General features: G+C 34.2%; 1 protein-coding gene across 2 annotated transcripts; it reads right to left on the bottom strand.

Annotated features, from left to right (window-relative positions):
• Positions 1-32,087: 32,087 nt before the first annotated feature.
• Positions 32,088-63,865, bottom strand: LOC128240849 (neurogenic locus notch homolog protein 2-like). 2 transcript variants are annotated; one of them, XM_052957782.1, is made up of 26 exons: positions 63,791-63,865; positions 61,663-61,794; positions 60,814-60,870; positions 59,903-60,010; positions 59,430-59,477; positions 58,503-58,610; positions 57,489-57,533; positions 56,694-56,801; positions 55,492-55,563; positions 54,002-54,109; positions 51,600-51,875; positions 49,777-49,884; positions 48,549-48,614; positions 48,200-48,307; positions 44,289-44,396; positions 41,402-41,863; positions 39,876-39,980; positions 39,494-39,586; positions 38,163-38,255; positions 36,977-37,081; positions 36,483-36,575; positions 35,187-35,279; positions 34,822-34,911; positions 33,626-33,718; positions 33,264-33,356; positions 32,088-32,184 (listed from the first exon to the last, which is right to left on the bottom strand). In XM_052957782.1, the coding sequence occupies exons 1-25, from the start codon at positions 63,858-63,860 to the stop codon at positions 33,265-33,267; spliced, it is 2,841 nt and encodes a 946-aa protein (XP_052813742.1). In that variant the 5' UTR covers positions 63,861-63,865; the 3' UTR covers positions 32,088-32,184; position 33,264. The 2 variants fall into 2 exon arrangements, with proteins under 2 accessions (XP_052813742.1, XP_052813743.1); XM_052957783.1 differs by having other exon boundaries at positions 41,786-41,863.
• Positions 63,866-72,089: the final 8,224 nt, after the last annotated feature.

The following is a 72,089-nucleotide window of genomic DNA, read 5'->3' as shown; positions in this document are numbered from 1 at the left end:
CTTCGTTGCACTATCATAAATTTACTCACTTTACTACAGTAGAACATTGCTATTTCGAAGTCGTCGGGACCCAGCTAAATACTTCGAAATAACGATTATTTGAAATAAGCATTGAGAGAAATTATCCGAAGTTCCAACAACGATTGTCTCCGAAATCCGGCGCATCCGAATTCTACTTTACCGGCGTCACAAAATATTTGTGTCGTGAAATTTCAAATGGCTGCATTATACCATTGTATTTTACACTATGTAAAGCGATGTTTAATAAAATCGGGACCGAAAATAAAGTTCGAAATACCGATTAATTCAGTTTATCGGTGTTCGAAATAGCGGTTTTCTACTGTATATACTTTCTAACTGTAAAAATGTACAGAACGATAGTGTCAACAGGAAATATGGAATATATTTCGTTACATTAACGAAGGACATGGTTCGCACCAATATACGTTATTGAACTATGTCCAAACGCAGCGATATACAAGTATAAACAGTGTTGTACCAGATAACGCTATTTATAAACAGTCTCAAACATACCTAGGCTACTGTACTCAGGTTGGATTGTGTGATTCCGAAGTATCAATCGACTGAAAAACTTATTTTAACATATAATACATATCATATCATGCTAACATAGGAAAAGATGACGGCAATTATACACATATCAAGATTTTTTGACAAAAAAATAATTCGGACACTGTTGATGTCAGTGTACCCAAGATAAAAAACGATGTGTTATATATGTATTACAAAAAAGGAAAGTATCCCCGTAGTCAAAAAACATAGTTCAACGTGACAAATATTTGAGTGACGATAATATAAAAGCATAGCAAGTATTCACAAATAAATTATTTGAAGACGTTAACCACGCCCTGGATATACCATTAACACGTGCTTTAAATGGATTTTTATTTATAAATATGTATTAAAAAATTGGTCAATTAACTGCAGTTTCCTTTAATTGCAATATAATTCTTATCAGTTATTTATTGTGACCAGAGCAACCAAATTGAAATACCGTGATAGAACGGTGAGAAATTTCCTGATACATTTATAGCTCATACTGGGATACACACGTTCCTTGATAAGTGCGATTATTGAATATTAAATTATCAAAATGAAGGTGTGAGTGATATTTTTGGCAACGGTAAATATATTGAATCATTCAGTCATTGCTTAAGGTTCAACTAATAAACCAAAGTGTATACGATATTTACATAAGGTGTTTACAAAATTTAAAATGGAAAGATGTTCTTCGGAAACCTTCCCTGAATGCCATCCAAGATATTGGCTGTGGAAAACTGTACCGGTTTTACTTCTTATCACTGGAACTTGTGGAAATATCGTCAATATCATGGTCCTTAAACGGCCCTATATCAGTAAGTTTTCGACCAGCATCTATTGATCTGTCTTTCGTTTTCTGACCTAAATTTTCATGGTCGTCTGTTTTCACCAACATAATTGACTACACAATCCGAGTGAAAAACCTGCATACGGTGTTTTGTAAGACAGTACCATGGAAATCTACGTGGCTGCAGGCTATTCCGTCTGTTTACTGGTCATGTTAACAACGGAAAGACTTTTAATGGTCAGATGCCAATATGGGCTAAAATGAACTCTCACAAAAGATTGCCGTGATTGCATCGATGATTTTGCTGGTGTTATGCTTCTTGTTTTCTGCATGGTGCACTGTTACCTATGAATTAAAGACTGCAGTAAACAGCATCCGGATTAAGTTTGCAAATCCGGAATTTGTTTGCGAATCCTTCCCATGAGTGAATATTTCCAATTGGAGGATTCCCACATTCAAAGTGGGAAAGTATGAACATTGGAAAATTCCAATTGGAATATTTGGTTAATGGGAAAATTCCAATTGGAGAATAAAGTTCAGTTTTAAAATGGGAAATTTCCAATTGGAAAGACAGGTAAGATTTTGTAATGGGAACATGTAGGAAATGGGAATAAGAAAAATATTGCCATATTTAAAGCAAAAATTAGCAAAATGACACTTCTTACAATGTCCTTACCTGTCAACTGTCGACTTATCCATATTCCTCATCGCTGTTATACTATACAATGGTTAGCATGACGTCTAACCATCGTATTGCTTCATTAACCCTGTATCAGATACTAGTACAATTTTGTATCCGATTGAAAAAAAGACAAACAAAAAAATCCATCTTTCATCAATGTCACAAAAACGCTGTCGTTAAGCTTGATTACAAACATCTTGCCATTTAACCGATTATTTTCAAGGTTAAAGGCAACTAAAATTTGGTCAAGAATTAGCATTAATGAAGTTCTTTGAAGTCGAAGATATAAACTTTTTTACACTTCTATCTTTGTTAAAGACCACATGATTATGTTCATATATTTACACAAATTATAAAGGAGTCGGAGAGGTGATGGAGATCTATTGTATGAAAAGGCTTAATTTATGGTATTTATGGGTAAAAATAGTGAAGGAACGACTCGCCAGACTGTCATTATTTCATGTACATTGTGCTATATGAAAATATCGTTCACCAGAGTGATGGTGCCATGCGTTACACATTTGATTTATCACTATCAAACCTCTTGTAAATGAGAATGTGTGAATATGGTGTTGATAAATCAATGAATGGGTTAGAAAATAAACATTTTGAATTTTGAAAAAAAGAAGCCTGAACTTGAAGAATACTGCTATGACTAATGAGATGCAATGTGCCAGGCCGCAAAAGTTTTATCAGTGAACATATTAACAGACAATTAAGATATTACATTCAAACAGGGAAAAAGTAATATGAAAACCTATCGCTGTCGCTAAAGTAATGCACCAGTCAATGGTAAGCATCCCCCCCACCCCAGGTCCGGGGGGACAGTCGGTGGTTTTGTGTTCGCGCCAAAATAGCGGGGAATTGGCCTTGGACCGACTGTGTAGCTCAAGGAATTTGGTCGAAGCGCTAGCGGTTAAGCGCCCGGTGTGCGCCACCTCTAAAATAATCGAAGTTTACTGTTTTCATCAATATCGGAGAAACAAAGGTAATAAAATAAGCTCATAATGCACCATTTCCGACTACATACATGAGGGAGTAACCCCAAATTCCCGTAAAACAGTTTATGCCATATACTTTCGGTTCTGAGGGAGGAGCACATGTCAAAAGTTGCGCCCCTAAGTTACTACCCCTCTAACATCAATTCCTGGATCCGCACCTGCGATGTGCCATGTTTCCGCAACCTGGGAGATTTAATAAAAACGCTTCTGTTTCTGGGGCTGTGATTACGAAGTTCGTAATCACTGCTTCTGCTGTAATAAAACAAGATGATACTTGACTTCTACTACTACAAGTTACCTAGATTCACGTGCATTATTTAGCACGTTATTGCTATGTGTTTCACAAGATTTATACCCTGTGTACTGCTAATATTTAGCATTCTCAAACATTTATTGTTGAATAAGATTTTAGCTGATAGCTATTTTCTATTTGTCTGAAGATGATGAAAAACATAATCTTATATATTCAACCTCAAGTCAGTTTCCTAGTCTGAATTTTGAGAGGATACAAAAAGTATTCCTGGTGGGTACAACCTTTAAGGTAAAAGACAGACTTAAATACATGCATGCCATACTTTTGAGAGGCTTTGCAGTGGATTTTAGTCTGAATTCCAGGGAATATTGGTCTAAAGTCCAGCGGATTTTGGTCTTAACAATATCAACATTTATTATTTAAGACTAAATACAGAAATTTGAATGCATATTTACTTATATTTATTTAATGATCTAGAATACATACAATAAAAGAATAAATAATATATTATGAAATTATAATCAATTGTCAATGCATATGATAAATAAATAATACATTAAACAAGAGGGCCATGATGGCCCTAAATCGCTCACCTGAGTAAAAGAGTTTAACCTTTGTTATTAATATAGCTTGTTTCTCAAAGAATATTGAACAAGAGCTGTCAAAGTATGTGACAAATGCCCCCCAATGTGACATTGATCTATGATTAAGTACATAACAAGAGCACCGCGAATCGGAGCATTATACGCCCGAAGAAGATTCGGCTTGAGGTCCTTTTAATGTAGTGATGATTTGTATAAAGTTAATTGAAAATCGCTTTATTAGTTACCAAGTTATGGCCCGGACACGGAATTGCTAACGGACGAGTAACAAAGATGTGGCCCGGACACAGAATTGCTAATGCCCCCCATGGTGATTCTAGTCTTTGAGCTATGGACCTGGAAATTGCGCGCAACACATCCTTTTAATGTAGTGATGATTTGTATAAAGTTATTTGAAAATCGCTTTATTAGTTACCAAGTTATGCCCCGGACACGGAATTGCTAACGGACGAGTTACAAAGATGTGGCCCGGACACAGAATTGCTAACGCCCCCCATGGTGATTCTAGTCTTTGAGTTATGGCCTGGACATGGAATTGCTAACGTCCCCCCCATGGTGATTCTAGACTTTTAGGTATGGACCTGGAAATTGCATGTGACATCCTTTTAATGTAGTGATGATTTGTATAAAGTTATTTGAAAATCACTTTATTAGTAACAAAGATGTGGCCCAGACACAGAATTGCTAACGCCCCCCATGGTGATTCTAGTCTTTGAGGTATGGACCTGGAAATTGCGCGCGACACATCCTTTTAATGTAGTGATGATTTGTATAAAGCTATTTGAAAATCGCTTTATTAGTTACCAAGTTATGGCCCGGAAACAGAATTGCTAACGCCCCCCCCCCCCCGGTGATTCTAGTCTTTGAGGTATGGACCTGGAAATTGCGCGTGACACATCCTTTTGGACACGGAATTGCTAACAGACGAGTAACAAAGATGTGGCCAGTACACAGAATTGCTAACGCCCCCCATTGGTGATTCTAGTCTTTGATTTATGGCCTGGACATGGAATTGCTAACGTCCCCCCCCCATTGCTACCGGACGAGTAACAAAGATGTGGCCAGGACACAGAATTGCTAATGCCCCCCATTGGTGATTCTAGTCTTTGAGTTATGGCCTGGACATGGAATTGCTAACGTCCCCCCATGGTGATTCTAGACTTTGAGGTATGGACCTGGAAATTGCATGTGACACATCCTTTTAATGTAGTGATGATTTGTATAAAGTTATTTGAAAATCACTTTATTAGTAACAAAGATGTGGCCCAGACACAGAATTGCTAACGCCCCCCATGGTGATTCTAGTCTTTGAGGTATGGACCTGGAAATTGCGCGCGACACATCCTTTTAATGTAATGATGCTTTGTATAAAGTTATTTGAAAATGACTTTATTAGTGACCAAGTTGTGGCCCGGACACAGATTTGCTAACGCACCCCCATCGTGATTCTAGTCTTTGAGGTATGGACCTGGAAATTGCGCGCGACACATCCTTTTAATGTAATGATGCTTTGTATAAAGTTATTTGAAAATGACTTTATTAGTGACAAAGTTGTAACGCCCCCCCCCCATGGTGATTCTAGTCTTTGAGGTATGGACCTGGAAATTGCGCGCGACACATCCTTTTAATGTAAGGATGCTTTGTATAAAGTTATTTGAAAATGACTTTATTAGTGACAAAGTTGTAACGCCCCCCCCCCATGGTGATTCTAGTCTTTGAGGTATGGACCTGGAAATTGCGCGCGACACATCCTTTTAAAGTAATGATGCTTTGAATAAAGTTATTTGAAATTGACTTTATTAGTGACAAAGTTGTGGCCCGGACACGGAATTGCTAACGCACCCCCATGGTGATTCTAGTCCTCAAGGTATGGACCTGGAAATTGCGCGCGACACATCCTTTTAATGTAGTGATGATTTGTATAAAGTTATTTGAAAATCGCTTTATTAGTTACCAAGTTATGGCCCGGACACGGAATTGCTAACGGACGGACAGACGGACAGACAGACGGACAGACGATGGAGGCCATAACATAATACGACCCTTCGGGCGTATAAAAAGTTTATCTTGCCTTTATGTGTCAAATACATATTGCAAGTTATATTAAATTGCCTCTGAGCAAAAACAACAACAATCATACTAATTGACAGCCAACACTCTTTATGTCCTCATATTCAGCATTCCATTGTGAATAAACACTTAGTGTATATTTCACCTTAGAGGTAGGGACATGGGTCTGGCACACGACACATTGTCTTGGTATGTTGAAAACATATGGCATTTTCATTTTAAAATCTGTCCATATAAGAGAAAGTCACAGCGCGGACACGACAGCCTATAATTTCCTTCAGGTTGCCATGGCAACCAGAGTTCTGCAAGGAATTAATTTTTTTTAACAATTTTGAAAAAGCACCAACCAAGGATCATTCTTATGAAGTTTCATCAAAATTGCCCAAGCGGTTTAGGAAAAGATGATTGTAACCAATTGTTGACACTTTTCCTTTAGGTTGCCATGTCAACCAGAGTTCTAAATGGAATTAATTTCTTTGAACAATTTTGAAAAAGCACCAACCAAGGATCATTCTTATGAAGTTTCATCAAAATTGCCCAAGCGGTTTAGGAGAAGATGATTGTAACCAATTGTTGACACTTTTCCTTTAGGTTGCCATGCCAACCAGAGTTCTAAATGGAATTAATTTCTTTGAACAATTTTGAAAAAGCACCAACCAAGGATCATTCCTATGAAGTTTCATCAAAATTGTCAAAGCGGTTTAGGAGAAGAAGATGATTATAACCAATTGTTGACATTTTCCTTTAGGTTGCCATGGCAACCGGGCCAAACAAAATTATGTGAACAAATTTAAGAGAGGTCCATGCAAGGACACTTCAAACCAAATTTGCTGAAGATCTATCAAGGGGTTCATGCGAAGAAAATGTTAAGTTTTTTTACTAATTTTAGCTCTGGTGGCCCTTAAAAGGGGCCAAACAAAAATATTTGAAAAGACCTGACAGAGGCCCATGCTAGGATGCTTCAGACTTGAAGATCCATCAAGCAGTTAATAAAATCAAGTTGTTTAAAGGTTTTTCTATTTTTTGCTCTGGTGACCCCTAAAAGGGGCCAAACAAAACCATTTGAACAAAGTTGAGAAAGGACCATGTAAGGATGCTACATATCAAGTATGGAGTCATTCTGACCTTTACTTTCAGAGAAAAAGATGTTCAGTGAAAAGACAATGTAAAAACAAATGACCCCTGAGCAAGGCCAATTTGACCCCGGGACAATAATTTGAATACCTTTGGTGTAGGTCCACTAGGTAACACTATATACCAAATATGAAAGCTCTAGGTCTTATATTTTGGAGAAGAGGATTTTTAAAGTTTTATTATATAAGACTATATAAAAACAAATAACTTTCAGGGCGGGGCCAATTTTGACCCTGTGGCAATAATTTGAACAACTTTGATAGAGGTCCACAAGATGATGTTGTATACCAAATATCTATTCTCCTGGCCTTACGGTTCTGGAGAAGAATATTTTTAAATATTTACTATATAACACTACGTAAAAACAAGGACCCCCTAGGCGGGGTCAATTTTGACCCTGTGGCAATAATTTGAACAAATCTGGTAGAGGTCCACTAGATGATGCTGTATACCAAATATCTAAGCCCTGGGCCTTACAGTTTCGGAGAAGATTTTTAAAGATTTACTATATAACACTATGTAATGAAACTAGTGACCCCTGGGGCGGGGCCATTTTTGACCCCAGGAGAATAATTTGAACAAATTTTGTAGAGGACCACTACATGATGACACATACCAATTTTCAAGGTTCTAGGCCTTGTGGTTTTTGAGAAGAAGATTTTTAAAGTTTTCCCTATATAAGTCTATGTAAAACAAGTGACCCCCGGGGCAGGGCCATTTTTGACCCCAGGGGGATAGTTTTAACAATTTTGGTAGAGGACCACTAGATGATGCTATATACCAAATATTAAGGCTCTAGGCCTTGTGGTTTTGAAAAATAAGATTTTTAAAGTTTTTCCTTTCCGTTGCCATGGCAACCAGAGTTCTGCATGGAATTCAATTCTTTGAACAATTTTCAAAGGGGACCACCCAAGGAACATTCCTGTAAAGTTTGGAAGAAATTGGCTAAGCGGTTTATGAGGAGATGTCGTTTAAAGTAAAAGTTTACGGACGGACGGACGACAGACGGACGCCGGACAAATTGTGATCACAAAAGCTCACCTTGTCACTATGTGACAGGTGAGCTAAAAACATTTACTTATTAATTATTATAGCACTGCGCATAGTAATATACTTTTCATTTTTTCATTCCCCCCCTCCCCCCCCCCCCCCCGGGAATATATGGCATACACAAACCAAACTTATACTCTCAATTGTTTCAAATGAACATTATTATTTATTAACTATTTTGATTCAATTAGCATTCACATTTAGTCAAGTCACCATGATTTGCATTTGAATTTTTGCTATTTGTAACATTAGACATACCTTATATACTTCATTTGTACCAAAATTAAACAAATAACGATCTGTATTATAAGATAGCACAATTTGAAAAAAAAGAAAAAAACAACAACTTTTATTACTTAATTAATTGCTTAAACAATAAACATACATTTTTCCATCCTTTTTTATGAAATTCAAAAGCCATTGCATTACTCTTCATATTGACAAACAAGAAATAAAAATAGTTCATGTATGTAATCATCTATTTTATTTAATTTAAACAATCATTTGATATCAATATAATTTAGTTCTTACAAATCATGTAAGTAATTTCACTTTCAATAAATTGAGAGTTAATAAACAGTCACATGACAAATTCCTTTTATTGGATCTTCAATGTCAGATGGAAAGCTATTATTAAGGACCCAAGTGATGTTTGTTCCTGCATCTGAACTGCCTAAATGCAGCCAATTAGAAATTTTGCATTGAATGTTACATATTTGGGTTAATTAAGGGCTATAATCCCTGTCCCGACAATTTTGAAGATAGAACTTAACAAAGTTATTGACTGGATAAAAGAAAAATATAAATTGAGGAATATAGGCAATGTAATCTTTACAGATATACAAAAATGATTCGCAGATACATATTTAGACTTATCGACATTTTACTTAATATCAAAAGGTTCTTACAAATTATTTATAATATTATTCTTCATATACATACACATTATTTAGTAAACAGTTTACTGTTTCAACAATTCAAACAAATACATAGTTACAAATGAAATGTTGCTGTATTATGGCAAACACTTGGTGTTCTATCAGTACTTTAACTGAACTGGAACCACAGATCAACCCATAAAGAAATGGAGTCTAGTAACTTCCCACTCGCCTGCCTCTTGGAACAACTGGGCCATGATTTTACCAGTTACCAGTAAGTGTTCTTTTAGACCATCATGTTGGTCAAAAATGTAATCAGACAAATCAAGACTGTCCGTAACTGGAAATCGGACCTGTTTCAATACATAGGCCACACTTTTTTTATCCAACTCCTTCCAAATGATGGGTAGTGACATGGACATTCCTCAATCTAACTTCTGCAGTGACTTCATTCATTCCTTTAGTCAAATACGGACAGTGTGAGCTGTTGAGATAGACAGCTCCTGTGACATCACATTTTATTGTGAAGAATGTCCAGCATAGATGGCTTGTCATCTAATGTAGCTAATATGTCCGCCCGGTCAGCTCAATCGGTAGAGCGTTGGACTCTGAATTGGACATCCCGGGTTCGATTCCCGGGCGGACCAGGTGACCTCTGTTGTGATTGGTTATGAAATCCTTTCTACGACCATTCGCACTGTACCACTGCACCTGGCATGTACAGAAGCTGTCAGTTCCTTGCAGATGTGAAGGCACCTAGTACTGGTTCTGCCCAGGATAGGTGTGCGGTGGTTGAACTGTCACTCTGGGACCCTTCAATGTGCTCACGCCGGGACCCGGAGTATAAACTACTAACACCACCACCTGGCAGCCTGCTCTGAAGCTTGTCCATAGCCCCATATGTGTGGCCAGTCATCCATTATCCCCATTTTAATGATAATCTGAAAATAATCCCAAGCACATTTATATGCATATTTATTATATCATATCCGCTTCTATACACTTATCTTCTCTAGGATGTTCAAACAGGCTTGATGTGACAATACAAAATGTGAAGACAAATAAACAGTGAGATACAACATGATATTGAATTTTCTGTCTGATTTAAAATGATTTGTAATATAAACAGGACAGGTGAAACTTCCTATTCGACAAATACCTTTTTTTTATTGTCATTTCCAAGCATTTTTTATGATAAGATTATTTAATATTTCACAACTTAAATACTATCAGGAAGTCATAAGATTAACCATCTATATATATATAATAAATCATATATATATATATATTTAATATATAAAAACAAGTCATTATACAATTGATATACACAAATTAAAAAGGTATTTATACTTCTGAAACACTGTTGCACAAGCCACTGGGCACAAAGAGGTTGATGAAGGTTTTCCTGATGACCTTTGAAGTTTCCCACAATAATGAGAAAGATGACCTCTGAGAGAGATGGTGGTCATTTCCTGAAACATTAAATTTATACATGTTGTATATAATTTAAAAAAAGGACACTTGACAATATACAGAATGCTGTACATAAAATTCATAAGTCCTATAAATAAATGCTTTTGAAAAATTCCAGAACATATAAACAGCAAAACCCAAAACCTCTTGATTTTGTTCTCAATTGGCCAACAGAGGAAGTATTTTTTTTTTCAAGAATCCATGAAAACCAGTGATATAAAACTGCTGACAAAAAATTAGATCATGCATTTTTCTTTAACTGTTAGTAATAGTTTAACCCACAAAACATTGGCTTTCAAACGAAAATATGCAAATCTGCGATATGATCTATGTCAGCAGTCTTTTATCATTGGTTTGCAGATACTATTAAACCCAAAAATTTGCTCTTTCCAAGACAAAAAAAATAAAAAAGTTGTAAAAACGGTAAATTTGTGAGAGTGCATGCAGCTTTAATAATAATTAATATATTCTTGTAATGAAGCTGTTATGTGCTAAAAATAGAACCCAATGAAAAATAAGCATATCCTAATAAGCCTAGCTTTAATATTATGAAGTATTTACTGAATCAAATAGACATATATAGGCAAATGACTGAAAAGCTACCATAATTAAAGCTGCACTATCACAGATTAAACATTTCGACAACTTTTTAATTTTTGTCTTGGAACAAGCCAATTTTCGCTACAATCCATGGAAACCAGTTAATAAGACTGCTGACAAAAAATTAGATCGCGGATTTTTATATTTAAGTTCATAAATTGATGTTTTATGCATTTTTCTTAAACCGTTAGTAAGGTTTTAAGCTCTAAAACATTTTCGAAAATATGAAAATTTAAGATCTGTTTTTTTATCAACAATCTTACATCAATGGGTTGCAGATATTTACGCAAAAATTTGCTCTTTCCAAGACAAAAATAAAAAAGTTGTAAAAATGGTAAATCTTTGAGAATGCAGCGTTAAGAGTATTTTTTAAACTTATAATGAAAGTCATTTGCATTTATTTTACATAAGCACGAAAACTAATGTGTTATTTATTCTGAACTCCTTTATAAAAATGTAGGACAAAACATCCCATGTCATTTTTGACTAAGGGGACAAAACACGTCCAACCCATTTATACAGGGTTGACAAAACAACCCAGATCATTTTGACATGGTGGACAAAATAACCAGGAAAATATTGGCAGTTCAAAAAGTTAAGACCCCCCTCCCATCCTACCAACACTTGAAAGATTAAAACTAATTGGCCATTATCAAGATGTGTTTTATTACCCCCAATAAACACCCTTTTTCACTTAATTTATTAGGTTTAGAAATGTTACTATGGAGATCTTTATCACAGCATAAGGAAGACACAGTGACTTTAATCATAAGGATTTGCTACAAAGCTACAGTACAATATTAAGTTCAGCATTATGATAATCCTTACTTCAAAACACTCTTCATAAAAAGGTGTTCAAGGCCAAAATCTAATATTCATATTCATTACAGGCTGCTTTGCATTAATTTCAGATATTTGCTTTAAGCAATTTATTTTTAATTATAAAAACACTTTCTCATAGTTTTCAGTTTTCATCTTCTTATTGATATTGACATGTTATTATTAAAGCGGCCTCATGTGTTTTTAATATTTACGTTAGTCTTACCGGTATATTAAAGCTGCAACCTCACAGATTGAACGTTTTGACAACTATTTTTAAAAATTTTGTCTTCGAACAAGCGAATTTTTGCGTAAATATCTGCAAACCAGCGATAAAAGACTGCTGACAAAATATCAGATTGCAGCTTTTCATACTTCCATCCAAAATTGATGTTTTATGCATTTTTCTTAAACTGTTAGTAGCAGTTTAAGCTGTAAAACATTAAATTTGGAATGGAAATATCAAAATCTGAAATCTAATCTTTAGTCAGCAGTCTTTTATCACATAAGCAGGTATTTACGCAAAGAAATTCTAATACATAAAGTTTAAACAAAAAATAAAAAAGTTGGAAATCAATACATACACAAGTTGACTAACATATATTTTAATAAATCTTAAATTACTTTCCAAAGAATGCATTTAAGGAAAAGTTACTTACTGAAAACAAGACTGTAACAATGCATGCATTTTAAAGTGAAAACGCATATATATTATGTATTTTAAAAATGTAATCCTTTATACTTTTTACTCTTTCTGTTTTTAAAAAAGATGTAACCCTAACCGAATCATTTTATTTTTGGCCCTACTATAACACAATCAAGAATTTAGCCCCACATTCCAGAATGCAGGGCTTAAATTGTGTTATCATTTTGATCACTGACATGACATCATTGACAAAATAAGGATTCAAAAATCTTTGTTTCCGCCCAACTGACCCTATTTTCATCCTTCTGATCCTTTTTTGTTTTTGGTGTTTTGATCAATATGTGCTTTTTTAGTAAAGACCTTAATAATTCCCTGATATAGGTCAGTTTGCCAAAGAAACATGGTCCTAAAAAAACAACAGTTATCGTATGCCTACCTTTTTTGATATTTAAATGGAAACTATGAATACTTTTTTTTGGCCTAAGCAACAATTTTTGTTTGAAGCCAGATGTGCATACTGTGTATTTTTTTACTTAATTACATTGTATTGTCTGCGAATTACTAATATCAAATCCATTGTCCTATTTAACAGGATAATGGTTTTGATATTGGTCCCATGTATTATCATTATAAAAAGTATAGGAATTTTATTCAAGACCATTTGCAAGATGTGTCATGTTTGGTGTCAATATTATGCTTGAATTATCATATTTTATATTTCTCATTGTTAGATATATAATTTGTATAAAAAAGTGAGCAATAATAAAACCTCTAAAGTTTTTTCCTCAGTTGGTAAGAATTACACCTGTTGTTGTTGTTGGGTTAATAAAAGTCTGCTTGCCTATGGCTCCATTATGGCTTGACCCTGTCACACCCCCTAGTGTGACTGAAACATATTTGTGAGGCCAAAGGGGGATCTATCTTCATTGAATGTCAGTATTTATTTTAGCTCCACCCCTTTTACTTGACCTGGTATCGCCCCTTTCACTGAACCTGACATCTGATTGGCTGAATGAATATGCCTTTTAAAGGTTTCCTTATGACTGACAGCCCCCACCCCCCACAGAGAAAGACTGGTCATTTGAGACAATCACTATCATATTTTGAAAAGGCGGCTATATGCATGACTATGAATTGGCTTGTAATTGATTTAAGATAATGATCATTATCTGCAGTTATGCACTTAAATTCATAAAAAAATCATGTTCCTTATACTATGAAAATTTTGGAAGAAATACATGACTGTCAATTTAGAATTGAACTTAATTTCCATGTAAATATCCTTAAATTGTATAACATGTCGAAGGCTAATTGTAGATTTTCACAGATTGATACAAAAATTTTGCTAAAAGGCATGTTCATTTTTTCAAGATAATGACATTAATAGAAGGTTTCTACTTTGTGTAAGGTTTTCTGAATTTAAACATTTTTTTTGTCTTCAAGTCTCTTAACATTACCAAATAAAAAGAACTGTCCTCCAGTTTGTATTATGTAGAATAAGATGTAATTTGGAAGTAACTGTAATTTGTTACAAAGATGTATATATATATTAATACATATAGCCCGGAATAGTTGTAGCCCGGAATTATAGCTATTCTAGTTTTTCCGACCTAATCCTCCGGTACAAACAAAATTAAACCGTTGTAATATACACACATTACTTCGGAAACAATAGAGTCATTTAACTATAGCTCGAAATTCACCTTTTATTTGTTACTTCCGGGCTATATGTATTAACATAACAGGGTTTTCCCATGCTGGTACAAATAAAAGGCGAATTTCGAGCTATTGAAATTCGTGAAACAGTCCAATGACTCTATTGTTTCCTACATATAATTCCGGGCTACAACTATTAAGAGCATATACTATCACACTCATCTGATATATTGGGGATTGAATTTATGTACCAGTACATTATCTTACAGAATGATAGTGATAGTCATTATCAAATTATTATCCTGGTTAATAAGTAAGTTGTTGAGTGAAAACTATTTTTAAATTGAGACAATAAGGTGGATGACATGTTAAGTTATTGAAAGCTTTGAAGATTTTATACAAAAGTTATAAGTTGTCTCAATTTATGATTTTGAAAACCATTAAATTGGCAGGCCTAAGCATCATGAGCCACTCACAGACTTTGATGGAATTGGTAAAAGACAAAAAATAAATATTTACTTTCTTAGTGTTGCAATGCAAAAGATACTAGGCCTACTTTCTATCGAGTAAAACATTCTTAATATATAAAGCTTTTTTCCATTTGCCAAATAATGGAAAATTATTTGAACTTGATTTTGAAAAATAATTATTTTTTATCCTGACTATATAATTATTTAGTCTTTAAAACAGACTCTCTTCCTTTTAAACTCTAAAATATCTTTAAAAATAAAATAAAATACATTTAAACCCATTAAGATTTAATTAATTATTTAAACAGGCCAGTCTGCACTGCCTTTTCAGTAAGGATTTTAGTCAAAATCATATCTTCGTAAGAACAAGACAGTACACCATAGGTAATTATGACCACCCCCCATAATTATGCATATTATGCATATTTGTATACATGTATTAGCTAGACAATATACAACGATAAGTGTATTGTATATATTAGTGAGCAAATAAATGCATTAATAAATAAATAAATACAGATTTATACTGGTAAATAGATTTATAAATATAAATATTTTAGGAAAGATAAACATTAGATAAAAAATATTATCAAAGCCTTTTTAGCCATATTGTATTGGCTGGTGGGGTTACTCAAAATTACCGTGCATGGTCCGCTTACAACCAATTAAATATTTTCAATAGCTCTGAGAATGATTCATACAATCATTGATATGATGTCAGTTTTTTTACATGGCATGGCTTGACTTGATCAATATAAATTTTATATTATATGACTTGCACAATTCACATGACTTTTCATATATATCCTTTAAGTTTTGTGTGATAATAGATCTTTGATCTAAATTTGTGATTCAAAACTTAAAGATACATATATATATATATATATATATATATATATATATATATTTACTGCTTCGGAATCACACTTTACACACAAGACATGTTAAAATAGATTATTGTACTCACTGTTTTTTAATTTAAGTTTATTCATCAAACTCTGTCACTCTAGCTGTCTCTGTATTATCAGCATCACACATCAACTAAAAATAATAAGAATTATAACAAGAAATGTTCAAGTAGTTAAAAAATATATGGACATATAATATAACAATTTACCATGATTCCATGAAATATTTTTACAAACTAGCAAACCTGAACTCTTTAGTATTTTTTTACATCTTTGTGAGATTTTGCATAAAGCATCTATCTAATTCTTTGTTAATTTACCACATTAAAATTAAAATATATTGATTAACTGTACTTTTATTTATTTTATAAATATCTTAAATGTTGTGCACCAGTCAATTGTAACCCTGGCGCCCCCAGGTCCAGGGAATAGTGGGGACTTTGACTTTCGGTCCAGCCAACCCTGGGTCTAATCCCCTCCCCTGCGGGAACGAACTGATGGTAAAACCCCGGCCAAATGCCCCTGCACACCAGAGACTCTATATAAGACCCAATCTCGGCTAAATTTGGCTCAAAGACAAAACCACTGCGGTCACCCGGCCCTGCGTGGCCACATAGAAAGTAAAAACACGGCCCATTTCCCGACTATTCCCAGTATACCCCCGGACCGGGGGGGGGGCGTGGTTAGTAACCGTTACAATTGACTGGTGCATTGGTTATAATAACTGAGAGGCCTCAAAGATGCTCACATGACTGTGACCTTTTAGCAGATTAGAACAAAGAAAGGATTTTTAAGAAATATACTCAATGAAACAGAGTGAAACTTTATTCAGGGGCTATACACCATATGTCTATGATGAAATAGCGAAAGAAGAGAAAATTGTCGAAAACTGACATGAATTTGGTATCAATGTGTACAATGCATTGAAACTAACTAACTGAAGTACCACATAGTTTACAATTAATTGATTTTTCACATTTTTTTTCCATTAAAAAAGATTACTAGGTGGGTATACCTAGTATAATTAATTTTTATGTGTGATTGGCTAGTCGATGTTATCACTTAATGTTACCAAGCTAGGTATATATTAAATCAAATAAATAAATGTAAACTTTCATAGCAGTGGATACAACACTGGACTGCAATTTTGGCGACCACAGTTTGAACCCGGTCTCTGTTATTTTTTCTTTACATTTTGATATTTTTTTACCAATTATGATATCAAAAGGATAAACATTTTATTGAATAATTGTCCTGTATACTGGGACTGACCCTACTGTTTGTATAGTCCATTGGTTAAAGAAAATAGATTAAAAAAGAGAAAAAAATAAAAGTGTGTGTTTAAGGTAGCACTACCCTAATGAAAAACTCCACTTGAAATGCATCCTTTATTGTTAAGCACATACCTACACATCTTTTGTGGGTTCATGTGAGCAGTTCAACTTCAAAGCAACCCAGAAGCTGACATACATGCCATATCCCCCGGAGGGGGAAAATCCCCCGGAATTTCGACCCATCCCCCGGTCTCCCGGAGGGGGATGAAAATCCCCCGAAATTAAAAAAAGTGTGTTTAAAATTACGCAAAATTATCACAGGGTTTAATTATATATGCCTGTTTGCAGTTATAATGCCCTTCTTGTCTTAATTGGATTAACTGATGGTGTGTTTTAACAACACCAATTGGGTGACAATAAGTCAGCAGGGCACATTTCATGCATTGTTTTGATTGAAACTGTCAGAATTTGCATAAGAAATGTCAATTAGACTGGTCAGATAAAAGGACGATTTTCATTGGTTAAAACTATAGGTTTTATCCAATCAGAGAGGATGTAACAAATTAAAGTGTTTAAACATGTGTCATTGTCATCAAAATGATTTATGATTTAAAGGTGACAGTACATTATTTGGTAAAGAAAAGGATTAAAATAACTAATAGACAATGCTGTTCTTTGTTATGACCCACTAATATGTTTACATACATGACATGACCTTCATCTCAAATATCGGAAAATAACAGAACTTCCAGAAGAGAAACTGAAAGTAGACAATTCGGATGAAATGACTTTTATTTATTTTAATATTATGGTGTTGATGTTTTTTATTTTTTGATGAATGCCAAAAGATGATATGTTTATGAACTTAAACAATAAATTATGCATTTGCAGAAGCAAACAAATCTGACTATTTGGGAATTGAAATGAAAAAATATTGATAAATCATTCCATTCTCTCTATTAGTCTGAAAGTCATCATTTATGATCATAATGAGCAGATTTTGTATCCAATTTTAGAGGAAGGTAAGCCCATTACATTGTCTCTGAAACATATTTTTCTGTGAAGTATTCTATTTTGCAAGTGAGTGCTTTTATTATGCAATATGGCTGTGTCTCATTAAAATATAGATGAAGTGCTGGAAAAAGGGGTAGACAAGGTAAATTGGCACGTGTGTCATGCCCGTAATGCTACATGGCGATGATGAAAATTCTCTGGTATGTGACCCAAATCCCCTTAAATTCTGGACATAATCCCCTCGGGAGTCTTTCAAAATTATGGCAATTTGTTTTTTTGTACTTGCGTCTTAAAATACTTTGAAATTTTGTCAAATTAGACCTGCTAAAAAAACACCTGAATACTACCAAAATCCCCCTGAATTTTCAGACTTTTGAACATTAATCCCCCTGAATGGTCTCAAGAAAATATGGCATGTTTGGAAGCATCTTTTTATTTTCCATTTCATTAGCTAACATTTTTCAACAGTAGTTTTATTAGAAAATAGTTATTTTCTTATACCGAAGGTAAAACATACTGTTGGTTTTTTTTGCATATTAATGTTCCTAAAAGTTTAAAGATATTTCATATTGATAAGGAACAGGTCATGAGTATTTTTTTAACTTGTTGATTTCGCTGTAAAATGCCATTCACAAGCTAAATCTTAGTAGACCAAAGAATTGTACGTTTACGGATTTTTGTATCTTTTTTGATATGGCAAATCCTTCACATACAAATTTTTTAGTATCAAAAGTGGGTAGTTATTCCGATCGGGATTCTGGGTTAAAGCATTTAACATCTCAAAAATATCATAAACAAGAAATATTACCAGATTATGTAATTTTATATCAGTTCCATACATAAAAATGTCATATCCTATGAATAATTATGAGTTTGACGTTTATTTTTCATTTCTTGCTGTCAAAACATAGCGATATATACATGAAGGGCACCTGCAAGGCTTCAGGGCACAATTTTTAAACAATTGGAACATTTCGGCCATGGCTGAGTTGTTACGATTGTATTTACGAGGTCTATCTAGAAGCTTGTCAGTGGTGGCCGAGTTATTACGATTGGGTCGAGTTGTTCCGCTTGGCATAATTGTTGTCTGTGTCAGTCAACTTTTGTTTTATTGGAAAGGTAAATAATGTGTTTTAATACAAAATAACTTTTCACTTACATGGTAAAGTATGAATATAAACCTTTATGATCAATTTAAACCATAAAATACTTCACTTAATACAATTTCAATATTTTTCAAAACACCCCCGGTTTTTGCACAAACCCATTTAGACGTTACTGGCTAAGGTCACAAATCCGAACACTTTCTGATGTTTTTTTACAATTATCTTGGAGAGTTTATGTTGTAGTAAGTTAAACTTTCGTATGAAACATCTTTGGTTCATGTGAAAACAGCTGTCAAAGTACAGATTCACGATCTCGTCAATATTATGTCGAAAATCGTTCAATTTTATGGATAGTAAATCACCCTTCAAAATACGCTATGGAGGGCACAAATACCGAACACTTGAAAAGCGAAAATACATGGTCATACAATTATAATTAAAAAGTATGCTTTATTAAATAAATGGCATTTTTTAGAAAAATGCTTAACAAAACAAGATGAAACTTCGCAAGTGTGACCAAGGCAAGCCTCTGTATTTATCTAGATCATCCAATAATCGATAACGGTAAACAAACGCGTGTTTTAGCCGGTGTTCAGGATTTGTGCCCTGTTAGGAAATGTACCGTCAACCAGTAAGGATTGGAAGAATGTATTACACGTCTATAATTTTAGACTGGGGGGGGGGGGGGGGGGTAGCTACAATAATGAGCAATTAGGGATACTTTTTTTATTATTTTGACATATCATGTGTATCCCTGTAACTGCCATAGTCTTAAAATCGTCAAAAGACCCATTGACGGTCATTTAGGTGGACTATGGGGGGGGGGGGGGGGCATGGTTACAATTGACTGGTGCAACCACTGGGACACCATTTTTTTATTATTTTGATATTTCTTAAAATACTCGTTGACGGCTATTTAGGCAGAGTAGCCCCACTCCCTGTCGAAGTGTGGATAAGAAGAGGACTGTTTCAAGTGAAGGTTCTTTACGATATGTCCTACTTATTGACTGTTTATATATTCAAAAATCAAGACAAAAAATTAAATGGAAAAAAATAAATGACTTACCAATGGGTGTTTGAGATATCCATTTGGCACCACTTTAGTGCCATTCATCGCTCTTCAAAGCTCCATAAAACAAAATCATTCGTCTAACACATTCCCGACATCTTAACACAGATGGTATTGATTACTGTGACATGTTGGTGTTAAACCGGTTTGAAGGTGCATTCACTCGAGTAATGAAGTCAAAGATGCACTCTTAAGTACTGCCAGATAAGGTTTACCACAATTAATAATGTTGTTTCAATATTCCTAAAAGAATGAATAAATGTCGAAAACAATGGTTCTTATGAAGGATATCGAGTTAAATTTGAAAGAAATGAGCACTACACACGGTATTTCTACCTTATGAGACTATAGTAGACCACAATAAATCTTTTAGCATTTACCAATCATTAAATATTTTTTGCGCTTTCTGCTATTAAAAACACGGTTACAATCCTGTTATCAGTAATAAATATTTTCAATAAATGCATTATTTAGTATGTAGTTAAAGGTTTATCAGTCACAATTGATGTTTGTTATATATGTGTATGTATTGATTTTGAATAACAGTGTCACTAAACAAAAAATAAACAAATTTACGCAATTTCACAACCTTTTTTCCAGTTCTTCTGGATTACCCTGTATCCCCTGCCTCGAAACGAAAAGTTAACTTGGACGACATCGGTACGTTGTGGTTGGGGGGGGGGGGGTTCCCCCCCCCTCCTTCTGGCCACTAGTGCAATTGCAAAATTAATTTTGATGCGTGAGGGATATACTTAAGCGACGATGTTAACCATTGCTTCAATATTTATGCATGCATATATGTACTTGTTGGCATTTTGGGTGCCTCATTTCTACATCAAAAATGCTCAACCAGGTATGAGTTTATTGTACAAGTTATAGCTCGTAGTTTGTAAAATGTGGTTCTTTAGCAAATTTGTTTTAAATACGAAATAAAAGGTGTTGCTTCCAAGGTATGCATGATCAAAATATCCATAAATTATGTATGAGTCCCTTTTGCTGAGTGGTTATGCTATTTATTTGTCCATGACGTAAAAAGCGTAGGTTCACCCCTGATTAAAACAAGACTTTATTTTCATACTTTCATTGTCTTTTGTTCTGCAATTTCAGTATCAAAGAGTTAACTAATTATTTCAGACACATTACCTGGAAAATGATTATTTGGTGCCAATGAGGTACGAGTCCCTTTAAGAATGACAAAGTGTTTTTACAATCAGCTAGATAACAAGTTCATTTTTTCCACATATACAAGATGATTTACAAGTAATCATCATATGTGTATTTTTGCTTCACTGCTATCTTGTAGGATGACTGGCTTATATACTACTACCGGGTATGTAGTAAAGTGACAACATGGCATTAATTACCAATAGCGTTTATTTTGTAATGCAAAATTCACCAGCCTTACATGTTTGTACAGTTCGATATTTTTTTCTAAAACATATACTAGTATTACTGTTTGAGGAAGGCATTGGCACATGATGCATGTTAACATTCTAAAATGCCTTGCAGCATTTTTAATGGTGTTTAGCTTGGACCAGCTCAAAACCAAATAATAGGGGTTGGAAAGTCTTTGGTTTAGGAGTTAAAAAGTCTTTAATATGGTTATTAAAATAATTTAACTAAGGGTTGAAAAGTCTTTGTTATAGGAGTTAAAAAGTCCAAACAGGTAGGGGTTGAAAAGTCTTTGAAATAGGGGTTTAAAAGTCTAAGGGTTGAAAACTGAAAAGTGTTCTTTTTTAGAAGGGTTAAAAAGCCTCTTGGGGTTGAAAGGTCCTGCTCCCCTGCAGAACAGTGTGTATGAAATAAACTATTATCTTAGGTAAAACATTTCATATGGATTTCCATCAATTAATTACATCTTCATTAAAAATCAAGAAAATGGTACATTTTCTGTGTAAAGGTACTGACAACCGAAATAACATTTTCAAGCTTAAAAGTGAGTATTGCTTTGAAAAAATGAATAAGTTCTTAGTCGTTTGTAACCACAACTTAATCGATTAAAAATGGCGTCTGAGGAGATGAAACTAGTGTAAAGATATTTAAAAAATGGAATTTGTGTCACTGGTTTAGTAAGAATACTTCAGGTAATTTTTGATATGATTTATTGCATTCAAATTCATTAAAAGATGCTTAAATCTTATCGCTAAGATATCAGCACAGAAGTATTAGCTTGGAATTGGATGGATACAATGTCAGGACACAGGTAAACAATAAAACAAAACTTCAAATATATTCCTAAATAAATAAATAGGTGTTCTTTTAAGAGATTTAGGAAAGTTGAAATATTTTCCCATTAAAATTTATTGCCAGAACCTCCAATTGGATTAAGCCCATTGCCAATGTTACCAATTGGAAGATTCCAATGGGACAATGTTCCAATTGGAGTTTTCCAATTTCCTGACTTTTCCCATATTGAATTGTGGGAAATATCCAATTGGAAAAAATGGTCGACGGGATTTTTTTTTACAAAAAATGATAAAAAGTACTATAAACGCACTTTTTCTAGATAACATTATAACCATTAATGATAATGATTGTTATTAATCACTAATTCCTTTTTTGAAAATGTGGGAGAATTTTCCAACAAAAAATGTTGGGCTGATTTTCCAATTGGAAAAACCATTTTTCCAATGGGAAGGCCATTTTCCAATGGGACTCCCATTGGAAAAGTTGACTTTAAATGCCAAAAAAACATATTTCTAAATTAAATTTCAGGAAACAAAAAATATCTCTTATTAGTATTACCTAACACATTTTAAAAATACAAAAATAAAAAACATTGGGTGAAAAATAAAAAAAATAAGTTTGCAAAAATTCCGGATTTGCAAACTTAATCCGGATGCTGTTAGTAGTTAATAACTGTAAAAATGTACAGAACGATAGTGTCAACAGGAAATATGGATTATATTTCGTTACATTAACGAAGGACATGGTCTATGGGCTAAAATGAACTCTCACAAAAGATTGCCGTGATTGCATCGATGATTTTGCTGGTGTTATGCTTCTTGTTTTCTGCATGGTGCACTGTTACCTATGAATTAAAGACTGCAGTAGTTAATAACTGTAAAAATGTACAGAACGATAGTGTCAACAGGAAATATGGAATATATTTCGTTACATTAACGAAGGACATGGTTCGCACCAATATACGTTATTGAACTATGTCCAAACGCAGCGATATACAAGTATAAACAGTGTTGTACCAGATAACGCTATTTATAAACAGTCTCAAACATACCTAGGCTACTGTACTCATCATAACAGGTTGGATTGTGTGATTCCGAAGTATCAATCGACTGGAAAACTTATTTTAACATATAATACATATTATATCATGCTAACATAGGAAAAGATGACGGCAATAATACACATATCAAGATTTTTTGACAAAAAAATAATTCGGACACTGTTGATGTCAGTGTACCCAAGATGAAAACGATGTGTTTTATATATGTATTACAAAAAAGGAAAGTATCCCCGTAATATCACTGTCCTGAAGAATTTTATTTGGTACAATGGAGAATACTGATACTGATGGTTCTTACCGTTTTCCCAATGTTGTTAATAATTTCCGGATATGTACTTATTGTTTGTTCATTATTTGTTCAAAGAAGGAAACTACGTCGGACGTATCCCCAGAATGCCAGCTCTATACCGAATAAAATGAACAAGCATCACGACGTAGGATGGAATCCTTGACTAGGTTAATTCTCTTCGTAAGCAGATTTTTCGTCTTAACTACCCTACCATTCACTGTATACGGTGTGCTTAGAAATCGCTTGGATACGCCATCACCAAAAGCAATTGGACCTATGGACTTCAGTGTTAGTGATGCTAGTGAACTGCAACTTCACTTTTAACTTTATATTCTATTTCGTTAGTAGTTCAATGTTTAAGCAAGCGTGGAACGCTATGGTAAGGGAGATATTCCAGTGTGTGCTTGACGTTTTGACCACAAAAAACGACATGGCTATAGTTGAGGGGGCATCAAGATCGCTGAACACGTTGCCAACAAACACACAGCGCAGTTCACGCCACCAACATGAGACATTGTTCTGAATACTTTACAACTTATCTGGCCGTTATGAGTTACTCGGGTCAATTATAACGCATTAAACCGGCGCCAAAACGGCATTCCTTGGAAGGATGGCGCTAGCGAGTGCGCAATGTCGATATTGGAATATAGAGTACGTGAAGTCCGGATAGACCGTACATGTAAAACATTAGTCGTTTAGTCACTTGTATCTTAACGTCTTACTTTGATATTCATGTGCATGTCTTGCATGACCAACCTTTTCTAGGCATCTTATAACATCATGTAACAAGTGTGATTGGTTGAATATTCGTTTTAGTTATTTTTGATATGCTTAGTTTAATTACGGCATTTAGATTGAAATGGGTTACTACATTAAGACTTGTGTATGGCATTGCAACTCATTTATTCTGAAAGAGTGTAGAATCCTTTCAGAGGAAATAAACAAGCATTGCTCGAGAATCATATCAATATTCTGCCAACAAATGGCCTCAGCAATCATTTGTTCAGAAAGTTTAATTACACAGTATTTGCATGATACTGACACAGGCAGAGAAAATCGGCCAGAAATTTTACATTTACCTTAACCCCAACCACAAATGCTGAAGAAAATGTGCAGCATTTAACGACAGTTGATTCTATTTCTGTGGTGAATAGCGACAGAATATATTATTTCTTTCCTAGTGCAGTTCTAAACATCTCACATTTAATTCTTTTAAATCACCATGTATTACAGCCATTAAATATATGGCGATTAATAACACATTCGTGATTTTGACAAGTGAAATTGTCGTATCATAAGATGAGTGTTTGGTGACCGATCTAGATTTATGTACTTAAACGAGCTTTTCTGTTTTGAATAGATACTGAATTACTGAAATGCTAATACTTTGACTATAAATGTATTGAATAAATTTGAACATATTGGGTACTTCTTTGGCACACTTAAACATTGCATAAGTAGTGTCTTGAACTCGATAGGAAAATGTCCCCCTTTTTGTTTATTTAAAGGTAATGTTTGAGGTCATTATAAACAAAGTAACAAGACTGTTAAAATACAAGGTAAGTGGCTTCGATGAAGCAATTTTATTTGACTCGAATACGGAACTTTATGATAAATTCCCACGCCTTGCCTGATAAACCTTCTCCATCAACGGTACATGGAAGCTGCAATTGAACAGTTCATAAACAAACAGAAACAAAATAGCATTCAAGCATTATAAACCAACTTTTGACTAAAAATACAGTATAGCATTCACATAATTAACTAAAACATGCAAATCTTAGAACGGAGTATTTGTGAAATATCGAACAGTCGTATTGAAAGTAACATGGTGTTGGCTAATTCAGACAATCCCTCTGATAGTACGTCCATCCGGAGGCTTCTCGCAACCATCCGCCTTCATTCGCATTCTCGATCGCCAAATTACACAGAGAAGAGCCGTCAAGTTCGAACGAGGAACACGGAAATGATGCTGATAAGCACGCCAATTTACATCCGTCATAGTCTAATCCATGTAGTGTCTCGTGGTCCTTGAAATTCAGCTTCATGTCTGTTATCTTCTGGAAAGTATCTGCGAACGTTTGGCAGACATCAACGCAGTTTCCTGTCGCATGGGAATAGCTTTGGTGTGTTGTCCCGCATCCACCGAGATTTCCCCCAGGTGAACAAGTCGGAAAGACGGTCCAAGAGCCTTCCACACATTTCGTGTAATTTTCCCCATTCATTGTAAACCCAGATTCACATTCCAGTTCTATATAGGTCCCACTCAGGAAGTATGGTTGTGCTATCAGATGGGATGTATTTAAGTTGGTAACTATACCATTTTCACTGTAAATTACACAATTTGCAATAGTAGAGTTATCTGGAACGGTTAAATTCACACAAGCATAATCACAAAAACCCGACGCCGACCACTGACCATCTGACAAACATTCCACAGTATCGTTTCCGAAAAGCGCCATGTTGTCAGGAATACAGGCAATTTTTCTTGCTCCTCCAACAGCAACTAAATTTCCGTACACACTAGCATTTGCCACCAACGGATCAATTGTGCATTCTTCAAAGTCACAATCAAAAGCTGGTTCATTTTCTATGCACTTTGTCCCCACATCGCAATTATTGTTTTCACAAGAGCCTGGTACTACAGTCAAATCAACGTAGGTGAAGCGTATGTCTGTGTAAACGTATTCCGGACATATTGACAAACGGCTATAAGACTCAACAGAAGAGCCGCTAAATGCAGAGTTTAGTTGGCATAATTGATACCTCCGTCTAAAATTGAGGGAAGTACACGCCTTTCTGAGTGTGCATTCCGTAATACACATTTGAAGAGAGATCGGATATAGCGTATTTATCAGGTGCCCTTCGAGACATTTTCCGAATTTTAGGTCCGGAATAACTTGACCGTGCACAGCGCAAAATATAAGCAATGCGTGCAGTATCCAGATTTTAATCATTCCTGTCACAGAAGTGTTCATTGCATTTCTGATTATAACAGATATCGTTTGCTTGCTTGAGAAATAATGTATATATTTTAGCATTTCATTTAAATTAAACTTGAAATGAATAACCTAAAAAATTATCTGTATAAAAACAGTGACACCCCAGAAATCATGACATGGTCAATTTACAATTAATGTTATTCTGGTTCGTATTCCTCTATGAACTTTTCAATGAATCGCACATGAATGAACTCCCGTCGAGAATTCATTCAGGCAAAGTAGTTCCAATCGATCAGTTTTCCTTTATTTCACACAGTTGATGTTTACACTTTTAAAACCATCCTATTCCGTAAGTCATAATCCTTTGAAAACTATTATTTCGAATTATAATGTTATGTTGACATTCCTTTATTCTGTGAACTCGTTTGTGATTTTCGAACAAATACTAGTACAATCCTGATAGGATTGAAAACAATTCCCTTAGGATTACATTGAATGAGTTCGCTTGTACAATGTTTAAAAGCAAAATAAATAATAAATCAAGAATAAACGTTAAGCCAAGTCAATTCAAACTTTATTTGTTCCATAATTATTTTTTTGCAAATGAGGTAACTATTTAATACATATATACCATTGTGGCAATTTTGTAATTAAATAATAGGTGTTTTTATATATTACTTTCTTAATTGATTTGTGCTACTAATAAAAAGTAACTATTTTTCATTTTATTTAATTTTAAACAGAATAATGAGAACGAAAGAAATGCGATATTAATGTTAGAATTGAAAATGTTCAACTTAAGGTAAATTGTGTATATTGAATCGGTTTCATGAGAATATGCTTTCATGTGGTTGATATATTTATCAAAGATATAAAAAATATATATTTTAATTAATATAAAATCACTGCTTGAACATTTTAGCCGCTCCATCGTCAAAATAAATTGTTATCGCGCATGGGACTGGGACAGAACTTCAACAACGTCATTTACGAAATAATACATACTTATCGCGCCCTCTCTAAATAAATCAATGTTATTTATTGTTTTTGTACACATTTCATGCAAATGTTTGTTTCAGTCGCTTAAACTTCTGTTCGTGAACACTTAAAGATGTACTCTTACTCCCAAAAAACATGGACCACAATTAATACAATTTTTGAATTTAACTAAAAGGATGAATACATATCGAAAAATGGTTATTACGAGTTATACCGTGTTAAATACGAAAGAAAGGTTAAAAAAAACCTTATAGTTCTACCTTATGAGACGATAGTTGATCACAGTAAATATTTTAGAACTCACCGGTCATTTGATATCTGTGCGATTTCAGCTATTAGATACACGGTCAAAATCTGATTATCAATAATTCATAATTTCCATAAATGCATTCTTTAATAAGTAGTATATCTCAAAATATTTGTGATACATGTGTATGTATTGATTTTAAAGGCGAGTGCCACTTTAAAGGAAATAATTCACGAATGGCTTAGCTTTTAGTGGTCACTCGATGAAATACCGTCATTAGGATTTTACACAAGAACAAACAATTATCCTCCATTTATGTCTTGATGTTTCTTAAAAGAAATGGATACTTCTAAAATGACGAATATTTTTCGGTTATTGTGACTTTAAGATTGATGCAGATTAAGACATGAAGCACATAGAAGAACAGGGAAACTAAGAAACCTTTCCTAAGAAGCCTCTGGTATCTATGTATGATGATATAATATAACGAAGAAAAAAACTGTGATGTGTTTATTAAATAAGTGTTTTATTATTTATTTTTATTCCTATTAATTTTCTTTCCATATTCAGCAGTGAAAAATCACCATACTATCGTTTTCTGATTCCGTAGCATTCTTGTACCGTGTGTAGTCTGGGAACTACTTTCGCGCCTCTAAAATAGCGTGACAAAAAGTAACTGGTAAAACCTGTTACTGAAACAGAGCATAACCTTAATTTACTGAAACCAGTAGCATGTAAATATTCAGGAACATGGTATTCAAACAACATGAGGATAAGCACGAAGCAGGAAACACTTCCGATCTACCTAGACAACGTGTTGTTAACCAGTTCGAAGATCATAAATTGTAACATACTCATGCAGCTCGCCAATACAAAAAAGGCGAATTCGAGTCATCGATAGTTAAAGCGATTGACTCACGAACTTCCCTCAGTTTTGCATATAATGATTGTCAAAACATCCTACATACATTCACTTTTGTTTTCAAAAATTAATGGCCGCGTTACGTTTAAAAAAAATGACGAATTGTTCGTACTCGTAAAATACGTACCATTTATGTTTGTAATAGTTGTGCTGTGACATTAAATATTTGTTTTTGTATAAGTTATTGGTTTATTTTGCTAAGATATAAAATATGTTCTTCTTTTTTTCTCAAGAAAGTTCAAATAAGTATGTAATATTTGGACATATGACAAATTTAAATCAAATTGAAGCTTTCAGTGAATACATTATACCGGCACTGCCAAATCTAGACAGGGATCGTCGTCTTTACGGAAAGCAAGAGGTGTGTAAATCGGTTGTGTATTTGTTAGTTGCATGTTCAGTGTCTGTGCTTTCTTGGTTTGTGCTCTCGCTCAGTTGCTTGTGACAAGTACATGATCATCAGTCTGCTTCGTATGTTGAATGATTTTTGCATGATCGCAAATTATAGTTGAAAACCCGTATTCATGTTTTATAGGCATGGTCGGTAGTTTTATATTTAAAATACATGTTAATGATTAAAAGAAGAAAAAACATTATCTCAATTGGTAGCCATGCTATAGGTATTTCTAGATCGAATTTGTTTTCTTTCATAATTTCGATAGTGCTGAGTTATTTAATGTATCTTGTTTTTCGCAAACAATCGCAGCATTTTACTTTCGGTCCGTAACTTAAGATTGATATTAGTTTATCAGGTTGAAATCACCTAATCAGGTTAATATCGTTTCATCAGGTTGATATCGCTTCATGCGGTTTGCATCGCTTCATAAGGTTCATCTCGCTACATCAGCTTTAATCGCTTCATAAGGTCGATCAATCACACTATTAAGTTTATAAAACATAACTATATACTAAAATTGCCAATAAGAACAAAACGTAATGTATAGCTTTTAAAAACTATCCTAAAATGAAATTCATAATAATTCAAAACGACAAAGGAAAGATAAATTGATCGATCATGATTCAAAAACAAGTTCAACTGTTGCGAGTATTATAAGGTATTGTTCGGTCTTAGCCTATAGATCACGTACTGTTATTAAGAAGAACTCAATATCGAATGAAGCTTATCAATTTTTAAGGCGTACTAAATGGGGTTTTTTGTGTTATTTTTTGAATAGGATAAAATATCGACGGGTCCTAAAAGCTTTTGATAAAAGCTACCTTAATTATATATGAAAGCTATTAAAAACGATAAACAATCCCCTATAGTTGAGTGAACAATGATTATTTGCCCATATAGCCGTTAATGCTAAGGGCTCGACTCTTCAAATACGAATGCAAATGTTTTTTGAGGCTTTTGTCATCATTCCAATCGTAATTAATTGTTTCGATAATTGTCAATACCAAGTCAATAAGCCAGAAAGTTGACGATGGTCCACGTAAGAGACACACGATTCAATGACAAACATGGACACATAGATTGAAAAATGCTACAAGAAATACCTAGCATAAACCAGGGGCTTAGATGCAGATTGGCCGTTGCGTACACTTTTTTGAAACATTGAAAGAAAATGTGAATAAGAAGAAGATTAGAGCACTATGTATTGCATTTCTATTTCTTAATATACAACAAAAGATAAGCCCAAATAACTTAACATTACAATACAACCCGGTATATGGTAAACTATATAATCAGTTAATATTGGAGGTATCGCCCTGGAACTACCATCGAACCAGGAATTCATTTTGGGCTAAAATATTGCATAACTACATAACATAGTGGGAATATACGTTTGGTTAAGTAATATAATGCATTCAACCCACGAATCCCATTACAATGCCTAACGATATGACATCGTTAAAGTACCTTGCCTGTCGAATAAAAGCATTAAGTTCAAAAGAGAACAAACGCTGCGGACACATGTTTTAGAAACATAAATTTTGCTCTCTATTATAATTGGAAATAGATGCGACAAAACAATTTCAATTTTATGTTTAATACAATCGACATTTTGCCACTTTGTCTAACATTGGCGAATATTTCTTTGTGTATGTATATTTTAATCTTTGCTACATATTCGAAACAGTTTCTTCTTTAGTTGATATAGTTTGTGTTTGACTTTTTTGTCTGCAAGTTGAAATTGGCTCTTTGCATGTAATGGTTGCTTGTCCATGGTATGGTTGTGCGCTTGTTGACCGGTTTCAAGATGCACTCTTTTCCCCAAATAAGATATACCACAATCAATAGTATTGTTTAAATATTCAAAAAAGCATGAATAAATCACGAAAATAATGGTTCTTATGAAGAATACCGAGTTTAATTTTAAAGAAATGTGTAAAAACACGATAGTTCTATCTTATGAAACAATAGTTGATAGCTGTAAATCTTAATGCATTCTCCAATCATTTAACATTTTTGCGCCTTCTGCTATAAAAAACACGGTTACAATCTTGTTATTAGTATTTTATACTTTCCATTCTTTGTTAGCTAGTAAAAGGTTAATTATTCAAAATTAATGTTTGTTATACATTTGTATGTATGTATTAATTTTGAATAAGAGTTTCACTTTAAACCACCCATGCACTTATTAATTTCTCACTCACCGTACCAGCTGGTTACCCCAACTTTGACTTATAACGATATTTTGTGATTTGTGTTATCTCCGTGTTGTCTTTTCATGTTGTGTGTTATAGAGAGTGTTTGGTCTTGACCCATCTGCCTTTAAACCAGACAGCTATTGTAGTCTAAATCAAGATTATGCTTCATAGCACAATGATCAAAGCCCTACAAATACTTGTCTTACTCTATACAAATAAAAACTATTGATTTTTCAAGGAACGCATGCTGTAGTCCAAGTGTTTGTAAACATTTCATGTTTGTGTTTCAATTATGGGTAGATAATTTCGATTCTAAATTATATTTAAGGAATTATTTGCATGATTGATGTTATAATCGAGGTATGAACGCAATTTGGTTGGTTGAAGTGTGCTCGGGGATATAAAGCCAACGATTGTCGGCTGTTTAACAAATACAGTTACATAAGAGTTATGGAAAATAATACAAGACGATTACACACTGACACAGTAAACTGCAGAAGGGACAAAATAAAGTATGCGCTTACATGTACATGTTTTTGAAATGTTATTAAAAGACTAACAATTCATTCATAATCGTCAACGTATAGCGTCTGACGCATGCTGCACATTCAATTTCGTTATGCGATAATATTTTGTGTATGGAATTCTGTTTTTGCTGAACCAAAAAGTGTCAATATCAACAAGTCATCTTATAGTAGTATATGGCGGAAAAATGACTATTTAAAACTAATTTCAAAATAGAATTACATCACAAATGTATATGAGATGATCGTATTGAAATACAAACAAATGATATGTTTATTAAATAAATTTATTCAAAACGAAACCCAAATTGAAATAAACACGTCCACAGCGGTGCCGTTGCTTTGATGTCGAAGTTTATAGTCTAGCTTAAAACAGTCAAAATGGAAATGTTAAAACAGAAGCTACAATTATATATTTAAGCTCAATAACACGAACAAACCAAAAGGCTTTTTAAGGGTTTTTTTTATACTAAGTTACTAAATGATCTATTTATGTGAACAGTGCTATAACAAGTTAATTGGTCTTTAAGAATTGCAAAATTGGCCAACTTACGTCCGTCCGAGTTCTAATAAAGTATTAAATTGGGCCGATAGTTCAGAGCTTTATGACGTTTACAATATTGTGATAAATAACATCGTTGTTAACTTTTAAATGTGAACTTATTAATGATATGCATATATATTTAAATGTAAACATATACAGCTTAAACAATTGGGTCAAATCCTGTGAGAAATACAGCAGATCACAGATGTAACCATTAAACTTTAAGAGCATTAATGAGTTAACAACTATCACGATAATGTCAACAAAGTTCTGAATTATCGATTAATTCTGTTTTTTTGTTTAGCAAATTAGTAATCAGCAAACAATACCTGGTCAAACAATACCAACATCAAGATCACTAGTCATCTTTATTAAGATGTTATTACTAACGGTTTAAGAAATAGGCATAAAAACATCATTTTTTGAACTTGTATATAAAAAATCTGCGTTCTATTTTTTGTCAGCGGTCTTATATAACTGCCATCTATGGATTTTTCACAAAAAAATTGCTCTTTCCAAGACAAAAAATAAAAAGTTGTCAAAACGTTCAATCTGTGAGAGTGCAGCTTTAACAGGCTTTGGTAGCTTATTTCAATTAGCCAGAATACATGCTTTAAATGGATTTTAATAAATATTAAATGGTTTATTGTGATTATTATAAAGATAATTTCTATCTCAAGTATCAAAACTCTAAAACGAAGTTAATATTATACTATATTACACAAATTATTGAAAAACAAAAATAGTGAGTTCAACTTAATCTTGCTATTATGGACTTAAGACGATTCGAGAAATTGGGGCTTGCTAAGCAAATGGTCATTTCTGATGTATTTATGTAGAGGAAAAAAGATATGGAACTTATAATGGTTTACATCTAAAAAAAAAATACTATAATAGTAACCTTAAACGTTGCAGTTCGTTCCGCTCCAGCCAGGGTAACATTGACAAGTGTGCGTGACGGCATTAACGTAGCCATGGTTGTGGCACTCACGTACTATCATATCAAAGCCAAAAGAATCAGTAAGATCATAAAGAAACTTTTTTTAAATAATTTTAGAGAGCTTTGATATTACCTCAATGTCAACCATTAGAAAACAATATATTATGTCATTTGCAACAAAATCAACCTAGCAATTACAGTTTTTAAACGACATGTATTTGTTTTAATAAAAAATGTTGAAAGGCTTTTAGATGGGAGCAAATTTGCAAAAGGGTAAATTGTAAAATAGGAAAAGTCCGTGAATAACGATAAAGGTTATTTACCGTTGATTTCACAGGCAAGTCCCGCCCAGTCAGGCTCACAATGACATCTGTGTTCGGGATCAATATAGTGACCATGGTGATTACACTCGCGCACTGAATACAATAGTCAATATATGATCATATGATTACATATATATATATATATATTCAATATTTGAGTTATTGTGTAGACAAAAACAAAGAATTAAAACACCCCAATTATGTTTGTGGAATTCGGTATTCAAAAAAAGATCAATATTAATAAAGGCAGCGCTTTTTTCTGAGCAATAAACATAATCTCAACCATTATATACGAACAATCTTCCATTTCTTAAATGAACTGCCTTTCGGCAATTGCGTTTGATAAAACGTTTCCGGTTACAGTCGGGTCGTTCAATTTACAGAATGGGTAAGAAAGGATTACTGAAAGTTTTTTTAAAATGAAATGAAGTATCTTTAAACAATTATTAAATGAAATAACGCACTATTGGTGTAAATATGAGGCTTGAACTGCGGGGACTGATGTGATTATCGGGAATATGAACGCAATTTGGCTGGTCAAAGTACGCCTGGATTCCTTCGGACTCCACACTTCGACCAGCCCAAATGCGTTCATACCCCGATAATGACATCAACCCCGTAATTCATGTCTTAATTAAATGTGCCTCCAGACCTCATTCAAATTTATAAAGCACTGCTTATGGTTTGCATTTAATGTATCTTCAGTCTTTGTCCAAGTATATATAACTGTAGAACTGTTCACTGTTGTCATTAAATATAACTAGTGTATAGCCATGTTTTACCACATAACTGCTTGCAGCTGGCTTTCGATGCAAATATAGACCATCTTACACCATATGAGTGCTGCAGCTGACATTAAATGAAACTCTAGACCATGCCTCTTTCACAAATAACTTATCAGCTGTGATTGACGTTTGATTTATCTCTAGACCACATTTCTACCACAAAAAACTATAGCGCTGCTTACGGTTGACATTGAATGAATCTCTAGACCATGATACACCAATGCTTGCATTTTAGTTATAATATAACATTATACCAAGTTATACCATATATAACAATAGCACTGCTTATGGCTGACATTGAATGTAACTCCAATCCATGGTAAACAATAGATCACTTGAGCATTGTTAACGGCTGACACTAAATATAATTCTATAATCCTATTCTACAATTAATCACTAAGCACTACTTACGGTTCACATTGCATGCTTCTCCAGTCCAGTCATGGTCACAATCACACCTGTTTTCATGGTCATTGTAATGTCCATGCTCACAATGAATGCCTGAAATTATTATGCGTTCAAATGACTGTAAATGTTTAAACTTTGCGATAAATAGTTTATTAATGTGTGCAAGGATATGTAATTTGTTACATAAAAGCTCACCACATGATGGTAACGCAACATTTATTTCCAGGGTTATCGTGTCCGGTTGGTTTAAGCTTGTTCGTCTATCTTTGGCGGTATTTGCTATTAAGTTCAAGAATGATTGGTTATGGAAAATTAATACAACATTGTATAAAGGGTATCTTTCAGAACAACCTATTAAATACTTTTACCCGCGACATCACACGCCGTCCCAGCCCACCCGGGAGCACACGCACATCTGTGCTCGTGTTCAATGTAGTGTCCATGGTGACTGCATTCGTGTACTAAAAGTTATATGTATGAACGAAATAGTACATGGTAGTATGCCATATTCTGAAATAAAACTCGCCTTCTTACGACAGATAAAGAGGCTTTTGAATTTAGCATGATATGGTCATAAAATCCATTTAAATTTCAAAATGGTTGTATTTGTCCAATACTCATAATAACAGGTAGTTTTTTTATATGATCAAATATAAAACTGGTGGAATGTTCAGTTTTGTTTTACTCTAAGTGATGCACTTAAATTTCACTGACATTTTCATGGTGGTAACACTAACATTGGCTAATAAATATAGATCGGTGTATGTGTAGTACGTCTTTGTGGGTTTTTTATGTGATCTGGGTTGTTTTAAACGTTCTGAGTCGTCCCTCATTTGCTGCCAGTTGGGCTTTGAAATTGTGCTTAAACAGGCTAGTCGTAAAGTGCTGAGCTTGTTTCTGTAGTCTTGATTGTTTTTAATGATTGTTTTTGATTGTCTCTTTGCGGATATTTAAGAAATTAATAATGTAGAATATTCAAAGCCGTACTTAACAGGCTGAAACCTGATATTCGGATGTTTATCATGAAACAGTTCATTTCAAGAAAATTGTTGTCCGTTCAGCCATATCTGTTAGTTCTGGGTTTCATATACTGATTTTGTCTGGGTACCAGCATCACAAGACCACACTCTCGCGTAATATCGTGCCAACAAAAGTAATTGTTACCTTGCTTAAAGGGTTTGTTTCACAGTGGTTGTAATTATGATTAACACAAACAGGATCATAAGTATCTTCCATGGCCTCGAGTGTAAGATCCGAACACGAGCGTATGTTTTTTTCGGCAACAAGGTTTACCGAGTTTCCACAGTATACCCTGTGCAAGGGTGGGGATGAACCTGTCTTACACTAGCGGTCTTGGCAGATGCTTTTTCTCCCATTTCAGTAAAAACATATAGTATAAATGTATTTTTCGCTGGAACTCTTTTGTGTGTAGGGAGAAAAGTAGTTCCAATCAGGTCCTTTTTTAATATTTATCCGTGGGCAACATATGGGGATATTTCTATCATGGCCAATTATTCGGATCTACTGACCTGGGATAAGAGATATATCGTTATTTATGTAAACGTTTGTTTGTTTGTTTTTCGTATGAAAGGAAAAATATAGTTACTTTTATATCTCAAAATTATGGTAAAAAAGCCGAACTTCATAATCACGATTTCACTTACATCCCGATTCGCAGAACATTCCATACCAGTCAGTGTAGCAGATGCATATTTGCTGATAAGCATCGAAGTGACCTTTGTTGTTGCATTGAGAACCTAGAGGATATTTTCATGTTTCAGTTATCCAACCATTTACCCTGCCAAAATCTTTATAAGATTCAAATGCTAAAAGAGAGAATTACTAAAACAGACTTATTGTTTTAAGATTAACATTAAATCTTACCTTGTCAGTTACATTAATGCAGTACACCATTGTTGTTATCATAATTATGCAATCTAGGTAAACGTCATTCCATTGGATGAATTCAATGTTAAACTCATCATGTGTTACTGCCCGTTTCACCATTAAAAGGTAAGTGGTTGGATCATATTCATGTTTTACAATGTTTTCTCAGTATGGATACAAAATGTATATATTCGGAAAAAAGACAGAACGGCGTATTGTATAGATCGTTATTGTCCGGTCACTATGACTTAAGGAAGCAGTGTGTGCTTACTTGGCGATAGAGCCTGGTTCTCGCACGCCGCGCCCGTCCAGCCATAATGACATTCACACCTGTGGTCTGGTTCAATATAATGACCATTGTGGCTGCACTCACGTACTGAAGAAATCGAGTACATTTAACAGTTTAATGTTTGCAATGGGCATCTATTGTGTAGATCGTACCGAGAAATTGGGACGACTTACAAGTGAATCCGAAGCTGCGCCCGACAGTCGTTGCTTGTTTCAGGTTTTGACATACATAGTGTAAATGTTTTATTAAGGAATTGGTAATAATGATAAATTACAACTTAAGTAATTAAATGATCTACAAATTATTTACGGCGATGTACAGAGGTACATCCCTACTTTTCAAACTCAATAATTGTTTTCAATACAAACTACTTGAGAGACGAAGAAAATTGCTGAATGAAACAATCTTCATTTTACAAAAAAACATATGTTACATCATACAATAACATCAATCAATAATATGAAGGTTTTTCCGAGTCGTAACACTGTTTATGTTTTACATTTATAAGCGACTGTCTTACGCTCAGCTCTTTATTTGCAAACCATGTTTATTTCCAAACGTTTAAGTAGTTTTGGTTCGATTTATGCTGTTCTTTAGACGTAAAAGCAAACCTCACTAGTGCCTCAAGGCACTGACTTTATGGCGACGTTTTTATAATTTTAAGAATCAAAACGAATGTAAACAACTGCTTTATTTATCCACGTGTTATCTGGTGGTTTTTAATTTATTTATACAAGCAAAGGGGGAAGGTCGTTTCTTAGCGTGCTCCGATTAGATTGTTAGCCAGTTTAGGTTTTTGGAGCCTAGTTCTTAGACAGAATGAAACCCTGATTAGTGCTTCCCTGGTTCATTAACGTGCACCAGTGTTTAGCACTTACACACTGGACTCCCTTTAAACCTCACTCCCGGAAGGAAGACCATAAGAGTTCGGTGTATTGAACCTGCGACCTCTGAATTGAGTCGAATGTGTAACCATTAAAGCAAGGATCCGCCGCCACAGGTCATCTTTCGGTTAATTTGATTGCCACAGTTATTCTCCGATAAATATTGACAAATGAAGTATTTTAGCCAAATGTATTCAAAGCTTTGACTTATCCAGTTTCGAACAATTGGTTGTTGGTAATCAATAATTACACAGTGAACACAATTAAACATAAGTCAAACGTACAGTTAAGTTCACAATTTGTTCCGGTCCATTCGTGGTCACAGTCACACCTGCTATGTTCGTGGTTGTAGTGTCCATGGTGACTACAGTCCGGTACTAGATATAGTAAACAGGTACAATTTAATGCAATAACACTTTAATAGAAGAATATTCAAAGGATATATGATATGGAAGGGAGATCAAATATAATATGGAAGGGAGATCAAATACAATCTTGAAGGGAGATAAAAAAAAATATTATTAAAAGGAGATATCAAATATTATCTTTAAGGAAGATTCTCTTTAATGTGAAAGGGTTATCAAATACAATGTGGAAAGGAGACCCAATACAATCTGGAAGGGAAGTCAAATAAAATATGGAAAGAAGACCAAATACAATCTAGAAGGGAAGTCAAATAAAATATGGAAGGGAGATCAAATATAATATGGAAGGGAGATCAAATATAATATGGAAGGGAGATCAAATATAATATGGAAGGGAGATCAAATATAATATGGAAGGGAGATCAAATATAATATGGAAGGGAGATCAAATATAATATGGAAGGGAGATCAAATATAATATGGAAGGGAGATCAAATAAAATATGGAAGGGAGATCAAATATAATATGGAAGGGAGATCAAATACAATCATGAAGGGAGATCAAATACAATATGGAAAGGTGATCAAATACAATCATGAAGGGAGATCAAATACAATATGGAAAGGAGATCAAATACAATCTTTAAGGGAGATCAAATACAATATGGAAAGGTGATCAAATACAATCATGAAGGGAGATCAAATCAAATATGTTAAGGTGATCAAAAATAATATGGAAAGGAGACAAAATACAATCTTGAAGGGAGATCAAATATAATATGGAAGGGAGATCAAATATAATATGGAAGGGAGATCAAATATAATATGGAAGGGAGATCAAATATAATATGGAAGGGAGATCAAATATAATATGGAAGGGAGATCAAATAAAATATGGAAGGGAGATCAAATAAAATATAGAAGGGAGATCAAATAAAATATAGAAGGAAGATAAAATATAATCTTGAAAGAAGATCAAATACAACATGGAAAGGAGATCAAATATTCTCTTGAAGGAATATCAAATATGATAGGAAAACGGAGATCAAATACAATCATAAAGGGAGATCAAATAAAACATGGAAAGGAGATCAAATATAATCTTGAAAGAAGATCAAATATACTCTTGAAAGAAGATCAAATACAACATGGAAAGGAGATCAAATATTATCTTGAAGGAAGACCAAATACACCTTAACAAGAAAACTGCTTTTCATGTATCTTCTATCACCAACCCAACAAATAAAATACCTTGCATGTCGCAGCTAGGACCGGTCCATTCCGGCAAACAATCACACTTTTGTTCTGGTTCTTTGAAGTGCCCGTTACGGCTGCATTCTTTATCTAATAACAACAATATTAATAATAAAATTAATTATAATAATGATGATGATAATATAATAAACACATTAAGTCATACAGCATCCAATGGATTGATGTTTCTACCAAGATAAAACTACTCTATTTTGAAACAAATAATATAATTTAACATAGTGTATTATATTATAATTAGTTTAATTAACCAACCATATATTTAGATGGTCATTATTAATGTATAGTTTATAAAAGAAAATAAACATTTACTTTATTCTGAGCATTTGATATTACCTCTAAGAGATAAACAGAGAGTTACCAATTTCACAATGGACGCCACTCCAGCCATGGTAACATTCACAATAATAATTCCAGCTGAACAGATGGCAGATCCCTTCAATACATGGATTGTTTGAGCAGGCGTCTGTTTGTATTAGAATAACAAATATTAAAAATTAAAATATATCATGATTTGTAAAGGAATGATCATGCGTGTATGTGATATCAAAGACATAAACCAACAAAGCATATGATATTAATAGCACTGACCAAGTGCATTAAGCGAAGCCAAGAGAATTTGCTACTTATAGCACTGACCAATAGTGCATTAAGCGAAGCCAAGAGAATATGATATTTATAGCATTGACCGATAGAGCTTGGTACAAGAGTTAATGCTATTTATAGCAATGATCGATGAAGCATGGGGCGAAGACAAAAATATATGATATTTATGACACAAACCATAAGAGCATGGGAAAAAAATCAAGATGCTTTTGACATTTTAAGTACAGACCATTGAGCCTAGGGAATTATACAATTATATTATATGTGTGGCACAAACTATGAGAGCATGGGGTGAAGAGAGGATATGCTATTTATGGCATTAACCATGATACAATACAGCAAAGACAGGATTATTTGAGTGGCATACACTATGAGAACATAGGGCGAAGACATGATATGATATATATGGCATAAAACCATGCGACCATAGGGCGAAGGCATGATATGATATGAATGGTATTAACCAAGAGAGCATAGGGCGAAGACATGATGTGATATCAATGGCATGCACCAAGAGAGCATGGGGTGAAGACATGATGTGATATCAATGGCATACACCAAGAGAACATGGGGTGAAGAGAATATGATATTTATGGCATAAAACCATACGGCCATAAGGCGAAGACATGGTATGATATCAGTGGCATAAACCAAGAGGGCATAGGGCGAAGACAGAATATGGTATGAATGGTATAAACCAAGAGAAGACAGAGCGAAGACGTGATATGATATCAATGGCATACACCAAGAGGGCATAGGGCGAAGACATGATCTGATATGAATGGTATAAACCAAGAGAGCATAGGGCGAAGACAGGATATGATATGAATGATATAAACCAAGAGAACATAGTGCGATGACATGATATCAATGGCATACACCAAGAGGGCATAGGGCGAAGACAAGGATATGATATGAATGGTATAAGCAAAGAGAGCATAGGGTGAAGACAGGATGTAATATTTATGTCATGAACAAAGACCACATGGGACGCAGGACATTTATTTAACATAATATTGGAGCATATTGGAAATACGAAAAAAGATATAATAAATGTGGCATACACAATGAGGGCATTTGGAACATATCCAAGGTGTTGCGATCATCGGAAAATATCCGCTATTGTCGAAAGGCAGTTCATTTAAGGAATGGAAGTTAAGGTGTAAATATGTTGTCTGTCTACATCGTCGGAAACAACTTGTCAAAACAATTGCATTACTTAAACTAAATTTAGTTATTTATTTTTCTACATTTGCAGGCAAACAAATTCAAAATATGTACCTTTTGTGGTGGTGGTCGTCAGGGGGATTGTTGTTGTTGCCTTTGTTGATGTAGGTGTTGGTATTGTTGAAGATGATAATTTTGTTGCCTGGGCTGTTGTTGGTGCTATAGACAATGTTGTCCTTCCCGATGTTGTATTGGTAGTATTAGAATGTATTGTTGTGGTTACTGTTGGTGTTGATGATGGTGGTGTCTGAACTGCTGATATATCTGTAGAGTTAGAGGTTATTGTTGTATATACTGTTGGTTGTGGTGTCTGGCCTGTTATTGTTGTTATTAATGAGGTTGCCTTAATCGTTGTTGTAATTATATTATTGAAAGTCCCTGTGTTGGTTACTGTTGGTGTTGATGGTAGGGCCGTTTGTGATGATGTAGTTGTCTGACCTGTTTGCGCCGTTATTGAAGTTGTTTCTGTTTTTGGTGTTGTCTTGGTAGTAGTGGAAGTGATTCGTGTGGCTACAGCTGAAAATAACTGACAATTAATAAACATGGATAACAAGTTGTTCTTCGCGAACAATTAAGGAAATGAGAAAATAACAAAAAACTAAAACAACTTACTTTAACGTCTTCATTAAAATGATGATTGGACTTTACAAACATACATTTGACGTATCCCTAGTCAATGTTCTGCGTATTGTATTGTTTTTCTGCTGTGTTCGTTCTTTTGATGATATGTGTGTGCCCGGTGTATGGTTCCTTCCAGATTGTATTTGTTTTCAAGTCAGGTTTATAAAGGAGTGAGAGTTATATCAGTGCAATATCAAAGCAAAGCCATGTACTTGCTGATTTTAATACTACCTGATTCCCATAATCAAATAGTTCATTTAAGTAAAGCTTGAATATCACGGTATAAGCATATTGTTACTTATATAACTCATGATAATATTAAATGCTGACATTAAACCTGATTATTCCTGTATATTTCTTACGTATTTTAAGAACGTTTCTTCCTCATATCGACTGTTCTTGATGGTTTGCGGACAGATAATATTAAAACAAGATTCCCATACAAAGTTCAGTTAAGTAAAGCTTGAAACTATAAAAACAAGCATTGTGTCACTTCTATCACTGACGAGAACACTTGCATGCACGTCTTTTAAAGCTGATTATAATGCATGTTTACATCGTAAGTTTAAGTTAATGCCTTTCTTATCGGCTGAGCTTCGCATACCTAAAGGGATTGATATGCCATATACAGTATAGTACTAATTTTGAAAGGGGCTTTCAAAGTAACTAGCCATAGCTTCATTTTGAATTCCTCGTCCATTTTTCGTACAAACACAACCTCGGATGTTTATGGATGGTTTACAATGCCAGAATTTTTTACATTTAATTACGCTGCAAATATATAGCGTAGTAATTCAATTTAGCAGTTAAACTTATGGGCATAACTCTTATGAAAATTAATTATATATGCAATAATACTCTACAAAGGAAAATCAATTAGACTTTGTTTTACAATATATATGCAAAAAGCTACAGAAACATGCTCAGTAGCAAAAAGTTTAAACATAACCCGGTTAAGTGGCAATGGGCAACGCCAAAGACATAGAACACAAATTCACAAACAAGAAACATAGAACAGCACACAACTCTACAAACAGCACAGTGCATAAATATTATAAGATAAGAGTGAGGTTTGTGCACATTAACTGGTTTAAACCCCCAGTAAATTTACATTTTACTGACCGTTCCAAGGCGGTACCTAACAATTCTTGATAAACATACCAATTATATATATACAAACCTCACTCTTATCCCAACAATTCTTAATAAAGATAAATCTTATCAAAGTATGTATGTATGTATGTATGTATTTCTTTAGACCTTGCGGTCAAGGATAACCCGTGAAAGTGCAAGCACCTATTTTAAACGGGGTCCTTGGTTTTTGCTGAAAGGACAGCACGCTGAAGAGGCAGTGGTGGGATACAAGGAAGTCCGGGTGCGATACCCTAGCTCTTTTTCGAAGAGACCCCTTGGTTCTTTTACGTGCTCGGTGTAAAGCACCGATACACGGGGTACAACTTTCCTGGGTTAAACCAGTACTGAGTACACCACTTTTCCAAGCACTACCCTTTAAATGCCGAGCGCTAGGCAAGGGAGCTACTTGTACCAATTTTTAACGTTTTTTGGTATGACGCGGCCAGGGATCGAACCCACGACCTCCCGCTCCGTAGGCGGACGCTTAACCACTAGGCCATGGAGACGGATCATGCATGCATTAACTTGAGGAAACTTATCAATCAAACAAATAATAAAAAAAAACGAAAAGGTACACGTTTAAACATTTCCATTATTAATTATTAATACGATTTAAAATTTTACGTACTACTTCTACTGATGTACCGGTATACATCCGAGGTTGTTTCGAACGCAAAATGGCCTAGGAGTTCCGATTGCTTCGACTGAACTTTAACCCTTTGATTTAGATATGGTCAAGTGGTTGTATTGTTCTCTCACAATAAAGATTTAGCTATTTTGTATTAAAATTATAAATTATGGTGTATTCTATTTATATGCTTTCTCCGATTTTGATATAAAACAGATCGCTTGGATAACAGCATTTTGGGGCGGGAGAGGAAGGGTGCAGGTTTATAACATTAGATATGCGATATTTGGACAAACTAGAATGAAGAGTCATAGAAGTTAAATTATACGTATTTTCATTCTAGTGTAAAATGTATAGTTTACCGACCCCAAGCGAAATGCATATGAGCTTATCTTAACTATATCAGTGGAGTGACTTTGATTGGCATGTGCATTGGGTTTTTTGTTAATGATAGCGTCTTTTAAAATTATAAAATTGCCAATATTTCACTGATTTGATCTTCATGCGCTTCGGAAAAATATCTCTATAATGAGTTATTTTGTTATAATCAGAACATACCTTGATCACAATTCGTACCAGTCCACCCTTGTTGGCATATACAATAATAAGAGCCTTTTGCAAGGGCAAGGCAGGTCCCGGATTGGCAAGGGTTTGCCCAACAGGGATCTGAAATTGGGAATAAAAAATATAGTAATTAAATTGGTTAAGACATAATTAAATCTCCAAGTACAAAAGAAATATTGCAATTGAAGTATAATTGATGTTAATTATTTACATACATTACAACTGTGCTAGTGAATTCAATTTTGTGTTAAAGGTGATTTACACCGACAGTTTACCAAAAGTGTTTCTATATATATATGATATTAAATTATAGGAATTTAGGCGGAGCAGTTCTAACAAAGTGGATGGATATTTTATACGTTTTGTTTTTCAACGTGTTGAATGAAATTACCTATTACTGCTTGTAACGTTGTTGTCAGAGGTGCTGTTGTTGGGAGTGCGTTTGTTGTGGTTATAATTATAACAACACATAAAACATAGAATAGTTATGTTAGTAAACTCTTGATAGTTACTTATACAATGTTGTATATCTTAAAACGGACACGTCTTTGTTTAATGATAACATGAGTACTACAGAAACATGCCCAGTAATCAAAACTTTGAAATAAACCCAAGCACAAGGCTTGAGTGCCCAAACGAAAATGAACTAGACACACACACGTATAAATATTAACTTCACGAGTACACACACCACAAACATACCATAAAACCTTGAGATTAAGCCCAGTTACACCTGTTAAAATCTTCAGTGAGTATTTACCTAAATTTCATTAACCCTGCCAAAGCAGTTTTCCAAATAGGTCTTATTTTGATATAGCCACATCCCAGAATGGCTTACTTTTGTTTACAATATTCAACATTTTACCCACATTTTGCACAGGCTTTACATTTTTCTACACACAGTGAGATTATATCAACAACACAAATATGCAAAACTCATTGCTGTGCAAGTTTCCCTTAACTTGCATTTTCAGCCACAGGGGCACTGGATTATAATATTCGGCAGATTGCAATTTTTCAGAACGTTTTAGAGTAAACGTCATCAATGCTAACTTTCAAATCGTAACTGTTCTGGAAGTTTATTGAATACACTTATGCTTTGCTGTATATCTAACAAGACTTATGACAACTATTTTAGCTGAACGGATTTATATCTATATGTATGAGCATATCTTAAAATAGTTAACGTTTAAAGGTTAACGACGATGTTTTTAATTTCTTTATTAACTTTAACAAAGTTCTGATCATTCGGTATTAACGACAGTATAATATTTGCGTTATACCCTTTATCTTGTGGTGTTGTGTATCTCTGGTAATGTATTTATAAGTTCTTGGCACTTTTTATTTCACACATGGTTATTGCAGCCCTCGCTCAAACTTCTAAAACTTCTTAAATCGCTCGTAACATGATTAAGATAAGCTCGCTAGTTTTGTATTTCAATAATTTACATGATATATTCTTCTTTAAGTGTTTTTGTTTTACTTTAAATAGCAATTATCTTTATGATAATCACAATAAAACATTTTTCATTTCATTTATAAAAATCAAATTAGTTTATTCTTATGCCTTTACGGTCGATTCTGACAATTTGTATTCTCGCATCAACTTAAATTGGTTGTTAACTGACCTGTTTCGCAATACGCAAAGGCCTCAAAATAGTGTTTACAATATTGTTTTAGGTAAAAGGTTTACATACTCTGTACACCTTCCAAATTAGGAACGATCTTTTTTGGGAGTGAAACATACATTCTTGGCGCATGTTTTGGGATATGAAGGAGTTTAATGCATATATGATGTATCTTAAATTAAGAATTAAAGGAAGAACAAATTGCTTTAAAAAGCGATAAGTATGAAGCCCACAACAAAAAGTGGGAAATACTGAAACTAGCATACAATCATTAAAAAAATGACACAAATAGCCATAACGATTTAGTTTATTTATTTATTTAATATTTGTTTAATACATGTATTTTTTTAATTATTTAACAAATATTAAATCTCTATTGTATCTTATCTTGTACGAATATCTAAGTGTAGAGGAAATCACTGTCGCGTGTATGTGTGTGTGCGTGTGTGCTCAACCATATTGATAGAAAATTCATAGAATGTTTTACTATTAAAGATGACCATGAATGTGTATGTGCCCGGTGTATGGTCCCTTCCAGATTGTATTTGTTTTTAAAATCAGGTTTATACCGGAGTGAGAGTTATATCAGTGCAAAATTGAAGTAAAGCCATGCATTGGCTAATTTTATACTACCTGATTTAGTTCATTTAAGTTAAGCTTGAATTTCACGGCGTAAGCATATTCCTACTCAAATGACTTATGTGAATAGCAATTGCTGATTTCAAACCTGATTATGATGTATATCTTTTACGTATTTTAAGTACGTTTCTTTCTCATATCACCTGGTCTTGATGGTTTGCGGACTGATAACAGTATTCCCGCACATAGTTCAGTTAAGTAAAGCTTGAATATAACGGTACTAACATGTTTCGACCTTTATCACTGAACATTCAATGCTTGAATGCACGTATTGTAAGTTGATTATTATGCATATTTACAGCGTAAGCTAAGTACATTTCTTTCTTATCGGCTGAACTTGATGGTTCGCAGACTAAAAGGGATTGATATGTCATATAGTCTAGTGGTAATTTTGGTGGGGGCGTATCTTAGGACCAAGCTATAGCTTCCGCCTCAGTTGGAATTCCTCGTCCATTTTTTCGTACGAACACAACCTCGGATGTACATGGACGGTTTACAAAGTCAGAATTCCTTACATTAATCTACGCTGCAAGTAGATCGCGTAGTAATTCAATTTAGCAGTTTAACTTAAAGAAGTACTTTTACTCCAAAATAAGATTAACCAAAATTAATTCAATGTTTGGTTGTACAAATAAGGATGAAGAAATGTTGAAAACAATGGTTCTTATGAAGGATACAGAGTTTTATTTGAAAGAAACATGGTTTGAGATTACAGTAGTTCACAGTCAATAATTTAGCACTCACCATTTTTTTTTTATATTTTTGCGTTTTCAGCTATTAAATTCACAGTTACAATCTTGTTATCAGTTGTTAATATTTTAAATAAATGCATTATTTAATAAGTAGTTGAAGGTGTTTCACTCAAAATTTATGTTTGTTAAGCACGTGTATGTTTGATATTGAATACGACTGTCACTAAGAGCACTACTCTTATGAAAATATATTATATATGCAATATAACACTACTAAGGGAAATCAATCATTCGAACTGTGTAATACAAATTACACGTTTAAACACTCCAATTAGTTAATAATATTATTTGAAATTTTACGAACTACTTCTTCTGATGTACCGGTTTACATCCGAGGTTGTTTTCGATGCAAAATGGCTGTGGATTTCCAATGGCTTCGACTGAACTTTAAACCTTTGATATAAATGTGGTCAACTGGTTGTATTGTTCTCTCCCGATAAAGGTTTGACTTAAATTATACATTTTGGTGTATTATATTTATATATTTTCTCCGATTGTGATATAACAGTTCACTTGGACAACAGTTTTGTTTGTTTGTTTGTTTTTTTTGGGGGGGGGGGGAGGGGGAGAGGAAGTGTGCAGATTTATAACATTAGATATGCGATCTTTGGACAAACTGGAGTCAATGAGATTAAATTAACCTTTTACATTCTAGTGTAAAATGTATAGTTTACCGACCCTAAGCGAAATGCATATGGGCTTTTCTCGAGTATCCACTATATCAGTGGAGAGAATTTATTTGGCATTGAAATTGTCTATTTGTGTTGGTAACTGCGTCTTTCAAATTATTTAAAAAAACAAAGACGACAATATTTCAAAGACTCGATCTTCATGCGATTAGGAAAATATGTTTATTATGAGTTATTTTGTTATAAACAGAACATACCTTGATCACAATTGATACCCGTCCACCCTTGTTGGCATATACAATAATAAGAGCCTTTTGCAAGTGCAAGGCAGGTCCCAGATTGACAAGGGTTTGCCAAACATGGATCTGAAATTCGGAATAGAAAATATAGTAATTAAATCGGTTTAGACATTATTAAAATTCCAAGTGAAATAATTATTGCAGTTTAAGTATACTTGTTGTTAATTATTCACATATATTCTAACTGTGCTAGTGAAATTCAATTTGGTAGTAAAGGTGATATACACCGACAGTTTACCAAAAGTGTTTCTATATATAGGATGAATATTTTGTACGTATTTGTTCGCAACATGTTGAATGGAATTACCTATTACTGCTTGTAATGTAGTTGTCAGAGGTGATGTTGTTGTGGGTGCCTGTGTTGTGGCAATCACTATAATAAAACATTACACATAGCGGAATGATTTTGGTACAACTCTTGATAGTTTCTTATACAATAATGTTTATCTTAAAACGGATTTGTCTATGTTTATTAATAAAATGAAAATTACAGAAGAAGCCAAGTAGTCAAAATTGAATAAGCCCTGCTTAAAGGCACAAGACAAACTCCAAAGCGACAATGAATTAGACGCACAAACGTATAAATGTCAAATACACGAATACTCACACCACAAACATACCATAAGACTATCAGGTTAAGCAGTAGTAAACCGGTTTAAACCTCCATTGCCCTCTAGTCGAGATTTTACTGACTGATCCAAGATTGTTCATTCAACATAAACGATATAATGAAGTTTGCGTAATGCTTGTTGTCTTGTGGTGTTGTGTTTCTCTCGATTGTGTGTTTGGCCCTGACACTTGTGCTTGGTCGGATTGTCATTGTAGCCCTAGCCCCAATTTTCAAAACTTCTTAAGCTCGCTATTTTTATGTTTCAATATTTTACATAATATATTCTTCTTTAAGTGCTTTTTGACTTTAAATAGCAATTATCTTGATGATAATCACATTACATAGTTTTTATTTCATTTACAAAAATCAAATCGAAGTATGTATTTAGTTTAATGGAAGCCTACCAAGTCTTAAAAGTTTCGAGAAATTTGGGCCTAGGAACCTAGCCTGCCCCTATAGGTCCTATTAATATGTTAAACTGGCATTTAGGGGTATTTTGCTAAATACCGAAAGCAAACTGAAATTTGCGAATTGTGTTCGTTTTATTTTAGTTTCGAGTTATTTTGGCAAAATCGACCATACGATGCCAAGGTCAAAAACTAATGATTGCAATATTGTTTTAAGCTTTACATACTCTGTACATACACACATAAGCCTTCCAAAAACATCTACTTAAGAAGGGCTTACCAGGGCTGGTAGTCAATAATGGTCTTAATTAGATCAACGCACGATTTAGCTAATCGTATTTCTTGTTATTACTAACTGACCAATAGAGTGAATGAAGTATGACCATAAGATTGACATAAGTTGTATTTTGAATACCTCCCAGGCATCCACAAACCATGCATTTATTTACTGGATACCTAATTATATCGAAACAAGATATTGAATTAAGCACCTGTGAGAAATATTTATAATCTCATACCTTTGTCACAGTTTTCTCCTTCCCATCCTTGGTTGCATATGCAGTAATAGGAACCCGTTGCAAGTGATAAACAAGTCCCGGATAGGCAGGGGTCTGGCGAGCATGGATCTTAAATATGTGTAGTAAATTTAGTGTAACAAATGATGTGTAATAAGTCAACTGTAATAAATTAAGTTTTATAAAATAAGTGTAATAAATTGGGTGCAATTAATTAAATGTAATAAGAAAAGTGTACTAAATTAGGTATTATATATTAAGTAAGTTCTTATTTTTTAGGTATTATTAAAAAGTGTAATAAATTAGGTGTAATTAATTAAATGTCATTAGAAAAGTGTAATAAATTAAGTATAATTATAAATTAAGTGTAATAAGTTAGGTGTTATAAATTAAGTGTAATAAATAAAGCGTAATAAATAAAATGTAATAAATTAATTATAAGTGTACTAAATAAGTATCAAAATGATCTAGTAAATGAATAAGTATGGAATCGTCAGAAATTAACAACCTGTTCATTTTCTTCTACTTTAACCCTAAAAATGTGCATTTTGTAAAAATGTCATGTTAAAGAACCATCATTTAAAGTTGAACACTTCTATTTTGTAATTCAAAAGCCTTATATAAAATTAACCTAATATATTATGCGTTTAATTTCTGACAAAACATATTTTATGATGTTTAACATGTAGGGTCGTTGACGATGATATCTAGGTTTGTTATTAATTCTTATCTCAGCATACATTTGGCGTTCAAATATAAAATGGAACTCGTCTTCAAGTGCATGACATATAGGATAAAGTGAACGGTATAAAAGTGTGTGTTTTTTCTAGTTACATGCAGTGTGTGTATACCAAGTGATAAATTACGTCATATATACTTTTTTTTTCTTTCACTACGCCATTTCAAATGAAACAAAGGGCAGCCTATGCCACTTAAAGAACCCCACCTTCGTTTCATTACCGCAGTTTGATAAGGTGATTGGTTTCATCAAACACTTCGACAAACTTGTTTCCAAAATAATGTTTAGACAGTGCTCCGTCAGACGGTTTTGTGAAAAGGTTTTTCGAAGTGTTTGAAAAAACTAAACTCTCAATCAAACTCTGGTAAAAAAAAACGAAGGCGGGGCTCTGTAAGCTGCGTAGACTGCGCTTTGTTTAATGTAAAATGGTGAAGAAATAGTAAAATTATCTTTGTTTAAAGTCTTCATTCGAAGCAAAATATTGCCCTCCGACGTAGCAGTTATGACGCAATTTATCACATTGTATGCACACACTGTATATGCACCTCTTATGAGTAATTGTACGTTTTGCTTGATGTTTCAGTGTGCCAAATGTGTTTGTGTGAAGGTTGGGCTCTGTATAGAAGTGTTCCTTGTGTTGTGTGTGAACGCGGTGCCCTATATTTTAAGAGGCCGCGAGAAAGTACCTCTAGTGGGGATCGAACCAACAACATCTTTCTGAGAGTCGGACACCTATACCACAAGACCACTCTTACCAAAAATCAAACTGAAGTATTATTTAGGCAAATGAAAGCCTTTTAAGCTTAAGAAGTTCCGAGAAATTGGGGTCCGGCTTCATGGTCTGCCCCTGGTAGGTAGGTTCCATTGATATGTTAATGTGACATTAGGGGTATCATACTTGTATAATCTGTTCCCTGTGTTGTGTTGTGTGTGAACACTGGGTCCTATATAGGTTGGTACTTGATGTTATGTGTAAATGAAATGCCATATAAAGGCTTTTACTTTAAGTTATGTGTGAAGGTTGTGCCCTGTCCATGTATGTACTTATTGTTGCATTTGAAATCAACTTTCTTAAAAAAAGTATAACCTTTATTTGTTTGGGTCGTCGTTGTTGCTTTGTTAGACGTTCTTGTTGTAGTTACTGTTGGTGGTGGTGTCTGGCCTGTTATTGCTGTTATTAATGCTGTTGCCTTAACCGTTGTTGTAGTGGTAGTATTCAAAGTCCCTGTGGTGGTAACTGTTGATGTTGACAGTGGGGCCGTTTGTGATGATGTGGTTGTCTGACCTGTTTGCGCCGTTATTGAAGTTGTTCCATTTGGGGGCGCTGTTTTGGTAGTAGTGGAAGTGATTCTTGTGGTAACAGCTGAAAATAACTGAACATTAATAAACATGGATAACAATGCGTTTTAGAAAATAACATTTTTTTTAAACAACTGACTTTAACGTCTTCATTCAAATGCTGATTGGACTTTACAAACATAAATTCGACGTATTCCTATTCAATGTTCTGCTTAATTTATAGTTTTTCTACTATGTTCGTTTTTTTGATGATATGTTTGTGCCCGGTGTAGGTCCCTTCCAGAATGTATTTGTTTTCAAGTCAAGTTTATTAAGGAGTGAGAGTTATATCAGTACAAAATCAAAGTGAAGCCATGTACTTGTAAAAGGGATTGATATGTCATATATAGCCTAGTACTAAATTTTTTAAAGGGACGTATCTAAGGAACAAGCCATAGCTTCCGCCTCATTTGGAATTCCTCGTCTATTTTTCATACGAACACAATCTCGGATGTATATGAACGGTTTACAAAGTCAAAATTCCTTACATTGAACTACGCTGCAAGTAGGTTGCATAGTAATTCAATTTAGCAGTTTAACTTAAAGATGCACTCTTACTCCCAAATAAGATTAACCACAATTAATACCATTTGTTTTGTTGTCAAAATAAGGATGAATAAATCTTGAAAACAATGAAGTATACAGAGTTTTATTTTAAAGGAAGGTGCAGAAAACATGGTAGGAGACTACAGTAGATCACAGTCAATATTTTAGCACTCACCAATTATTTAATATTTTTGCGTTTCAGGTTTTAAATTCGAAAATTTGAAATATAAATTACACGTTTAAACACTACTATTGATTAATAATATATATTTTTTTATTGTACGAATAACTTTTACTGATGTACCGACATGCATCCAAGATTTGTTTTGATGGGAAATGGCCGAGGTGCTCCAGTTGCTTTCGACTCAACCTTAAACCTATGGTTTAAATGTGGTCAACTGGTTGTATTGTTCTCTCCCGATAAAGGTTTAGCTATTTTTTGACTGCAATTATACATTATGTTGTATTCTATTTATATATTTTCTCCGAGTGTGACAGTTCACTTGGGCAAAAGCATTTTAGGGAGGGAGAGGTAGGGTGCAGATTTATTACATTAGATATGCAATTTTTGGACAAACTGGAATGAAAAGTAAAGAGTAAAGAGATTAAATCATACGTATTTTTTTCATTCTACTTTAAAATGTTTAATTTACCGAGCCCAATCGAAATGAATATGAGCTTTTCTCGAGTATTGACTCTAAGTGGAGAGAACTTAATTGGCATGTACAATGTATTTTTCTGTTAATAATTGCGTCTTTCAAATTATTACAAAACAAAAATGCCAATATTTCACTGACTCGATTTTCATGCATTTCGGAAAAATATGTTTATACTGAGTTGTATTGTTAAAAACCTGTGCTTGGTCAGATGGTCATTGTAGCCCTAGCCCCAATTTTTAAAACTTCTTAAGCTCGCTATTTTAATGTTTCAATAGTTTACAAAATATATTCTTCTTTAAGTGCTTTTTGACTTTAAATAGCAACTATCTTAATGATAATCACATTACAAAGTTTTCATTTCATTTACAAAAAACAAATCGAAGTATGTATTTAGGCTAATTGAAGCCTATCAAGTCTTAGAAGTCTCGAGAAATTTGGGCCAATGTGCTTGGTCTGCCCTATAGGTCCTATTGATATGTTAAACTGGCACTTAGGGGTATTTTGATTAATACCGAAAGCAAATTGAAATTTGCGAATTGTGTTCCGTTTATTTTAGTTTCGAGTTGCATTGCCAAAATCGGCTATACGATGCCAAGGCAAACACTGATGATTGTAATATTGTTTAAGGTAAAAGTATTGTATTCTTTGTACATATATACACATAAGCCTTCCAAAAACCACTACTAGAGAAGGGCTTGCAAGGACTGGTAGTCAATAATGGTCTTAATTAGATCTAAGCACGATGCAGCTAATCGTATTACTTGATATTAATAACTGACCAATAGAGTGAATGAAGTAAATGAAGTATGACTATAAGATTGACTTAAGTTGTATTTTGAATACCTCCCAGGCATCCACAACCCATGCATTTATTTACTGGATACCTTAATATATCCAAACAAGATATTGAAGTAAGCACCTATGGGAAGTATTTATAATCTCGTACCTTGGTCACAGTTTTCGCCTTCCCATCCTTGGTTGCATATGCAGTAATAGGAACCCGTTGCAAGTGATAAACAAGTCCCGGATAGGCAGGGGTCTGGTGAGCATGGATCTAAAATCAAGTGTAATAAATTAAGTGTAAAAAAATAAATGTAATAAATAAATTGTAAGAAATTAAGAATCATAAAATAAGTGTAATAAATCAGGTGTAACTAGTTAAATCGAAATAGAAAAGTATTATAAGTTAAGTATTATAAATTAAGTGTAATAAGTTAAGTGTAATAAACTAAGTGAAATAAATTAAGTGTAATAAATAAAATGTAATCAATTAACTGTTAGTGTACTAAATAAGTATTAAAATATGATCTATTAAGATTTAAAGTTGAACACTTCTATTTCGTAATTCAACAGCCTTATATAAAATTGAACTTTACTATTATGCTGTTTACTTTCTGTTTCTTAAAATATTTGATAATATTTAACGTGTAGGATGACGATGGTATCTATTTTTTTTATTATACCTCACCTTTGTCTGCAATGGTAAAATCCCCTTACCCGAAAAATAGATATTTTGACTATCAGAAACATTTTCAACTTTTTTGATACGTGACCAAACGAAAATTCACTGTCAGGTCATGTGATCACAGTGATATTTTGAATGTCATATCAGGACAAATAACTGCTTCAATATTTTAGCTAAATCATGGCGTGATTGCCTCCCATATACACATACAGCAGTGACGTCAGTATTCAATGTGTACACAAAAACATCAGACATCAGCAAGTAAACATGTCTCGGTTTACAATAAAAAACGTTTTTGCAGGAATTTAAGCATAATTAACGGTAGAATTTTGTTCTAGATTTAATTATTTTATTATGTTAAATTATGTTTACCTTGTTAAATTTGTTTAAGTAAATGAATGAAAAAACATTTAAAAACTTTTTTATTTACTTAATTTTGTTCGGTATAATAAAATAAATATCATATGGTAGCATGTGTGACATTGTGTCAACTCTCGAAACAGAATGTCACCCGAGGCTCTGCTCTCGGGTTGACACTACTAATGTCACACATGCTGCCATATGATATTTATATACAGTAATGTTATTAATTATTTTCCCAATATACATCTGACATTAAAATATAAAATGAAACTCGTCTTCAAGTACATAACATATAGGACAATGTGAACGGAATTAGAGTTTTTTTCCTAGTTACCTGCACGTCTTATGAATTATTGAACGTTTTGCTCGATGATAGTCATTGTTTTAGCTTGCCAAGTGTGTTTGTGTTAAATTTGGGCCCTGTATAGAAGTGTTCCTTGTGTTGTGTGTGAACGTTGTGCGCTATATAGGTTTGTAATTAATGGTATGTGTGAATGAAACGCCCTATACAGGCTTTTACGTAAAGTTATGTGTGAATGATGTGTCCTGTCCATGTTTGTACTTAATGTTGCATTTGAAATCAACTTTCTTCTAAAAGAAAGTGTAACCTGTATTTGTTTGGGTCGTCGTTGTGGCTCTGGTTGTTGTTGCTGTTGAAGGCGCTTGGGTTGTACTTACAACTGAAATATACATGAACTTTCTTGGTCGAAGCATAGCAGAATTCATATGAAACCTTTTCTTCGAAAGTTGCATTTAACATGATGATGATGATGAAACAAACACAAAGCATGCATTTTGAAAGTTATGATAGTTCCTTATAGTACTTTCCCTTGTCAGGCACACCTAGTGTCTGACTTTCCTCTTTTAAACTGAATCATTTCTTGAGTGTTATGAGCCACAAATTGTATTGTTGTGTAAGTATAAGAAACTAAACATTTGTTAAACACCTTTAAAACGGAAAACTATTCGGTAACTAATTGAACATTCATTGATAACAGCAAGTAATTATATGTTCTTAATGACAATACATTCGAGATGAGAAGGTGTTGTAATTTGAACTGACGCCTAATATATTATCAGTTATGTATGGCTTTAAAGGGACTAGACACCAGATGAAACAACTTCAAGAAAATTGTCAAAATTTTACATAAAATTGATATCGTTATTAACAACACATTGAATCTTACTTACAGGTTTATCACATCTCTTACGACACAAGTTTTTGCGTATTTTACCCATTCGAAAACTGACTGGATGGTTTACCACGTAAATCTCAGTCTATTTTAAAATAGCGTCGGTATATGTATCTGTATTAATCACTTGACTTTCACATGCTAAATATACACGCTATAAGCTGGGAAACCATTAAGCGCTATTTTTAACGCGTAAACTCAGCCGAGACAGCGGCACAATTTTATTTTAATCGTACAAAACGATGTAATTGTATCGGCCATATACTAGCTTGTATTTACAATTCTAGTTGTGTTGTGAGGAATTACTTTTTGCCGATTTTGGAACCATATGGTGTCAAGTCCCTTTGAAGTAAAATTATGTTTCAATTACCATTTCGTCCTCATTATCAATATCTCTAAATGCGAGCTTCGTCGGATCAAAAGCATAGAACAATGAAAGAAACACAGTGATGTATGCCAAATTAAGATTTATATTTAGCCTCATTTGTCTGATAGTTGCAATGCCATCCATACAATTGGAAGGAGACATGACCAACAAGGTGTTGTAATTGGTACGGACGCTTAACAGTTATAATCAGTTCATAATGAGATTAAGGTTATACCAAAGTGTTTCATACCTTGATCACAATTTGTTCCTGTCCAGCCGTTTATACACAAACACATGTACATGCCATTGTGTTGCGCGTAACACACGCCGAACTTGCAGGGCTGTGCCGAGCAAGGATCTGAAAAGTGGGTCGAAGGTTAAAATCCCATTATTTATTATATAAACATCATAGATCCACACGCAATACATTGCAGACTTTGATTTCACTCGTTTGGCGACTCATGATACGTGAATCGAGTTAACTACGACCCTCAGGATCACACGCAGTGCCAGTGTGAGTATATCACGTGATAAATTACGAATAAATATAACTATTTTTGTTCTTCATCATTTTAAAGAAACAAAAGGGCAGTCTTTGCCGCTTAAAGAGTCCCATCTTTGTTTTATTACCAGTGTTTGAAAAGGTGATTAGTTTTCTCAATCACTTCGACAATCCTGTTTCCAAAATAATGTTTTTACAGCGCTCCATCAGGCGGCGCTTTTGGTAAAAGGTTTGTCGACGTGTTTTACGAAACGAAACTCTGTATCACGCAAAATTTTGCCTTCCGACGAAGCATTTATGACGCAATTTATCACGTGGTATAAACACGTTGAATACTTATATTAAAACTAATTGTATTGGTGAAGCTAGTTTGATGCGTTTGTTGGCTGGTATATGTGTTTCTCGTTCAGTGTTGTTCTGATGTACTTGTACTGTTGTACGATATTATATACGTGTCAATATGTTAACATCTTAATCTTTTCAGGGTTGGGATTAATAAAAGGGTGTATAAAGTTGCTACTATTTATATCAATGCATAGGTACCTAGAGAAGTTGCTGTCGACAGCTGATATGGCACCGTTGTAAGACCTGCAATAGTAGTAAGAACAATTTATACATGATATAAGCTACTCCATACACAAAAGCAGTCAAATAGTGATGTTACGGTATTACGTAAATGCGTCAAAATCAACCTCGAATGTACATGTGACGTATGGTTTATTATTCCTGCATCCAGACAAAAAGATTTCGATTTGACATCAGTGGGTCTGTTACTTAGGGATGTAACCTTTTGACCTAAGCCCCTCCCTCAGAACCGCAATTTATTTGTTTTAACATGTTGGCATGGGGGTTTTAGAGTACTTCTCCAATATTATTTTAACACTTTCTAGTAACAAAGAGTGCATTTTGTGAGTATGTTATTACTATTCGTCTCCTATATTGAAATGAAAACTTGGACCTATATAGTGGATACCCTGCCCAGGTAACAATTGTTTTGTTATTTATTTATTTTAATATTTTTGTAAAATTGAATCACATTATTTCATTAGATCGGAATAGCAGCTTATGTGCCATTAATAGGATGGATAGCAGGAACGCCACACTAAAATACAAATGCGACAGCAACAATATTGATATTTAACTTATGCTGAAACCAATATACGAGTTGTTAGCCTGTAATTATTTTAACTAATTAACAGTTTGCCTTTCTTTGTTCGCCAATGAAATATCTGTTTTGCGATGGAAATGGAAAAAATATTTCTTATAAAAAGTCCTGACGCATTGATATGATAAATAAGGTTATTTTTTCTGTAAGCGGCCAACTTTACCAAACTCAATTGCGAACGTGACAAATTAGGTCAAACTGTCACTTTGTTATCGTTCATATTTTGAATTGTATTGAACATATCATTGCGCTCGCCATACTCACTTATGATAATTTTCCATTCAATTCAAAATATGAATGTTAACTTATTCATATCGTTGGCGTTTTTTAATCGGATTGCAACTTTTATTGGTACAATGTTAACAACAATTTATCATTGGTATCTAACCTACCCTGGTCACACTTTAATCCCGTCCACCCCTGCTTACACTGGCACAGAAACTGACCACTAGGTCCACCATAACAGTCACCATGGGAGCAAGGATTCGGCATACATGGGTCTAAAATAAGAAATAAAAAACGTGTTGAAATGACACTGGAACAAGAGGTTATAAGCTGGTCTTTAATAAATATAGATACAAAAATATATAACGGTCCTTGATGAAACTTTCACATGAATTAACACAAGTTTAACCTAAGCAGTCGTCATGGTTGCATGGAATGTGTGAACAGAGGTCTTAAATAGCTACCACAACTACACATTGGTGTTTGTTTGGATTTTTGTCGAAAATGAAAAGGGTTTTTTGCACAACGCGGTACAATTGGGAACGATATGAGAATATAAACAGCTGTTTTTGTTAGAATAACTTTTGCAAGAGTGTTAGTTAGTGATGTTCCTATGATCGATTATAATCGAAAATCGATTGATTGGGCCTGAAATCGGCAACAATCGTTAGTATTTAGTAAATTTAGTAAAATTGCAACCGATTCCCAACACTAGTGTTAGTGAATATTTATATCAAATATGCTTTCAAGTTGCGACACTAAAAGTATATATAATATGGAAGATTTATCCGATGAGAAATTTGACATCAGTATTGAAAACTGGAATTGATCAAGATGGATGTATATCAACATTTAAGTAAGTATATCATTTCGACTGACAAGCTGTGGGTTGTGATGTTTAACTAGACTGTATTGCATCCATGAATGTTTAAAAGAACATGTTGTATCAATCAATCGGGTGGTTTTTGTTGATTTAAATGATGTCAAATCATTTTTTCTGTGGCTTTCTTTATTGCTCGTGCTAGGAATCTGGAACTAGCTAACTCCATGCCTTGACTTATTGTTACCACGTGACCTATGTACAAACACCTTACCATTATGTGTTAGTTTGGTTGTCGGCTGTTCAGTTGTCGTTGTAATCACTGAAAATTAAAAGTCAAATATGAAAGTTTATATCTTATGTTATTCATTAAAATTAAAGATCTATGTCTTAAAGTTAAAAAAATAATGTAATAAAACAAAATTATTATTCAAAGTTATCTCATTTGCTTACCGACAAAATGTAATTTGGATTTTATTATCTAAACGAGCGTGTTTGTATGTTGTTGTTTTTTACAAATTATTTAACAGTAAATACAGCAGTGTATAAGAAAGTGAGATAAAAGAATAGTAAAAAAGTAGGGACAATCCTCAAGGTGTTGACGTTGCGTACCTTTGTCAATTAGAATAAATTAAACCAGACATTAGAGCTAATTGTTCTTTCTCGAATTCTTGGTGTAGGCAACCTCCTTTACGAGGCGCCTTATTTTGTACCATTAGCAGAAATTTGTAAACTAATGTTACGTACGATTCTCACAGAGGTCTCCATTCCATCCTTCCCGGCACTGGCAAAAATACATGCCGTTTATCCCGCTAAAGCATAACCCGTGCATACATGGGTTGGGTGAACAGGGATCTAGATGTGAACAAAACAACATAGATTTGAGTATGAATGTTTATGCAGCAAATTTTGTTATATACAATTAAAATCAACATTATGAATTGGCCATGGCTCCCACAATAGCATACCAAACCTTTTTATAGACATAACTTTACTATTTCTTCAAGATTTTTAATTAAGCATGGCACAGTCTACGACGCATATCGAGGGGTGAAAGCGAAAAGGTTCTATCTGCTTCTTTATTTAATGTCACTTAGAACCTTTTCGCATTCACCCCTCGATATATAACCTCGCTTTTGGTCTTTTATCAGAGTTTGATTAAGACGTTTCTTCCTAAAACACTTCGGCAAACCTTTTCACAAAACCGCCGCTTGTTGGAGCACTGTCAAAACATTATTTTGGAAACAGGTTTGTCTAAGTGTTTGAGGAAACTAGTCACCTAATCAAACTCCGGTAATAAACAAAGGCGTGGCTCTTTAAGCGGCATAGAATATCTTTTGTTTTATATTAAATGGTAAAAAAAATAATTATCTTTGTTTTAAGTCTTTATTCGAAGCAAAATATTGCCTTCCGACGCAGCATTCATGGCGTAATTAATAACGTGGTACACATTGATACATGGATTAGGTGATCTTATTTACATACTTTGAGTGGAAATATGTTTATTAATTGTTTTCCCTATTGTTTTATAACATTAAACAGACATGTCAATTACCCGTCTGTATGCAAATAAAGATGTTCTAACACTACTGTGATCAAGGTAAATAACCATCATTATATTATAGCATGGAATCCTCCCCCACCCCTCTGATACATACCACTGTTAATCGGATGAGATGTTGCTGTGATAAGAAAAGGGGTCGTACTGGCTGTTGCTGAAATAAATATGTGTATGATTTAATACTTCAATTTATTGAATCTTCATATTAAAACGTTTCAAGATTAGTATGAACTTCTACGATGCTAAAAATGAATAGTAATTAAGGAAACGTCCTCCATTTTCTTCAGTAGCTTATTCCAAGGTGCACTATAAAGCTAGTAAAGATGATACAGTATTTTCCATCAGGATGGTGTGCTTCTGTATAAGGACAATTACAAAAACAAGAACACCGCACACGGATGCCATAGTTCGTCTGTATATTCCCATCGAAAAGGGCGTAACTAAATCCCAAAGCAGGGTAAAGTTCCTTGCTACAAATGTGAGTATTGCCGCTGCCAAACGGTCAACGAAGTTTCGCATGATATATTCCATGTTTTTAGCTAATACGCTTAATTTAATTAGCAAATTTAGTAGCCAAGGTAATTGTTTTTGCTGGACGACGACACCATGGTTTCCATGATATCTCGACAAGCTACAAAATGGTTTTGTGTGCGTTACGCAAGGATCAACACTAAGGAATTTCATAATTTAAAGCCTAACATAATATAAATGATGCTGTTGTTACTGTCATAAGCTGAACAGGAAAAGAATGTAGCGCAAACAGGCTATGGAGGTAAGAAAACCTTTTATATTGGCCAATTATTTTATTGTGTACGAAGTATACATAGTATTATATACATAGATACATATTCTGATATCAATGCTGACAAGATTGTTGCACAATTCAAATAATCTATACCATCTACTAATTGCCAAATGGCCTAATCATCTGCTCAGTAAAACTTACGGCATCTGTTACAGGTCACTGGGCACACTGCAGTGGCGAGTTGCGGATCGTTACACATGTTAGCGTTCTGGGTACATCCCTGTGTGTCAAGGTCAATGCAGGGGGCACTTCCGGCGACGTAAGGAATTAGGGCTATGGCAAAAATATTACGCAACACCTTAAAGCTGCACTCTCACAGATTGAACGTGTTGACAACTTTTTTTTATTTTATGTCTTGGAACGAGCAAATATTTACGGAAATCCATGGAAACCAGTTATATAAGACGGCTGACAAAAAATTAAATCACAGATTTATATATTTAAGTTCAAAAAATAATGTTTTATGCATTTTTCTTAAACCGTTATTAACGGTTTAAGCCATAAAATATCAATTTTCGAACGAAAATATGCAAATCTGCGGTCTGACTTTTTGTCAGCAATCTTTTTTCATTGGTTTGCAGATATTTACACAAAAATTTGCTCTTTCCATTACAAAAAAAGTGGTAAAAATGGTATATCTGTGAGAGTGCAGCTTTAAAATATATATGCAATTGTGTTCACTGTCTTGTTATATTTGTAGGTTTTTGTCCCATGCTATAAGTTTTGGGATAAGTCTTGTCTTAAAACGTCATGGAATAAAAGGGCTTTTCAATAAGATGTCTTTGTCGTTAACGCTGCTTAAAAATGATCGTGGATACCCGGAATGATATGGGCATATCTATAAAGTAACAGTTCTTACGATATGTTTTATAGAACAGAACGGGGTAAGACCTGAAAATATTCGATCTGTATTCGATCGGACTCCAATTTATTGAAAGTTATAAAGCCCACCAGGCTTAAGTTGCTTAAGTTATTAGGCCAAATGTCTTACTTAATCTTGATTTTACTGATTAAAAATAGTTTATCGTGAGTATCACAAAGAAAACTTCCGTTTAAGCACATACACTCTGAAAGAAGTAATTATGCCGAAGCAATAAAAGTAGACATCTTAAAGGCCTAGTTTAATCCTTCTATAAGTGACCCCAACCCCCCAAAACAGTGTATAGTAAACAACCTCTGTGTATTGATCTTAATCTAATTGCCTTATCAGATCTCCGATCTGAGTATCCTGTTGTGCAGTTTTGGAGATTTTATAATATAAATGGACCCTAAATGGGCCTTAGCCAATAAACAAATACACAGGAAATTGGCCCCTACTGTGACATCAGTGCAATTAGCAGGAGATTCACAGCAGGGGATTGTCATGCCAAACATTCCTTAAACTAGGCCTTTAAGTAAGTCAACGATGTTTAAGAATACCACCATAGGGACCCATTCCAATAAAGATCATACATGTAAGGCTTAAAGGCCTAGTTTAAGCCTTTTATAAGTGACCCCCCCCCCCCCAAAAAAAAAAAAAAAAAAAAAAAAAAAAACTGTGTACAGTACACAACCTCTGTTTATTGATCTTAATCTACTTGCCTTGATCCCTCTTATCCCTCTTATCAGATCTCTGATCTGAGTATCCTTCTGTGCAGTTTTTAAAGTTTTATTATAGAAATGGACCCTAAATGGTCCTGAGCCGATTAACAAATACACAGGAAATTGGCCCCTACTTTTGCACCAGTGCAATTAGCAGGAGATGCACAGCAGGGGATTATCATGCCAAACATTCCTTAAACTAGGCCTTTAAGATTGTAACTTTTTAGGCGTAACACCGTTTTTGGCGTAAGCTGCGATTCAAAATAAAAATCGGAAGGACATCATCATATTAAGATCGTAAGACATCCGACTAAGATATCTTATTGGAACGAGGCCCTGAGCCCTAATTTCTCGAAATATTTTTAGTCTCTAACAACAAGATTCAGCTTGATTTTAAGTCGTTTTCTCAAGTTGAGTTTCTCACTTATCATATGATATAATTAAGTTAAGACATGACTTAAGGTGAGTTATGAATATCGGCCCAGTTATATTAAAAATAAAGTGTTATCAATATTTCACCTTTTTAATGGATATAGTGATTTGTTGCAGATTTTTTATACAATGGTATTCATTGGAGCGATATCTACTCTAATCAAAATATTTCAAGCTGACTATTTTTAAACGTGGTCAAACACAGTATTTAAATATTGTTGAAAGAATATAATCTAACAATTCAACTATACAGTACCTAAAATAAGCAAACATCCATGCACCATATTGAACCTATTCATCATCTGCACAGAGCATATTGTGAGCATGTGTGATTTGAAGTGCATGGAGTAAGAGTTAGAGATAACCTAGAACTGGGCCAAAGTCTATGGTGGCAAATTACTGCCGTAATATAGCCTGATAATTATCGCGAAAACAAGTGATTAACACGAAACAATTCGCGGGTCGCAGGTTATCTTACGGCCGTTAAATGTCTCCATAAAGGCGCATGACATTTTATACTTATGCACTAGTCAATTGTTACAACAGCCACCATGTCCGGGGTTATACCGGGGATAGGGGGGAATGAGCCGTGTTTTTACCTTCCGGGTTGCCCCGCACTGCCGAGTGAATGTGGTGATTTTGTTTTCGCGCTGAAAATAGCGGGGAATGGGCCTTTCCTATTATGTATTCGGGGTGCGGGGGCATTTGGTGGGGATTTTGCCAGCAGTTTGTTGCCGCATGGCTGGGATTTTACCCCGATTGGCTGGACCGGAAGTCAAAGTCCCAGCTGTTCCCCGGACCTCGGGGGATAGAGGGGACGTGGTTACAATTGAATGGTGCATTATAGGAACGAAATTATAATACTTCACTTTCCTAAAATCTATGAATATTTTAAAAGTCACAATTAGCCGTAGTTAAGGATTTTTTATGTCATACAGAGATCAAAATTAAAGATTTTTAATTATATACCCAGAGAGAAATATCTTTAGTGCCGTCAGAACGAATGTGGTGCAAGTAGCTCCAAAAGTATTGCACCTACATTCATGATTCATTCAAGAATGTTGGTGTGCCTGGAAGCGTTGAGGATCTGCGATTTGTTTGACATTTCATTCTGTCTAACAATAAGAAAAACAGTGTTCTTCAAATAAAAGTGCTGAAAGCGTTGAAAGGCTGTAGGAGCAAACGGCGTGATTTCTTTTTAGTGAGTTTTATAACATTAACTAATGGAAGATTTGAAAAAGGTTTATTGAAAGAAATATACCACACAATCCATATTTGAAATAGCCTAACATGACCCGAAAACGAATTTGTGTTATACAAGGGCTTATATATACACTTAGGGCTGAACAAGTTTATACACTCTTTTTTTCTAATTCGTTATATTTTTTTAAAATATATTTTTAATAATGTATCTTAACTGTACATCTATAAACGGTATTGCGTTACTCTTAAACTCCTCATGTACAATTACCATCATTAATAAATGGCTAGTTTAGACGAGTTTTTTTTTTTAATAAAATATGGAAAAATCAAGCTCGAAAGTATATTTATGCATATTTGTTATCTATATAATCTTGTTTTTGTTCGTCAGCTTATTAACCAAAACATGACTGTCAACAACAGATCAATACAAATGATAGGGTATATTTGTTTTAACATCTCTTTGATCAGCTAAACCTTTTTAACATGACTCTAAGAAAGAGTTATCTTTATGCCATTGTCAGAATAAAATAGTTTTCAATTTATATAAATGTGAAAAAATATAACTTTGATGTATGTTGATTTTGAAATAAGGAAGTATCAATTCTTTGTACATCAAAAACTTATTGCTCTATATCTGCGCTGGAGAAAACGAATCGCATGAAAATCAGAAAATGCATGTATACTACGTATAGACAACATGCTCGATTCAGCTTGATTTTGTCCAAACAAGTAACCGTAGGTCGTATACAGTCAGGTCACCATGGGTCTTATACAACGCATAATGACAACACGCACACTAAAGCTATAGTTTGTCCACACCAGTCAGTGTAGTTCGTATAAAACGTTTGGTGTCAATACACACGATTTAGGCTTGAGTTTTAATTTTATCAAATGTAATTTATCAGTCCTTCAATATATAACCATATTTTAGTTTTATTCATTGTTGCTATAAACTCGCTGTTTTACTAATAATGGTCCTTGTTGTTGTTGTTGTTGCTACTTTTGCTGTTGCTGCTGATGTTGTTATTGACCTTGTTGCTGCTGCTGCTGTTAGTGTTACTACTGTTTTTACTATTGCTGGTGTTTTTATTGTGTTTGTTGTTGTTGCTGTTGCTTACTGTCGAGAGTGAAAAATGTTTAATAAATTGTCGAACGTAAGGGATTATTTTCTAGGTAGCGTAGATACTGGCAAGATTCACTTTGCAGCCCGAAAATATAAACCATTTTTAATTTGAAATTTTTTGATGACATGCTCAAAAAGCGGCCAAATCCTAGTTTTCCAAGAAAACAAATTGAGCCTTACTCAGTTAGTTTTAATCCTTCTTTTACTTCTGGCCTTTGTAGCAGAAATAAGCCGCGTCCCTCAATATAATGCCGTCAAAATAATTTCGTCTTCATGTGAGTTTTTCGTCTGTGTGATTATCAATTCTAATGTTCATTTAAAATTGAGTTGTAAAAGAAAAGTTATCTTTGATCTAAGTCTTCATTTTAAGCAAAATGTTGCCTTCCGACGTAGCATATATGACGTAATTTATCACGTGGTATACACACACTGATGTAGCCTCTCCGTGTTGTTTGTAGGTTGTGTGTCGGTCGTTCAGTGTCTGTTAGACTATAGCCTTTGGTCTTGAAATGTTTAGCTTCTGGATGTATCCATGTCGTTGTCATTGTTTTACTCTTGAAGCGATTCTTCTACTTTTTAAAAACATTTTTATCTCATCCATATCCCAAACCGCAGGATGCTCCTCAAATATAGAATGGCTGTAACACATTCCATTCCGGTGCAACACAAACAATTCATGTACTAGCATAAAACAGAACGCAATCGCTAGTTTAAGTGTTTATTTTGAACAGACATAACATTTAAATAAAGATTTTTTAAACAAAAACAGAGGTTCGATACATTGTATTTGTAGAAAACCCTGCATGTTTGATAAACGTTTATACAGTTTAGCTCATATCGAAGATGGTTGTTTGAAAACTATTTTACAAAAATATTGGGGTGGAAGGTGGATATGGTTGGATTATGGCTATGTTATGCCATTGTCATTCCTGTTTATACATGTTTACAAATCTGTTCTACAAAAGAGACAGAAAACAGTGCCGTGCATTACATTACAAGACAAAAGAATGAAGACGGACAATTCACTTTCAAATCCAACAGGAGTTTCATTTGGAACCGTTCATCAGAGAAAAAGGGTGCATAAAACAATAACGTATCAGGCGTAATCACGAGAGTCCGCGTTTCCGGTTTCCCTACTAACTTAAATTTATTGCAATCGATCTTGGTGTGTTAGTGACACCGGACAAACTAGTTATAATCGATATTGTTTTATCCTTCTGGGTAAATCTTTTTGGTCAATCTGCTATGCAATGATCTCCCCTAACAAGCAGAATCTCAAGGGAAATAACCCTACGTGAAGTTTGCGGCAAGACATGAGAATAAAATAATGTTTTAAAGAGTCTCACATTAACATAGGCTCAGACAAAATGTCGACGTTCCAAGGTGCCAAAAATAAAGAAAATAAGGTCTCTACAACTCTTCGAATCGTTCTTGTTCTAAAGAATAGAACTACATTTGGTAGTGAAATCGGAAACAAAGAAATGGTTTTGGCCTTGAGTGTTGTGTTAGCATGGTAAGGAATGCATATAAAGAATTGTTGGGTGGTTTATTTGTAAGAAGCATCCTGAATTTTGGCAGAATTAAGTAAGTGGGAAAACAAATCCTGATCCTGATTATATATTGTACGGTGGTGTGAGATCCGACACAGTACTGGGTAGAAAACTCAATGCCGTGATTTCCAGTATGACGAAATATTGGCACAATTCTTGCTTTAAAAATCAATTTTTTACTGATTTTAATGAATTATAAGCAATTTATTAAAAACAACGGTTTGTTTCAATGTAAAATTACAATATAGTTCAGAAAACGAAAAGTAAATAGTTCACTCGTGGCAAAGCAACTTGCAAAATATAACTTTTGGTGATCATTCGGTGAAACATATGTATACCTGACAGTGAAACAAACAAATATCCGCTATATAATTAGTTAATGCTTTTCACAACGTCAACTGTAAATGCGGGAAATGTTTAAGCGATATGTAAGAGAATGTTTTCATGCTTCATATACATATTGTCTTTCCATACTATGTTGAAAAAAGTAAAATCTTAAAGGCCTAGTTTAAGCCTTCTATAAGTGCCCCCCTCCCCCTCCCCCGAAAAAAAACACAAAAAAAACGTGTTATTGCCTAATTGTCTTATCATATCTCCGATCAGAGTATCCTGCTTGCAGTTTTGGATGTTTTATTATAAAGATGGACCCTGAATGGCCCTGAGCCCATAAACGAATACACAGGAAATTGGCCCCTACTGTGACACCAGTGCAATTAGCAGGAGATGCACAGCAGGGGATTACCATGCCAAACATTCCTTAAACTAGGTTGTTAAGACATAGATTTCCATTTAAAAGAACGACTTAAATACACTCCCAATGTTCATGCTTATGCATGTTAATAAAGAAACGACTTTCTACGTATATGCTTGAGTATATCTAATAAAACAAAAACGTGTCCCAACAATAATTCCTATGCATTCCAAACATGCTTTTGGATACTAGTATATGGAAACCTCACAGTAAGTGTCAATTGCTTTTAAAAGCACTGTATCACAAACGGAGGTACATGTACTAAATTCCGAATACCTAAAGAATGATATAAATCCCAGTTGTTTGTTAATCATATGTATGTTGGTATTAACGAAGCTCATGGTCGTGAACTAAACGATATGTCATGCTATTTTTTCTGATATACCAGTTGACTTTTTAACTACACCGCATTTCTAGGTTAAAGTAAGAAAGATGTATAACAGTGAAACACAAGTTGTTATGGTAAACGTGGTATCAAATAGTTCATAAAATATACTGCTGTCAAAGGGAACGCTTACTCTTCATATGAAAAAAAAACAATAGCGCAGGATTTAGATATATAAAGCCGTCATAACAGACAACAGCATTATTCCCAGGACGGCAGCGATTTGTGAAGCTCCGCTGCACGCTTCAGATGTGACGACAATCCATACCCCCAAAACGCCGTCCGTTGATGTTCCATCGGACGCAGTTATGGCCAATGCATATCCCGCTGTCGTTGCTGCGTCCAGAGTCACCCCCGATGCTGGCATTAGCACATCGCTAGCGCTGATGGTGAACTCATTGGTAGGGTCGCCGCCTTTTGAAAGAAAAAAGACAGATATTAAGTGGCATAGTCCCTCAAGGTATACATTCTCAATTATGTAGATGTCGTAAAACTGATGATTTCATAATTATTTCAGCATCATTTGCAAACGTTTTATGTGTAAAGTGGGTGTATAAAAAAACTCAATATATACTAAAAATAATGGTCACAAAACCTCACAAAACTAGTCTTTTCAAGTGCAGCGTAAACAATATTAATTAAAACAATCGTTACAAACTTTTATATCGTTATGTATATTCAAGATATTCATTTAATATGTTTGTGATCAACAATACCATTAAAAATAATTTTAAAAGGCGAAATGCAATCAAATTTCAACATTAATTAAAACAGAAAAATCATCTTGACAACTTGATAATATTGAGGTCGAATACCCTACAAAGTGCCGTGTTTTACTACCTGTGCTTCTATCGAAACAATCATTCATATGTTACTTGTCGAGTTAAATGCGCATTCTAATCAGTAAATCAAGAATATAATTATATGCTTTCCGCTGGAGTATAGAGATTTTGAAATAAAAATAATATTCCACTGCTTCAAATACAGTGTGTGTATACCACGTGATAAATTACGTCATATATGCTACGTCGGTAGGCAACATTTTGCTTTAAATGAAGACTTAAATCAAAGATAACTTTTCTTGTTCAACACCTTTCTAAATCAAACAAAGGGCATTCTATGCCTCTTAAAGAGCCCCGCATTTGTTTTATCACCGAAATTTGATAAAGTCATAAGTTTTATCAAACACTTCGACAGACCTGTTTCCAAAATCATGTTTTGACAGTGCTCCGTCAGACGGCCGTATTGTGAAAAGGTTTGACGAAGTGTTTAAAGAAACTAAAATCCCAATCAAACTCTTGTAAAAGATCGAAGGCGGGGCTCTGTAAGCGGCGTAGACTGCGCTATCTTTCATTTAAAATAGTAAAGAAATAAGGAAGTTATCTTTGTTTAAAGTCTTTTTTCAAATCAAAATATTGCCTTCCGACGTAGCATTTATGACGCAATTTATCACGTGGTATAGACACACTGAAATAGTGAAATTGAAGTCTGTTCTGCTATCAACATCAAACATCTACAAGCACAATACTGGGACACAATATCAATTTCAAAAATGACGCTACGAATTTTGTCTAAGTGTAAGATCGCAGAATATTTTACTTCGTGATCAGCAAAATTTAATAATTTGTCTGGCTCACACTAAAGCTAACAAATATTATTTAAATAAGTATGCAGTGTTCAATTTGTTCCTGAACAAAGTCAATTAAAAGTTTAAAGTATTTGTTCATTTCCGTTTCTTTACGGTCATATTAGTTTCCTTTCATTTTAATGGGTTTTAAGTCTTGACTTATAGGGAAACTCATTCCATTTATAACATTCAAACCTTATAGATGCTTATTTTTATTATTTCAAAACGGTAGGGCCTAAAAAAAAATACATTTGGTTCGGGTTACCCGACCCTACCTACGGAATAGGCGCCGACCCTAACGTTTTTATAGTCAGTTTGAAAAAAAAAAAATGAAAAACTAAAAAAAAAAATTCTTTTTTTTTCTTTTTATTTTTGCTTTTCAATATGTAGTTTAAAACCTTAATTGCTTATATAGAAGATAACTTTAACACCATTCTCCAATGATGAAAATGACATTCTTATATAAAGCCTAATAAAAAAAAAATAAAAAAAAAAAAAGCCTACCTACCCTACCTATTTTTGAAAAGGATGTAACCCTAACCAAACATTATTTTTTTTAGGCCTAGCCATTGACAATGTATAAGATGGAAAACGATCATGACGAATTATACTACGCGTATAAATGTTTACAGCCTTAAGAACATATGCCATTACTTCAGGTATAACAAGCACAATTCACACAACGTTATCGAAACCATTACACAAGTTATGTTGTTCAAATACCATTCGTTTTATAGTGGAGATCATTTCTTCATGCAATGACTGGCGGCGAAGTAAGTTGGTCATTTATGATAGTTATGATATAATACATACCGGTGATGGTGTAGGTAATAGCGGTTCCATACGCAGCATCGTTACTCGATATACCGAGAGTGAGGATAGACCCGGCTGAAACATAAATGAGTTTAATTTAAGACATGGGTATGTAAGCTTATTTAAAGTCGCACTCGGGCCTTGCCCATTCGGCGAGTGCTCCGTTAAGATTGTTAGTCATTTTAGGTTTTTGGAGCATAGTGCAGACAGAATTAGGTTAGAGCTACCCTGGTTCTTTAACGTGCACCAGTGTATAGCACTGCCACACGGGACCCCCATTTAACGTCCCTCCCGGAAGACGATTAGTATTTTTTAGTGATGCGACAGTGAATCGAACCTGCGAACCCTGGAATGATAGTCAGGTGTGTTACCACTAGACCACGGATCCGCCAGAAACAATTTAAGACATGAAATGAATCAGGAGTTGAATAAAAATCTCATTTACTTCATCGTACAAGAGCTATCGCTTTACCAGGCATTAATATAATATTTAAATAGCTCCTTTACGTTTGGAATGCATTTGTAAAGTATACAGCGTACATCTCAAAACCGACACAGGAAAATACTTTTGGTAACTAAAAAAACAAGCCAAGCAGCGAAACATTTAACGAAAGTTCATTTAAACCTTCACTCTCACAGATTGACCGTTTTGACAACTTGTTTGTCGTGGAATAAGTCAATATGTGCGTAATGGCATGGCAACCAGTGATATAAGGTTGTTGACAAAAACATCAAATAAATGCACTGAGAAAAACTACAATATAAATATCTCAGAGATTAAATTTCTTTTGCCGGAACTAGCACTTGGCTGTCTTCCGGCCTGGTGCAACATGGATTTCTTGAAATGTTACGGTGCCAAAATTCAAAGGGAGGGAACTTTCTCAACAGAAACGCGACATAACTTTTTGTTGTTTAAATCAAGTGGGATTTATCAGAATTTAAGGAAATGTATGGTTGTCATATATGCGAAACGCTAGAATGGTATCTTATTTCTTCAAAATATAAAAATGTTGTCTATTGCATGGAATATATAGGGAAATTAATTAGTAGTGTGTAACCTAAATGTGTTTTGCTCCCGCATTGATACCATTTGGATCTTCTCG

This window comes from Mya arenaria, chromosome 7 (assembly GCF_026914265.1).
Source record: "Mya arenaria isolate MELC-2E11 chromosome 7, ASM2691426v1".
In the NCBI taxonomy this organism is placed as follows: Eukaryota; Metazoa; Mollusca; class Bivalvia; order Myida; family Myidae; genus Mya; species Mya arenaria.
The sequence above is the reverse complement of the archived record's forward strand: the minus strand, read 5'-3'. Positions and strand labels throughout refer to the sequence as shown.

Bases quoted from the DNA above. Each gene is read 5' to 3' on its own strand.
- LOC128240849 (XM_052957782.1), bottom strand. From the start codon at position 63,860: ATGCTCACAATATGCTCTGTGCAGATGATGAATAGGTTCAATATGGTG. The intron at 51,876-54,001 runs GTACGAGATTAT...AGTTATTTTCAG, and splicing joins AGGCGAAAACTGTGACCAAG to CTGTTACCACAAGAATCACT. The intron at 49,885-51,599 runs GTTATACTTTTT...CACATATTTAAG, and splicing joins GACGACCCAAACAAATAAAG to ATCCATGCTCGCCAGACCCC.